General features: G+C 37.7%; 1 protein-coding gene across 1 annotated transcript; it reads right to left on the bottom strand.

Moving 5' to 3' along the window:
• Window positions 1-15,153: 15,153 nt before the first annotated feature.
• CRYBA4 (crystallin beta A4) lies at window positions 15,154-34,956 on the bottom strand. The gene is made up of 5 exons (XM_053700539.1): window positions 34,918-34,956; window positions 31,903-32,021; window positions 27,227-27,368; window positions 16,015-16,157; window positions 15,154-15,301 (listed from the first exon to the last, which is right to left on the bottom strand). Exons 1-5 carry the CDS (start codon window positions 34,954-34,956, stop codon window positions 15,154-15,156), a joined length of 591 nt encoding a protein of 196 aa, XP_053556514.1.
• Window positions 34,957-72,089: the final 37,133 nt, after the last annotated feature.

Genomic DNA, 72,089 nt, shown 5'->3' on the forward strand with positions numbered 1-72,089 from the left:
AGAGCAAATGATAATGTGATCACTATATTATAAGTAGAGTGCAATTCATAGTGTGATCACTATATTATAAGTAGAGTGCAATTTAACAGTGTGTTCACTATATTATACGTAGAGTGCAATTGATAGTGTGATCACTATATTATAAATAAAGTGCAATTGATAGTGTGATCACCAAGTTATAAGTAGAGTGCAATTGATGGTGTGATGACTATATTCTACGTAGAGTGCAATTGATAGTGTGATCATTATATTATACGTAGAGTGCAATTGATAGTGTGTTCACTAAATTATAAGTGGAGTGCAATTTATAGTGTGTTCAATATATTATAAGTAGGATGCAGATGATAATGTTTTCACTTTATTATACCTATAGTGAAATTGACAGTGTGTTCACTATATTATTGTCAGGGTTTTTTCCTGTTTTGTTTGCCATGTGCTGCTGGCAGCCATTTTACTCACCTCTCTTGCTGACTCTGGTCCATACTGTGTGATACAGCTCAATTCCTGCACTTCCTTTTATGGCCAGACTGGTGTACAATCATCAGTGTGAGACAGGATGCAGTCTCAGAATTGTGATGTCATCACTTACTATTTAAAGGGCCTCTGGTCAGTATGCTTTGCCCTTGCGTTGTCTCAGAACTGTTTGTGAGAGCTCCTGTGTATTACCTGGCTGTCTGATGTCCCTCCTGGTTCCTGATCCTTGGCTTGTTCCAGCTGTTCTCCTTGATTCCGACTCGTCTGACTACTCGCTTTGGCTCCTGACTCGGCTCGTCTGACTACCAGCTCTGGTTTTGATTCCTGGATTGTTATTTGACTTGTGGCCTTTTTAATTTTTTTTTGCTATTAATTAAGGTGTGATTATTTTTGCACTTCTCGTCTCAGTCTGATTCCTGGCACCCTGACATTACGCAAGGGCCATGTATCCTGATAGTGCTAATAATCCACCTTTACCTGCCATAATTTCCAGGATGGATGAACAGGATCACCTGGATCAATTAGCACTAGCCCTGCAAACCCTGCTGACTCGCACTGCACATTTGGACCAAAGTGTCCCGCAAGTTATGGCTGCTCCTGTTTCCGCTTCTGCACCTAGTCCTACCAGGAGCATGTCCGGTTCTGCACCTCTAACTCAGCATTATGGAGGCGATCCTAATCATTGCAGAGGGTTTTTGAACCAGGTGGGCATTTACTTTGAGATGTTACCTCAGGCGTTTCCCTCTGACAGAGATAAGGTGGGATTTCTCATCTCGTTACTCTCTGACACGGCCCTTGCCTGGGCTAATCCCTTGTGGGAGACTAATAAACTTGTGATTTCAAATTACCCTGAATTTGTGGCCTTCTTTTGAAGGGTATTTGATGTTCCGGCTCGCTCTTCCTCTGCTGCTAAACGACTCATGTCCATTCAGCAAGGTACAAGATCTGTTGCTCAGTATGCCATTGAGTTTCGTATGCTTGCCGCAGAGGTAGGTTAGAACAATGAAGCCCTTGTTGCCGCCTTCTTTCATGGGCTCTCTGATGTGATTAAAGACGAAGCTGCTGCCAGAGGTTTACCAGAAGATCTTGAGGCATTGGTGTCTTTTTTGATCCTAATTGACATCAGACTAAGTGAGGAGCCCTCTTTCAAGGAGCGCTTGTGGAAGCCTCCTGTTCCATTGTCCCCTACGTGTTCGTTCCCACCCATGCCTCCCTCTCCTCCCATGCCTCCTGGCCCCGAGTCACCAGGTACTGCTGAGCCGATGCAGTTGGGATTCACACGTCTCTCCGCGGCGGAGAGGGCTTTTAGGAGGAGGGAGGTGCTCTGCCTATATTGTGGGTTACAGGGCCACCTTTTGAAGTCTTGTCCTACATGGCCGGGAAATGCTCACACCTAAGGTCCTGTCGGGGGCAGACCTTGGGTGGTTTAACCTCGTCCCCAAAATGGCTAAAGGAGAAACCTTTGGTTACGGTTGTCCTTTCCTGGGTGGACTCCTCCATAGTCACCCAGGCTCTTGTTGACTCTGGTGCTGTGGGCTATTTCATTGACAGTGCTTTTGTATCAAAGCACTCCATTCCTGTTTTGCCTCGGTCCGTTCGCTTGCTATTGAGGCCATTGATGGCAGGCCCCTTCAGCCCGCACTTGTTACTCACAAAACTGCTCCGTTATCCATGGCTGTTGGGGCTCTCCATTTTGAAACCCTCCAGTTCCAGGTGATAAACTCTCCATATTTTCCGGTTGTTCTGGGTTATCCCTGGCTCCTGGCGCAGATCCGAAATTTTGTCGTGGTCTCCGCAATATATTTCCACTTGTCTTCGGAAACCAGTTAAAGTCTTGTGCACTTCTTCGGTATCTCAATTGCCAGAGGAGTACGGAGAGTTCCTAGACATTTTTGACAAGGTGCGTGCCGGTATGTTGCCTCCTCACCGGTCTTACGATTGTGCCATAGACCTGCAACCCGGAGCCATTCCTCCTCGGGGCTGGGTTGACCCACTGTCTGTTGTGGAGAATTGTGCTATGGAGGAGTATGTTGCTGATGCTCTGTCGTGGGGGATCATCCACAAATCCTGCTCTCCTGCAGGGGCTGGCTTCTTCTTTGTGAAGAGAAAGGGTGGCGAGTTAAGACTATGCATCGATTATAGGGGTCTTAATCGTCTTACCATTAAGAATGCCTACCCTATTTTGCTCATTACGGAACTCTTTGACCACCTCAAGGGAGCTATGGTCTTTACTAAACTTGATTTGAGAGGAGCGTACAATCTCGTTAGGATCAAGGAGGGCCATGAATGGAAAACAGCATTTAACACCAGGAGCATGCATTATGAGTATCTTGCAATGCCCTTTGGCCTATGTAATGCTCCTGCTGTTTTCCAGGAATTTATTAATGATGTCCTACGAGATATGTTGCAACAGTGTGTTGTGGTGTACTTGGACGACATCCTCATACACTCACCCACACTTGAGGCTTATCGTTCTGATGTTACACGGGTTCTACAGAGACTACGTGAGAACGGCCTGTTTTGTAAACTCGAGAAATGTGAGTTCCATCAGACTCAAGTAACCTTCCTAGGTTATGTTATCTCCATTGCAGGGTTCTCCATGGATCCTGACAAGTTATCTGCAGTTCTGAAGTGGTCTCACCCAGTTGGTCTTCGGTCTATTCAACGTTTGGGGTTCGCCAATTACTATAGAAAGTTTATTAAAAACTTTTCTTCCTTGGTCAAACCTATCACAGACATGACCCGTAAAGAGAATGATCCACTCCATTGGTCACCTACTGCCATTAAGGCCTTTGATAATCTTAAAGGGACAGTCTACACCAGAATTGTTATTGTTATAAAAGATAGATATTCACTTTATTACCAATTCCCCAGTTTTGCATAACCAGCACAGTTATAATAATATACTTTAAACCTCTGTGATTATCTTGTATCTAAGCCTCTGTAAACTGCCCCTTTATTTCAGTTCTTTTGACAGACTTGCAGTTTAGCCAATCAGTGCCTTCTCCCAGATAACTTCACGTGCACAAGCACAGTGTTATCTATATGAAACACATGAACTAACACCCTCTAGTGGTGAAAAACTGTTAAAATGCATTTTGAAAGAGGTGGCCTTCAAGGTCTAAGAAATTAGCATATGAACCTCCTAGGTTAAGCATTTAACTAAGAATACCAAGAGAACAAAGCAAAATTGGTGATAAAAGTAAATTGGAAAATTGTTTAAAATTACATGCCCTATCTGAATCATGAAAGTTTATTTTGGCCTAGACTGTCCCTTTAAGACTGCCTTTGCTGCCGCTCCAGTTCTGGCTCATCCTAACCCTGAAAAATCCAAATGATGTGGCAGCAATTAGTGAAATAAATTAATTTATTAAGCACAGCAAACACATGCTGCCAAGAAAATTCCAAATCATATGGCAGCAATTAGTGAAGTAAATTAATTTATTAAGCACAGCAAACACATGCTGCCAAGAAAAATCCAAATGATGTGGCAGCACTGTCATCCTAACCCTGTCCTGCCTTTCGTTCTTGAGGTTGATGCATCTGGGACTGGAGTAGGTTCCCTCTTGTCTCAACGTCCTACGCCTGACGGTTCCCTGCATCCGTGTGGTTTGTTCTCTAAGAAATTGTCTCCAGCGGAGTGCAATTATGAAATTGGTGACAGGGAATTGCTGGCCATAATTTTGGCACTCAAGGAATGGAGGCATCTTCTCGAGGGTACTAGCGTGCCAGTGCTCATTCTTACTGACCACAAGATTTTAACTTATCTATCTGAAGCAAAACGTTTGTCGCCCCGACAGGCCAGATGGGCGCTATTTTTGTCTTGGTTTAATTGTGTGGTCTCCTACCTGCCTGGTAGTAAGAATGTTAGGGCTGATGCCCTCTCTCAACAATTTGTCCAAGGAGGAGTCTGTACCTATTCCAGTTATACCTCCTGACCATATTTTGGCTACCATACATACTAATTTGACTTCTCCCTTGGGGGAGGAGATCCTGGCTGCACAAACCAATGCACCTCCTGAGAAACCTAGTAGTAAGTGTTTTGTTCCTGAGAATCTTCGAACTAAAGCCGCAGATCACCCAGGCAAGAACCAAATGATTTCCTCTGTCACTCAAAAATTCTGGTGGCCGTGGCCAGGTCTTCGTTCTGATGTTGCTGCATATGTTGCCTCCTGCTCAGTTTGTGCACAGAATAAGACTCCTCGACGTCTTCCTGTGGGTCTTCTTCAACCTATCGCTAATGGTGAGCGTCCTTGGACACATCTTTCCATGGACTTCATTGTCGAGCTCCCTGTTTCCAATGGTAATACTGTTATCCTTATGGTGGTTGACTATTTTTCTAAAATGTCACATTGCATTCCCTTGAAGAAGTTGCCTACCGCTCAGGAGCTTGCTTCAATTTTCGCCCGGGAGGTCTTCCATTTACATGGGTTACCCAAGGAGATAGTGTCGGACAGGGGTAGCCAGTTTGTCTCCAGATTTTGGCGTTCTTTTTGTGCTCAAATGGGGATCCAGCTTTCCTTCTCCTCAGCATATCACCCTCAATCCAATGGGGCTGTGGAACGGTCTTATCAAGCTCTGGAACAGTTCCTCTGTTGCTATGTCTCAGATCACCACAATAATTGGTCTGAACTGTTACCTTGGGCAGATTTTGCTCGTAATAGTGCTATTAATGCTTCCTCCAAGTTATCCCCGTTCATGGTGAATTATGGGTTTCAACCATCCTTGTTGCCCGATTCATTCATGTCTCAGGGTATTCCAGATTTGGATGAGCATCTCTGGCAACTCCGTTCCACGTGGGTGCAGATTCAGGATTGCCTTCATCGTTCTATGCAGCGCCAAAAGTTCCAGGCTGATCGTAGGCGTCTGCTCGCGCCTTCCTACCAGGTTGGTGAGAGAGTTTGGCTGTCCTACCGCAACTTGAATCCTCATGTGCCTTCCAATAAACTGGCTCCCTGTTATGTTGGTCCTTTTCGAATACTCCGAAGGGTCAATCCTGTGGCCTACGCTTTTGACCTTCCTCCTGCAATGCGCATCTCCAATGTTTTTCATGTCTCCCTCTTGAAATCATTAGTTTGTAATCGGTTTAACACAGTGTTGCCTCGTCACCGTCCTATCTTTGTTGACAACCATGAGGAGTATGAGGTCAGCAGCATTATTGACTCTCGTATGTCCAGGGGCCGCGTACCATATTTGGTTCACTTGAAGGGCTACGGTCTGGAGGAGCGTTCATGGATTCCCTCCTCCTGACTTGGCTCGTCTGACTACCAGCTCTGGTTTTGATTCCTGGCTTGTTATTTGACTTGTTAACTTTTTATTATTTTTTGCTATTAATAAAGGTGTGATTATTTTTGTACTTCTCGTCTCAGTCTGATTCCTGGCACCCTGACAATTATACGTAGAGTGTTATTGATAGTGCGATCACTATATTATACGTAGAGTGTTATTGAAAGTACAATCACTATATTATACGTAGAGTGTTATTGATAGTGCAATAACTATATTATAAGCGGAGTGCAATTGATAGTGTGTTCAATATATTTTAAGTAGGTTGCAAATGATAATGTGTTCACTTTATAATACATATAGTGCAATAGACAGTGTGTTCACTATATTATACGTGGAGTGTTATTGATAGTGCGATCACTATATTTTACGTAGAGTGTTATTGAAAGTGCAATTACTATATTATACGTAGAGTGTTATTGATAGTGCGATAACTATATTATAAGTAGAGTGCAATTGATAGTGGGATCACTATATTATAAGTAGACTGCAATTAATAGTGTGTTCACTATATTATAAGTAGAGTGTAATTGATAGTGTGATCACTATATTATACGTAAAGTGCAATTGATAGTGTGATCACTATATTATAAGTAGAGTGCAATTGATAGTGTGATCATTATACTATAAGTAGAGTACAATTAATAGTGTGATCACTATATTATACGTAGAGTGCAATTGATAGTGTGATCACTATATTATAAGTAGAGTGCAATTGATAGTGTGATCACTATATTATAAGTAGAGTGCAATTGATAGTGTGATCACTATATTATAAGTAGAGTGCAATTGATAGTGTGATCACTATATTATACGTAGAGTGCAATTGATAGTGTGATCACTATATTATAAGTAGAGTGCAATTGATAGTGTGATCACTATATTATAAGTAGAGTGCAATTGATAGTGTGATCACTATATTATAAGTAGAGTGCAATTGATAGTGTGATCACTATATTATACGTAGAGTGCAATTCATAGTGTGATAACTATATTATACGTAGAGAGCAATTGATAGTGTGATACCTATATTATAAGTAGAGTGCAATTGATAGTGTGATCACTATATTATACGTAGAGTGCAATTGATGGTGTGATCACTATATTCTACGTAGAGTGCAATTGATAGTGTGATCACTATATTATACGTAGAGTTCAATTGATAGTGTGTTTACTATATTATACGTAGAGTGCAATTGATGGTGTGATCACTATATTCTACGTAGAGTGCAATTGATAGTGTGATCACTATATTATACGTAGAGTTCAATTGATAGTGTGTTCACTATATTATAAGTGGAGTGCAATTGATAGTGTGTTCAATATATTACACGTAGAGTGCAATTGATAGTGTGATCAATATATTATACATATAGTGCAATTCATAGTGTGATAACCAGTGACGTGCGGTGAGGTCAGAGGCTGGTGAGGCACTGGTTTTGATACGCCCGAGAAACACATATATGACCCCTGCTATGGTCCCCAAGCCAAAAACTGATCACTTCCTTGTATTGAAAAACACATATAAAGATGAACCTTTAAAAAATGTTCTTCATAATATTGCAATATTGCATTAAGGTAAATATTTTTTAACACCTTATATTCTACAGTACAATGCTCACACTTCAGATTTTCTAAAACATAGGGTGTTACATCACATTACAGACCTAAACATATATATATATATATATATATATATATATATATATGCCTTTGAACTGCATTATATAGCATTACACAAAAACATCACATGATCATCATACACATCTCTCCAGCCAATGTCACCACCTCTTCTTGTATAAAAGATCCAGCATTTTACTTTTATAATATTTCACATTATACAGTCTGTCATGGAATCATGTGGCTAGTTCACATAATTTAATTCTTGCAAAATCAGATCCTACCACACACACTCTGTCACATTTCAGCCTCACAGTATAGCTTCCATCCCGCAGAGCCAGACCCTACACCAATGTACTTCGAAAAGCTGAACCTAACTACAAAAGTAACATTCTATTCCAAAAAAGTACATGTGCTAAATAATTAGAGCATTAAATTTTTGTATTACAGAAAAGGGGGTTAAACACATATGCAAGGTCCACTCAAGAGCCAGTGCCAGAAGCATTGCAGTTCCTGAGCAGACTAACACTAGGGATTGGCTCATCCACCACATCTTGCCCAGGATCTGCAATACTCTGGCTCCCAAGCTGGTCATTAACTATGTGCTTAAAGGGTCAGGAAACCCCAAATGTTCTTTCATGATTTGGATAGAACATTCAATTTTAAACAACTTTCCAATTTACTTCTATTATCAAATTAGCATCATTCTCTTGTTATCCTTTGCTGAAGGAAAAGCATTGCACTACAGGAGATAGCTAAACACATATAGTTAGCCAATCACAAGAGACAAATGTGTGCAGGCACCAATCAGCAGCTAGCTCCCACTAGTGTATGATATGTGTGTATTCTTTTTCAACAAGGGACACCAAGAGAACAAAGCACATTGAAAAATAGAATTTAATTTAAAAGTGTCTTAAAATTACATACTCTATCTGAATCCTGAAAGTTTAATTTTGACTTTCCTATCCATTTAACTAGCTATAATCAGCTGTACTGTACATACAAAGTAAAGGATCATTAGATTGCACTACCTATGAATGAAACTCTCTGTGGGTTAATACTAACTCAGTAGGTCTGTGTCAGTTTGTGTGGAACCATTCTGTCAATATTCTCTCTCTTGTATTATTGAATTTATGTGTGGCATATTCTTTTTTCTTGTTGTATGTATGTCTATTTCTTGCAGAGCAGTTCTTTCCCTGCTTTTGCTGCACTGCAGATATCTGCAGAAGTGTCTGCCTCTCTCTGCAGTGCATTAGAAGTGTCATTGCACTGCATGTTGTTGTGTTAGCACATCATTCAGTGTTTGCTGATATTAAACACATTTCTATACTGGGGATGCACACCTTCAAAATCAATACACTATTTCAGTAATGTTGTGTACCTAGTGTGGACTGTGAAGTATGTCTGTGACTAATTGGACCTGAATTTGCTTGACTTTTGGCATTCTGTGCGTATCTATCTCTGACTGGTCAGTACAGAGCAGACAGTGATTACTGCTACTGTGCTCACTGCAGTGTCAACTCCACAAAGCAGAAATCTACCAGTCTGCCACTGTACTGTACTACAAGGCAGGCTGGTAGATTTCTGCTTTGTGGAGTTGACACTGCAGTGAGCACAGTAGCAGTAATCACTGTCTGCTCTGTACTGACCAGTCAGATATAGATACGCATAGAATGCCAATGGTCAAGCGTGGTCTCCATTCTCAGATTTGGTTTGGCAATAGTGTGTCTGACTATCCTTGGCTCACTATCCAACCCCATGTTAGCGAACCAGGTCTCCGATGTGCTAAACAAGTTAGAGTATTAATCCCACTTCTTCCATGTAAGTGATACTGACACTACTTTATATACAATGACAATCCAATCAGTCATTTAACAAGAAAACAACAAGCTCAAGAAGAAAGAGACCAGCACCAGATGTCACCACATATTGCTGCGGGTCACTGTAAAGAAGAGGATGGATGTGAATCAATATCATAAAGAGTCTAACAACCAGAGCCATAATAATCAGAACATCACAAATAGCAGTCAAAAAGAGGTGATTCTTTTTTAAAATACAAAACCCCCCAGCATTTTAAAAAGGTCCATCATAAGACCATCAGTCTAGAGCATAATTAAAATAGGGTATTTCTGACTTGCAATAAAAATAATTTATCTAAGGTAACAATCCCTAATAAAAGTGCTGTAACAGCTTTTTATGACAATATTTAGATATCTGTTCAGTATAGTCAGCTAGTTTTTTAGTTTGTGAGGAAGTTCAGGTGCTAGTTTTTTGTAAAAAAAAAAAAAAAAAAACTATTTAAAGTAATTATCTGTCTTCATGCACTGCTTCATGTGCTCAGCATCCTGCAAAAGATGCATGCATTTAGTTGAATTAGTCAAAATGATCAACTTTATATAAACACATTTATTTGTGTAACTGATATATTTAGATTTGTATTGGTTGCCTAAGTTACACAGAAATGTTAAACATCCCCCTGCCCCTGGACGCTTGATTATGGGCCAGATAACAAGGGGTGTATATGTGAACACTAGCATCATTGAAAGTAACTCTTTTTATTGATTCCAATGCTGGTAAAGAGTCACCTTTAACAGATGCAACAGGTCCGTATTGAAAAAATGACTGACTCTAAAACGTTCATATAGGCCGGCTAAAACGCCCATCCAGTGTACTGCCCAGAGGCACAGTAAATACATCACTGTGGGTTTGGCCACCGACAGTCGTTTCTTCAATACAGGCTTGTTGCAGCTGTAAAAGGGGACTCTTTACCAGCATTGGAATCGATACATGTGAGACAACTAGAAGGAAGGAAAAAAGTACTGTACTAGTAGCCTCACTCGAGTCTAGTGAGTAAGTGAGGACTGTCAGACTAAGTCTCACATGTGGCTCCCGAGTCCCAGGTGGCTCCGGCTCATCTACGGTGCAGCAGCTCACTCCTGCTGTCAGTTTCTTCCAAAGTTCTGTTCCCGCCAATACAACGTCAGTTACGTTACTCAGCCAAGACCAGCAGGCACGCCTCCTGATGCTGCTGATTGGCTGTGTAGCTGCTGCTCCATCATAGAGGCGGTTTTGAGAACCGCCTCTATTGGAGCGTGTATGGGGCCCGGTAAGCCACCACTAGGTGGCACTAGCTCATACTGAGCGAAGAACACTGTTCAGCATCCAGGTTGCGCAATAAATGGAGGGCAGCAGAAAGGCTCACTGCCTCCTTATTGCGCAACAATGGATGCTGAATTTTTTTTAATGAATGCCATTGCCTATAAAATACGTGTATCGGGTAGCGCGGGTGGGGGGGGGGGGCATGGCCCCCCCACAAAAAACAAACAAACAATAAAATAAAAAATAAATTTAACTGAAAAAATAAAAAATAAATTTTATTAATAAGATTTAAAAACTTTTTTTTTCTCTGATTTGACAGGGGAGGCCCTGCCTCCTATTACCGCACGTCACTGCTGGCACTAGGACCCTGTGACCCTGGAAAAAAGACTGAGCTAAGCATAACAGTCCGGTGCTACCCCTAAAAAAAGATAATTAAACAAAATAAGTGAAGAAAAAGATTTAGGGTTAATGAGCACTCTTTCCTAGTAGTAGTAAGTAATTAAAAAAAATACTTTTAATAATATGATATAAAAATGATGCTACAGCCTCTATATAGTAAATGGGACCCCACCAACCAAAACTATAATAAAGTGATTTTTTTTTATTAAAAACGCATGCATTCACCCCCCTGTTTCCTGGCCGATAGCTGCAGACGTCGGCATCAGGTGTCAGGGGTGAAAAAACATGCAATATCACTAAAAATACACAAACTAGTTTTGGCCCAAGCAGTGGCCTTTTTCAATGTGAATAGTAATAAGCAGAAGCCCCAAATGCCCCCTTTTAACTACCTGCCATCCACCAATCATGGTGCTTCATCAGAAACCGCCCCTCATGCAGTCTATCTACACTGTGTGTGGCTGTGATGTGGGCATGTGAAGATTCTCTGTATCACGATTGGTGGGCAGATTATGACATCACAAACAGGGGGCGTAGTGCATAAATAACTTCCGACAGATAACACGTGTTCCCTCATCCATATCTATATGCGTAATTAGTCATTCTTGTAAAACTATATTACGCTGGTGAAACGAAAAGACCCGGATTAGCAGTAACATGTGTACTTCTGAGTATTACACTCCCCACACATAACACATCCAGCATCCTCTAATTTATCCGTGAGAATACACAGCTAACATGAAGGCATGTGTGATGTATATTATGATGGGGATGGGAATGCATTGTAAAGTCTGGTTTAACTTTATTACCCATTGTTTGGGCAATCGTCGCAATAGAATGTAGTGAACTAACATCACAAAGTGGGTGTATCAAGTAAACAACAGTCAAACAGACTTTGTATGTTAAACAGCTCTTATTATGTGAATGACAGTCTTGTTGCAATTACGTACTACCTAAGCATGCATTGATAATCCCAATATAGTGTTAAGAGAAATCAGAAGGACACCAGTGACATGGAATTTTATCTTTATGGAATAAACCTCCCATTGTGTGAGTTTTTTGGTGTGTTTGACACATTCGTATATCTCTTAGCACCATGTTTGGTTAATGGTGTACATGGGGGGTACAGAAAACTATGTATTAAATTAACCCATTACTGGAAAATGAACTATATAGTATCAACTGGATCATTCCCGGTGCCCTATACCTTAGTCATAATATGACAATATGGGGGATATCACTATTCCTGAAACCTGACTTCTATTCCAGATACATTTCTATTCTGATTTATTATTAAACTTGCACACTTATTAATTTATGAACAGTGTAGTTGAGACTTGATATAATTGCTATAGGGTCTTTTACACACATGCCATTTTAAAATAAGGATGTACATTGACCACATTGTCATTATCATGAATGCTATAAACTGATCCACTCCTAATGTCACCCCCTATTGACATCATAATTTATGCTAATATATACATTAGCTTAGTCTGTCAGATGCGAATTTGTAAGCGCTGTATGAGGGCTAATGTTGGACTGACATGAAAGCGTTTACCACAGTAGACTATGTCCTTCTGATTTCTCTTAACACTATATTGGGATTATCAATGCATGCTTAGGTAGTACATAATTGCAACAAGACTGTCATTCACATAATAAGAGCTGTTTAACATACAAGGTCTGTTTGACTGTTGTTTACTTGATACGCCCACTTTGTGATGTTAATTCACTCTTCTATTGCGACGATTGCCCAAACAATGGGCAAGAAAGTTAAACCAGACTTTACAATGCATTCCCATCCCCATCATAATATACATCACACATGCCTTCATGTTAGCCGTGTATTCTCATGGATAAATTAGAGGATACTGGATGTGTTATGTGTGGGGAGTGTAATACTCAGAAGTGCACAGGGTACTGCATATCCGGGTCTTTTTGTTTCACCAGCGTAATATAGTCTTTTAAGATTTACTTAGTACGCATATAGATTCGGATGAGGGAACACGTGTTATCTGTCAGAAGTTATTTATTTATACACTATGCCACCTGTTTGTGATGTCATAATCTGCCCACCAATCGTGATACAGAGAATCTTCACACGCCCACATTACAGCCACACACAGTGTAGATAGGCTGCATGAGGGGCGGTTTCTGATGAAGCACCATGATTGGTGGATGGCAGGTAGTTTACCTGTATTTAAAAGGGTGGCATTTGGGGCTAATGCTTGTTAATATTCACATTGATAAAGGCCACTGCTTGGGCCAAAACTAGTTTGTGTATTTTTTAGTGATATTGCATGTTTTTTCACCCCTGACACCTGATGCCGACGTCTGCAGCTATCGGCCAGGAAACAGGGGGGTGAATGCATGCGTTTTTAATAGATTTTTTTCACTTCATTATAGTTTTGGTTGGTGGGGTCTTATTTACTATATAGAGGCTGTATCTTCATTTTTATATCATATTATTAAAAGTTATTTTTGAAGAGTGCTCATTAACCCTAAATCTTTTTCTTCACTTATTTTGACCTCACAGATGTGCAAGTTACCCATGCCAAGGGTACTGACACACACACACCCCCCTCCCCCATACCATGACAGATGCTGGCTTTTGGACCTGATGCTGATAACCGCTCAGATGGTTCTTTTCCTCTTTGCCCCGGAAAAAACATGACGGCTGGTTTTTTTAAAAACTATTTGAAATGTTGACTCGTTGGACTACAAAAAACAATTCCACTGTGCTGCTGTCCATCTCAGATTAGACCAAGCCCAGAGAAGTCGGCAGCGCTTCTGGACAGTATTGAAGTATGGCTTCTGCTTTGCATATTAAAGCCTTAACTTGCATCTGCGGATGCAGCAGCAAATGGTGTTGACTGACAAAGGTTTACTAAAGTATTCCCAAGCCCATGTCAGGATATCTATTACAGACTCATGACAGTTTTTGAGACAATGACATCTGAGGTATCAGAGATCACACGCATTCAGAAGTGGTTTCAGGATTTGCCCTTTACGCACCAAGATTTGACCAGATTCCTTGAATCTTTTAATTATATTGTGCACTGTAGAAGTTTAAAAGCCCAATATACTACCGATTTTTCTTTGGGGCATATTGTTCTCAAAGTGTTGGATTATTCGATGACGCATCTGTTGGTAGATTGGCGAGCCTCGACTCATCCTTGCTCTTGAAGGACTAGGCCTTTTTTGGAGGCTCCTTTAGATGCTATGATTACACGATTGCCTCACCTGTTTCACATCACCATCTTATTTCAACTTGTCACATTGTTATTAGTCCTAAATTGCCTCTATCCCAACTTTTTTGGAACATGTTGCTGTCATCAGATTTGAAATGAGTGTATATTTTCAAAAATACATTAAATTCACAAAGTAAAACATAAAATAATGTGTTAATAACGTGTTTTCAATATAGTACAAGGTGAATTGAATTTTCAAATGACTCTTATTGTTTGTTTTTTTGCATTTTCCATACTGTCCCAACTTTTTTGGAATATGGGTTGTAATAAAGCATGCCATTTTTGCATGACTGGGCATGTTATTAGCAGGACCAGGTGAAACTTGGGGGGGGGGGGGCTTGGCAAAATGGTGGTGGACATCACAGAGCTAAAACACTACATGCAACACAGCATGAATGTTTTTTTCATGCCACTACTGATCTTATAATCATGGTAATTATCTCAATTAGCCAATTGAAAGCACAAGCAACAACCTAATGTATCACCTCTCTAAATGGGTTTTGTTATCTGGTGCTTTAATAGAATATGCATTATATCAATAACATTGTGTGCATTGTTCTACTAATACTAATAGTGCTATACTTTATTAAAACCTTTTTAACCTAAACATTCCATGCCCTATCTGCTATTTAGAAAACAAAAAAAAGGTTTTGTACATGTAGCAATATTTTCTATTAGAATATCTAAATGGAAAAAAATGAATGGTCAATGGTTAGACTAAGATCTGAAATATGCATATAATTCCTGCATATTTATAACTGCAATCAAGCAAAGACTTTTAACTCACCATATCCTCATTCTCAGAATAATTTGAGTAAAAAAAAAATACTTCACAAATGCATCTGATATTAAAAAGAGATATTGTTCATTTATTTTATTAGATCTAGAGCTGTTTTTAGTGTCATGAATTTTGATTAAAAAGTCATAAGTACATTGAGTGATAGACAAAAAAACTTTATTCTCTTTAAATTAATTTTACTTTTTTAGATTAAAATGCCAGAAAGGTTCTTGGTTACAGATGACGCTACTGCTGAATTCTGCGGATAGATTGAATCTGAAATGTCTGTGCATGGGTCCCCCATTCTCTCCAGTGCTTATACTCTCCAGAGTGGCGATCGCATTCCAAAATGTACTGAAATCCACGGTAACCTGGATACTGGTAGCACACCCAACTGCAGAATAAACAGAATGATGAATGCACTGCAGATTATAAACACAGATCACATAGTCAAAATTAACAAAATATATCCATGAGGGTTGTTTTTCACTTAAACAGTCTTTATTTGTTGCTCACCAGCTAAGCAAAAGATCATTATGTGATTTCCCATGTCCCTTTTAGCCACCAGTAATAGTATTGTGCTTAAGTTAAAAGAAAAAAAAAGAAAAAATATATATATATATATATATATATATATTTATTATTATTATTTTTTATTTTTATTTTTGTACTACTACAATAGGCTCAAAAGAAAGAAAGAAAAAAGTTATTCAGCACACGAAAATTAGTTCATGTGTTGAATAAAAATCAATTTTGTATGCAAGCTCAGATATTCTTATGCTTAGCACATGCATAAGTAGTTCACACTGACAAACTAAAATATAGATCCTGTCTATAGACAGCCCTAGTTTCCTGAACTAAATTATGAATAGAACCCCAACTATAAATTGCATTACATTTCCAGGTATAATGCTATGCCATTCTATTTGTGTTTCCAAATTAAGAATACTAGCTAGAATATATTAGTGCTGCGGAATCTGTTGGCGCTCTACAAATAACCGATAATAAATAAATAAATAAATAAATAAATATTATGTACTAATGGTATTAATAGCACAAAAATATGGTAGGTTTGCAGTTTAAGAGAAGAGACTTAATGTTACTTACGCGCCAGAATGGACACGGAAAGAGCCAACCTCATTGTTAGACCATCCCATAGCCTGAAGAGATGGATAGTCATCACTCAACTCTCCTTTTCTTCCAAGGAAGTTTTCCCTCTCAAAAATGGTCATTTTGCACTCTCTATGATTCTGTAATGAAGAAGACCATATGCATACACATGAAACATATTTGTCACACAATGTTTTCCTTTCATTGTAAAACAAAACCCTTTTGGACCTCTACTGAAATTATCATAATTTTTATGTATGTTTGATCATTTGAATACAGTTGTTAATGGTTTTTAATGCAAAATATCTGATTGGTTTTCACTGTAGGTCATAATAAGAAAACATTAGTAAATGCTGCAAAAAAACTTTTTTTTTTTCTTTCTTTTGTTAAAGGGATCTCTCCAAATTGAAAACTTATTGAAAAAAAACAGTTTAAAAGAACTCTTCTGAGATTGTCATAGAACTCATTGGGGCCGATTTATCATGGCCCGAATGGAGCCAAATACCTCTGTTTCCGCACAAGCCTTCAGGCTCGCTAGAAACAGGAGTTATGAAGCAGCGGTCTTAAGACTGCTGCTCCTTAACTCGTCAGCCGCCTCTGAGGTGGGGGACAGCAATTCACCCGATCGCATATGATCGGGTTGATTGACACCCCCTGCTAGCGGCCGTGAAGCCCTAAGTTTTTTTTTATTGTTTTATTTTTGATGGGGGTTTTTTTTGTTTTGTTTTTTTGATGTTTTTTTTTTTATTTTTTTTATTTTTATAATTTGGTTTATTATTTTATGTAATTTTAGACTTTTTAATTTTTTGTAACTTTAGATTAATTTAAACTTAGTTTTATTATTTTTAAAGTAATGTTAGGTTTTTTATTTTAATTGTAATTTAGTACTTTTTAATTTTAGGTAATTAGGGTTAAATTAGGGGGTGTTAGGTTAGGGGGCTTAGTAATTTAATTAGTTATTTGCGTTGTGGGGGGTTGGCGGTTTAGGATTTAATAACTTAATTAGGTTAATTGCGATGTGGGGGTTAGTGGATTAGGGGTTAATAGTGTTGATAGGTACTTTGCGTTGTGGGGGGTTGGCGGATTAGGGATTAATAGTGTTATTAAGTAGATTGCTATGTTGCTGAATGGCGGATTAGGGGTTAATAGTTTTATTAAGTAGTTTGTGATGTGGGGGTTGGCGGATTAGGGGTTAATAGTGTAATTAGGTAGATTGTGATGTGGGTGAATGGTGGATTAGGGGTTAATAGTTTTATTAGAAAGTTTGCAACGTGGGATTTGGTGGATTAGGGGTTAATAGTGTAATTAGGTAGTTGGCGTTGTGGGTGAATGGTGGATTAGGGGTTAATACATTTATTAGATTGCGATGTGGGGGGTTGGCGGATTAGGGGTTAATACATTTATTATTATTTCCGATATGGGGGTGATGGCAGATATAGGGGTTTTACGTGTCAGGTTTATTTTGGGGGCGGGTTAGACTTTTACGGCAATTTTTTTATTTTTTTATTTTCTTAGACGCCAGCAGTTTCTAAAGTGCCGTAAATCAATGGCGACTCCAGAAATTTGTAAATTTCACGATGTGCAAGGTGAAATTATGGGCGAAGCAGGTTTCAGAAGTTACGCTGAAGCTTGCACCGCATATGTAATCTCGCCCTAAATGTTTTTTTATTTTGTTTTTGGAAGTTAACTGTATGAGCAGGAGAATAAGAGGGGCTTTGACAATCTTAAATACATTTAAAAAAAATGTAGGGAAAATTAAAAGAATAGTTAAAAAAAAAAAACAGAGCATTCTGAGAAGAGTTGCATCAATGATAAAGTAACATAGAAACATTGATTTTTTGTTAGATAAAAAGCAGAAAGTATATCAAATGTATCCACATTTCCTACTAAGTATAAACTTAGTACTTTATAAAGATGGCCTTATGCATATCCCAAGCAGTAAGAATTTGTCTTTACCACTCTAACATAACATAAATTACTTCACCTGAGATAACTCCCTATGGAATGGAATGTTATTATCGTATATAAACTTTAGGGGACATTAAACACTAAGGGCTAGATTTCAAGTGGAGCTCTAAATTATCGCATGGCTGCATACGGGCAAATTCGCCTATTTACGGGAGCACAATAAATAATCAGCCATTACAAGTAGCTGGTTGTTGCTACTGGAAGCTCATTGTAGCAATTAGCACTCATAAAAATAAACAGAGATCAGATCTATTATTCTCCCCCAATTGGTCCCAAAATACAAAATGTGTAGTGTATTAAAAAATGCTACAATTTAAAATAAATGGAAGAAGCAGTTATGAGGGCTGAAAGCAACATTAGCGCTCAACTTTGCATCGAGCTGGTATTACGAATTTGGTGCAATGTGAGTACGACCTCGCATTCGCATTGCACAGAAGCATTGCACAAGCACTGTCCCATAGACTCCAATGGGAGCCTTGTTCTTATGCCATGAGAACTAGCACAGCGAAGCAGGTAAGCCGCGCAGCAAATGTAAATATATATATATTTGAATATATACATTTACATTTATGTGTTAACATGTGTAAATACATACATATATACATATATACATACAGGGAACACACAGTTTAGCCCCCAAAAACTGCTTAGTACATTTTTTTTTTAAATGCTACATTTTTTTATTTATTTTTAAAAACGAAACTAACACTAAATTTTGGGGGCAATTGGAGGACATTTAGAAAATTAACCAGAGGTTAATTTTAGGAGCGCTAATTGCTACCACGAGCTTGCAGTAGCAATAAGCAACCACATGTAATGGATAAATTAGCGCTCCACTTGTAATCTAGCCCTTAATGTCCACTTCAAACTTTAATCATTAGATATTTACATTAGTGTTCAGCTTTTTTCGTAACCACCCTCTCTGTAAACTACTGTAACAAGAGCAGATTTAGTTTTGTTTAAATGTCCTTCCTTGCTATACGCATGAGAGATTCTACTTTATCTAAATTAAACATTGAAGGAAAGAAGCTGATAATGTGCCAGCAAATAATGTTGTGTTTTAACTGAGAGTCTATTAAAGTATAAATTTGCATATGCTTAATTTATCTGTATTTTTGTATACAAGGGTGGACTGGGCAATTGCCCCCCAGGCCCCCTTTGGTAATTAAATCAGGGTCAGAGAAAAAGGTGCAGTGCCCAGCAGTTATTTTTTAGTAATCCATTTAATGTGTATCTGTCTGTCTGTCTGTCAGCAGGTATATATATATATATATATATATATATATATATATATATATATATATATATATATATATATATATACATATACGTATATATGGGTGTGTAGGGTTTGTTTACATCTGTATATATAGTCACACCATAATGCCTATCCCTAAGCTGCCCTTGCCAGAGCTGTACCTGCCCAGCCCAGTGCCCAATTTACTATGCACCTTAGCTTTAGGTTGCAGCCTGTTCTCCTCAGAAGTCCTAGTTACTATTTTATATTTTGTTATTTCAAATATAACATTTTAAAAGGGTGGGTTGATATACCTGGGCTACTGGATAGTACTTTCCTCCCTGGGACAAAAGTTGTCAGTCCTCCCCTGTATGATATTTATTCACATACGAGAAACTCTACACATCCCATTTAAAATAATGGGTCAAAAAACCAACAAAAGTAGGCATTTTGACTGTTTTGGTTGAGCTTTAAATCTCACTTGTTGTTCGCATATTACTTAAATTGATCTCCAAATGGAATTGTTGGATTAGTTCCCTTCCTCCTTGACTTATCCACTTTTGTTCATATCTTTCATATCCTTTATATTAAACCACTTACAGCGTATTGCTGATGGAATACATTATATATATCGGATATTAGATTGTCTCAATATGATTGGGTACAGAGAATTGGGCATTATCATCTTAACTTTAGTCACTGTCCCAAATGGTTTTTAAGTGACAGTTGACATGAGAAGCAAATTCACAGTAGTGATATAGCATAAAACTATATGCCTTCTATCTGTACCATTAGGCTATATAACTTTCAAAAATAGGATGTGGTCTTATAGAATGACCTTAGACAAAATAACATGGTTTTCTTTAACTTATTGGTGTATATTGCCTGACACCAATATCGCAGGTCATCTCACTTTTGACACCATCACTACCCCTTAATATATAGTCTTGAGACTATTACTATTATTTTATACATGTTACAACATTTATTAAGATTTTATTTTACATTTATTTTACATTTGTTTTTATTTTCTATTTTAGTGATTACTTATGTTTTTTGTTTTTGAAATATTATGCTGATAATATACCTAATTTAAATATTTTGATCATTTATAGATTTATCTATCTGCCTTTTAAGCAAAATCTATCTGTAAACATGCTATTTTTCTAATGTATATTTTTGAATTCGAAAATTACATTGTTTTTTGAATATGTACCAGGTTCATTATTGTTAACATTATTTTACTTTATCGTAGTTTTTATTGTTAGGATATGTTATTGTGTGTTTTGTTAGATATGAATAATATATCTTGCGAAAGACCTATGGGGGGGCGGATACTCTTTCACAAACAACTAACCACTCATCATTTGCATATTTGCAATTTATGATTTGTTTGCTGATTGGTTACAGGCCCCTATATAGGTCTTGGTTCACATAAACTCTTTAGCCTCTGATGAAGCGCATGTACGCATGCGCGAAACGCGCCAGGTGTCTATCTGTACCTACACCTGTCATTTGGCCATTTGGCTGAATAAAAGATACTAACATCAAGTTTTGCTGTCTCCGGGTCTCCTCCTTTATTCCCCCTGGTGGGATCTACCTTTATTAATCAGCGGATGGGATACCGCTTGTTGGAGACCTCAGACCTTACCCGACCTCTCAGCGGAGCCATTCTCACCCTTGACCCAGGATTTCGTCATCACGCGCTTACTTGCAGCGCGCGCCCTGACGTCAGAAGAGGGATTACAGCGTGCAACACGGACCTAGGCATTACCTACAGACGCGACTGGAGGGGTTTGTACCAAGCCACGACCATCTGTGGAAGTTGTCTTTGCAGTCCTGCTCACGGAACGATCCGGCACACCGCTTTCACTTGCTAAACAGCACTTTGGCAGATCTTTACACATCCGCTGGCATTGAGGATACTAGCTAAGTATTTACCTTTCACTTACCGCTTCTATGTCTTGAAGATACTTTTTCTGTGACTTTCACGGGACATAAGTTACTATAGCCACCAATACACCGGAACACATTGGATACCATTCCTTTACTACATAAGTTTGTGTTTTACCGGACACTCAATAACCAACTTGTTTTACAGGATAATATACCGGGCAATACTTCTTTACCCTAATATACTTTCTTCCACTGGAACGGGTTAATGGATTTTTCCTAAAGAACATTCAATTAAGTGGCATAATCTAACACCATACTTTAGATTTGCCTACCTTTGAACACACAATTGCTTATGAGAAAGGAAAATAATACCTGCTAGCTATTGTACTACTATCTTTGTTTATTTGCATAAATTTTTTTGACTTTTTTTCCCTTTTAGTAGCACATTGGGTTAAACTTGTATATATACTTATATCTAACGAAAATTATATCTTTTGCATAACAATTTGCACATTTTTGACATTAGTGCATTTTCCATAATGGCCACCAGCAATTTACCCACAGGGGTTATAGATGAAAACAAACGTAAACGCATTATGGAAACTGCACTAAAAGGTGAAGTTCAGATAACTAGTTTAGTCAAGGAGGATGATATCACCAACATTTTTTCTAAGTTAGAACAGCTGAGATTTAAGGAAACCAATCTGTGGTGGGACATTGAATTTTTGGAATTGTATATATCAGAAAACAAAGTACCTAGGGGATTACGTATGAAAAAATTTCCATCGTTTGCACTAAATAATATAAGATTTATGGAAGAATGGAATACTAATTTGACTAATTGTTCCATAATATTGATGAAACAATTATTAAATCACAAAAAAGAAGAGAGAGATTTGGTTCTAACTGAAATCAACAATAGTATGATTTCCTTAAAACCTTTTGAAGATACCCAGAAACATTCAGATTACACTAGACAGCTTAATGAGACAATAGACCAATTAGACACTACTCTATCTGATAGGAAGGTACAAAAATACCAAAGAGATGTCAAGGATTATGAACTTGATATAGTGTAGTCCTGACAAAAACACAAACCTACTAGATCGAATTGGTCAACCAACAAAAAGAATAAGTCTAAAAACAAGAATAAAAACAAAAATACACAGGGAGACAAGACCAAACATGACACTAATAAACATGTAACTTTTTCTAGCATAGACACAGACCATTATGACAGTAGTGAACAAATGACGGATGATGAACAAACACCTAGCACATCTGAGTCTAAGACATCTAATCCAACATCAAACACTAATAGAAGGGAACTTAAATCACTGGTAAAACAACCACACCAGACTAGCACTCCTAAGAAGAGTGATACTACTGTAGAACCTGAAAATTCAGAGCCGACTTATCGTTACCCCAGCAGGGTCAGAAAAAATGTAAAGAAATAGCAGTTATTAATCTCTCTGAATACCCTTTGTCCAACACTGAAATAGATCTATTAAACAAGGGTCTGTCATATGCACCAGTACACAATTTTGATTTAGTCAACACTTTAATTGATATAAATAAATTTGTAAGAAAGATAGTTTTGAAACAGCATTTTCAATATACACAGACAACACAGACTACAACTGATATCAATACTCACAGTAGGTCTACACTTACTCAGGATCCTGTACACACCACTCAACCCTTATCTGTAGGATTAAAATTTACAGATTTGTTAGATTTAACCAATCTTTTCACTTTGGAACAAGATTCACTTAGACACATTGATGCTTTAACTAATAAATGCACCAACTTCCTTTACAAAAACACTTCTCACTTTTATCCAATACATTCAAGACACCACTTATTGGACACATATCAGAGCGTTGTAGAGAGGGAACTCACAGATCTATATAGATCAGTTGATTACAATCCCCTAAACATCAATCCAGATAACATCACTAAAACACAGAGAAGAGCACTGATCAAACTTCAGAAAAATGAAAATATTGTTATAGTCCAAGCGGACAAAGGAGGGGCAGTAGTACTATTAAACAAATATGATTATGTGGAATAAATTCTCAACTCAGTGATAGTCAATTGTACACTAAATTGCGTTTCAATCCCACTAATTCTATCAAACACAAATTAACACATTTGTTAGATTTTGCAGTTGAACATCACTATATGGACAAAGAACTGGCAGATTACCTATTTGTGCACGAGCCAACCACCCCTTATTTTAGGATTGTACCCAAAATACATAAAGGCTTGGAAAAACCTCCTGGCCGGCCCATAGTGGCCAGCACTGGGTCCCTTTGTGAAAGATTGGGTGATTGGCTCGATCACATACTTCAACCTACCATGCTGGCTCTCCCAAGATACATCCGGGATAGCGCACACTTAATCACACAACTCAAAGATATTAATTGGAAAGATACATATACATGGACCACCATTGATGTCGCTGCCCTATATTCCAACATTCCTCACACGTTGGGCCTTAGAGCAGTGGATGCCATGTTACACCGCCACTCTAATTATGGAGATGAATTCATATCCTTCATTGTTCAAATTACTGAATTCTTACTTCAAAATAATTTCTTTGTATACCAAGGAGATTATTATTTACAAAGATGTGGCACAGCGATGGGGGCAAAATTTGCCCCAGCCTATGCCAACATCTATATGGGGTGGCTGGAATTAAATCGTATTTTTTCCAGTTCCTTCCCTTTTGCTACCATTGTCATCCTGTACGGTCGTTACATCGATGACATTATAATCATTTGGAATAGTCACGATGGATATTCAGTGGACAAATTCATAGATTATATGAATCATAATAATTACAATTTGACTTTCACAGCAAATAAAAATGCAACTAAAATTGATTTTTTTGGACCTCAGTATAGAGAGTAGAGGTGACAAAATTTTCACAAGTACCTACCGAAAACCATTGGCACGCAACACGATATTGCGTGCTGATTCTTGTCACCTCTCTCATCTAAAGAGAGGTATTCCTAAGGCGCAATATTTACGATTGCGCCGAAATTGTACAGAACTAAACCAATACCATACACAAGCACATTAATTGACAGCTCGACTAGTGGATAGGGGTTATCAGAAGCACCTACTAACACTCATCCAAGAACAAGTAGGGAAGATAAACAGACAAGATTTACTTATAACTAATTCCAAGAGAAGGAGTATTGAATTCAACCGAACTAGTACAAATAGCAATATGCTATTCATTACCCAATTTAGTAAACAATACCAACAGATTTGTAGAATAGTAAAAAAGAACTTGACCATCCTAAAAGGTGATGAAATATTATCAAACATCCTTACAACAGGTGTGAGGTGTGTAGCGAGAAAAGCTCCGACCTTAGGTGACATCACAAGGAAAAACTTTGCAGGAAAACCCACTACCAATATAAACTGGCTAAGCCTTAGACCTGGCTGTTTTAAATGTGGGCATGTTCCCTGCAAAGGCTGTACCTGCATTACAGTTACTAACACATTCTCTTCAAACATCACCAAACAAACTTTTCAAATAAGAGATAGGATAGATTGTAATTCTTTATTTGTGATCAATCTAATTAATTGTTTATCCTGCTCGAGTCAATATGTAGGCATTACGACCCGTCCATTAAAGGACAGGATTCAAGAACATCTACGTTCTTTAGATGAGAAATAACCAAAAACACCTGTTGCAAAGCATTTCAGAACTCATGGTATAGGCCCCAAATACTTCTCATTTATTGGCATAGATACCATAAAACAACATCCCCGAGGGGGTGATAGAGGTAAAACCCTTCGTAAAAAAGAAATATTTTGGATAGTAAAATTACATACTAGGGCCCCAGAGGGAATGAATAAAAGAATGGATGTGGATCTCTTCACCGAATAGCTAAAAATACTTCAAAACTTTATATGACTTTATAGAATTATAGAATTTTAAACAGAATCTGTTTTGACAGGTAGACAGTGAGCGAAAATGCCCTGACAGTGAGACATAAAATCAAAATTAAAATTAAAATTAAAATTAAAACTAACACTTGAGAGGGAAAAAATCTATATATACAAATACTTTTATATATATAACAAAACATAAGATATATTAGACAAAATCTCTCTCTTCCCTATAGGAAAACTTTCCTGACACCACGTAGGCCTTTTTGACTGTTTTGGTTGAGCTTTAAATCTCACTTGTTGTTCGCATATTACTTAAATTGATCTCCAAGTGGAATTGTTGGATTAGTTCCCTTCCTCCTTGACTTATCCACTTTTGTTCATATCTTTCATATCCTTTATATTAAACCACTTACAGCGTATTGCTGATGGAATACATTATATATATTGAATATTAGATTGTCTCAATATGATTGAGTACAGAGAATTGGGCATTATCATCTTACCTTTAGTCACTGTCCCAAAAGGTTTTTAAGTGACAGTTGACATGAGAAGCAAATTCACAGTAGTGATATAGCATAAAACTATATGCCTTCTATCTGTACCATTAGGCTATATAACTTTCAAAAATAGGATGTGGTCTTATAGAATGACCTTAGACAAAATAACATGGTTTTCTTTAACTTATTGGTGTATATTGCCTGACACCAATATCGCAGGTCATCTCACTTTTGACACCATCACTACCCCTTAATATATAGTCTTGAGACATCATTTACAATGACTATTACTATTATTTTATACATGTTACAACATTTATTAAGATTTTATTTTACATTTATTTTACATTTGTTTTTATTTTCTATTTTAGTGATTAATTATGTTTTTTGTTTTTGAAATATTATGCTGTTTAGATAATATACCTAATTTAAATATTTTGATCATTTATAGATTTATCTATCTGCCTTTTAAGCAAAATCTATCTGTAAACATGCTATTTTTCTAATGTATATTTTTGAATTCGAAAATGACATTGTTTTTTGAATATGTACCAGGTTCATTATTGTTAACATTATTTTACTTTATCTTAGTTTTTATTGTTAGGATATGTTATTGTGTGTTTTGTTAGATATCAATAATATATCTTGCGAGACATATGGGGGGGCGGATACTCTTTCACAAATAACTAACCACTCATCATTTGCATATTTGCAATTTATGATTTGTTTGCTGATTGTTACAGGCCCCTATATAGGTCTTGGTTCACATAAACTCTTTAGCCTCTGATGAAGCGCATGTACGCATGTGCGAAACGCGTCAGGTGTCTATCTGTACCTACACCTGTCATTTGGCCATTTGGCTGAATAAAAGATACTAACATCAAGTTTTGCTGTCTCCGGGTCTCCTCCTTTATTCCCCCTGGTGGGATCTACCTTTATATATATATATATATATATATATATATATATACATATACGTATATATGGGTGTGTAGGGTTTGTTTACATCTGTATATATAGTCACACCATAATGCCTATCCCTAAGCTGCCCTTGCCAGAGCTGTACCTGCCCAGCCCAGTGCCCAATTTACTATGCACCTTAGCTTTAGGTTGCAGCCTGTTCTCCTCAGAAGTCCTAGTTACTATTTTATATTTTGTTATATCAAATATAACATTTTAAAAGGGTGGGTTGATATACCTGGGCTACTGGATAGTACTTTCCTCCCAGGGACAAAAGTTGTCAGTCCTCCCCTGTATGATATTTATTCACATACGAGAAACTCTACACATCCCATTTAAAATAATGGGTCAAAAAACCAACAAAAGTAAAACAAAAATAGCAAAACTATTTAAAAATAATTTAAAATGTTGGTAATCCCTGCACATGCATAAAAAGATTTTTATTAATGCAAACTGATACGCATAAAAGGAACTTTTTGGAGTTGATGATATGAGTCTTTTAAGAAAGTATATACATATCTAATGTATAAACAATCATTCTGACTCTTGCAATATTTATAATATTTATTACTTTAAATGTGATTTGTTTATTTAATATTTCATTTATATTTATATGTTTATTTTATAGGTATAAAAAGTTTTGCTGATCTAAGATTGTCCAAGAAGTTTTAAAGCACTAGTATGGATAACCCCACCCCCCACCCAATTTAAATAATCCTAATAAGAGATATTTACTTACAGCACAGGCAATTGGTCGGAAGGATGTCATCCTCTCTACATGATAAGCATTGCTGCCACTCCATGCTTCCCAGCGGGGGTACTCTCCTCTCTCTAAAACAAACTGCTGACCTTGGAATCCTAAATGTTCATAGCCAACCCAGCTGCAAGAAGATTACATGGTGCATATTACTTTGTTTTGGCATTGGCAAATGTTAAAGGGTATAACCAACACATAAACCCTTAAAGGGATATGAAACCCAAACTTTTTATTTCATGATTGAGGTAGAGTATACAACTTTAAACATCTTTCAAATTTACTCATATTAATTTGCTTTATTATCTTGGTATACAGGGAGTGCAGAATTATTAGGCAAATGAGTATTTTGACCACATCATCCTCTTTATGCATGTTGTCTTACTCCAAGCTGTATAGGCTCGAAAGCCTACTACCAATTAAGCATATTAGGTGATGTGCATCTCTGTAATGAGAAGGGGTGTGGTCTAATGACATCAACACCCTATATCAGGTGTGCATAATTATTAGGCAACTTCCTTTCCTTTGGCAAAATGGGTCAAAAGAAGGACTTGACAGGCTCAGAAAAGTCAAAAATAGTGAGATATCTTGCAGAGGGATGCAGCACTCTTAAAATTGCAAAGCTTCTGAAGCGTGATCATCGAACAATCAAGCGTTTCATTCAAAATAGTCAACAGGGTCGCAAGAAGCGTGTGGAAAAACCAAGGCGCAAAATAACTGCCCATGAACTGAGAAAAGTCAAGCGTGCAGCTGCCAAGATGCCACTTGCCACCAGTTTGGCCATATTTCAGAGCTGCAACATCACTGGAGTGCCCAAAAGCACAAGGTGTGCAATACTCAGAGACATGGCCAAGGTAAGAAAGGCTGAAAGACGACCACCACTGAACAAGACACACAAGCTGAAACGTCAAGACTGGGCCAAGAAATATCTCAAGACTGATTTTTCTAAGGTTTTATGGACTGATGAAATGAGAGTGATTCTTGATGGGCCAGATGGATGGGCCCGTGGCTGGATTGGTAAAGGGCAGAGAGCTCCAGTCCGACTCAGACGCCAGCAAGGTGGAGGTGGAGTACTGGTTTGGGCTGGTATCATCAAAGATGAGCTTGTGGGGCCTTTTCGGGTTGAGGATGGAGTCAAGCTCAACTCCCAGTCCTACTGCCAGTTTCTGGAAGACACCTTCTTCAAGCAGTGGTACAGGAAGAAGTCTGCATCCTTCAAGAAAAACATGATTTTCATGCAGGACAATGCTCCATCACACGCGTCCAAGTACTCCACAGCGTGGCTGGCAAGAAAGGGTATAAAAGAAGAAAATCTAATGACATGGCCTCCTTGTTCATCTGATCTGAACCCCATTGAGAACCTGTGGTCCATCATCAAATGTGAGATTTACAAGGAGGGAAAACAGTACACCTCTCTGAACAGTGTCTGGGAGGCTGTGGTTGCTGCTGCACGCAATGTTGATGGTGAACAGATCAAAACACTGACAGAATCCATGGATGGCAGGCTTTTGAGTGTCCTTGCAAAGAAAGGTGGCTATATTGGTCACTGATTTGTTTTTGTTTTGTTTTTCAATGTCAGAAATGTATATTTGTGAATGTTGAGATGTTATATTGGTTTCACTGGTAAAAATAAATAATTGAAATGGGTATATATTTGTTTTTTGTTAAGTTGCCTAATAATTATGCACAGTAATAGTCACCTGCACACACAGATATCCCCCTAAAATAGCTAAAACTAAAAACAAACTAAAAACTACTTCCAAAAATATTCAGCTTTGATATTAATGAGTTTTTTGGGTTCATTGAGAACATGGTTGTTGTTCAATAATAAAATTAATCCTCAAAAATACAACTTGCCTAATTATTCTGCACTCCCTGTACTTTGTTGAAGAAACAGCAGTTCACAGGGGTGATACAACAACATGAGACAGTGCACATGGGTGAGACAACAACATGAGACATATATGTGCAGACACCAATCAGCAGCATCTGAGGCTACCTAGGTGTACTTTTCAATAAATGATACCAAGAAAGCAAAACAAATTAGATGACAGAAGTAAAATGGAAAGTTGTTTAAAATTGCATGCTCTTTCTGAATCATTAAATTAAAATATGTGTTTCATATCCCTTTAAGTATAATAAAAGACAACATGGAGGTGATGTTTAGTAAATCAATCTCGGAAAGATGATGTGAACAATTCTACTGTTTTTTCGTAGACATCATATTTTTTAGTGTGTTTTACAACTTATTTACAATTGTGTTTTTCCATTTCTGCAAGGACTGCACTGACCTTTTTTGAGAAGTGGGGCCAAAAATTGCACAGTATGGGCTCGATTTACCAAGTGTCAAGCCAACATGATTCGGTATAGCAAATCATGTCCGCTCAACATCTCTAAATGCAGAAAACATACGCTGTCCACATTTATCATTGCACAAGCTTTTCACCATAAATGCTTGTGCAATGCCGTCCCCTGCTCCCTAGTGGCCAATCGGCCGTTAACAGGGGCTGTCAATCATTTAGATCGTATCAGATCGGGATGATTTCAATCCCCCACATTTTAGGTGGCAAAGAGGTTAATGAGGAGCGGTTTTACGACCACGGCTTCTTAACTTTAGTTTCAGGCAACGGTAGGTGAAAATGGAGTCCTTGGTCTTAAATAGCTGTAGATTTTAAGATTTCACGGAAATTAGCCAAATTGGGTCCATTTTCTCTATAAATTATGGACATGCACGGTTATATGATTAGCTTATATAAAAAAATATTCAATATCTGTATACAGAGCTTATGGGGCAAACCTTTATAACAGGGAAACTGAACTTGAGGCCAACTCTTAAAGGGACTTAAAACCCAAAAGGTTTCTTTCATGATTCAGATAGAGAATACAATTTCAAACAACTTTCCAATTTACTTCTATTATTTCATTTGTTTTCTTCTCTTGTTATCCTTTGCTGAAAAGTTTATCTAGGCAGGAGCAGCAGAGAACCTAGGTTCTAGCTGCTGATTGGTTGCTGCATATATATACAGATTGTGATTGGCTCACCCATGTGTTCAGTTAGAAACCATCAGTGCATTGCTGCTCCTTCAACAAATGATACCAAGAGAATAAAACAGATTAGATAATCGAAGTAAATTAGAAAGGTGTTTAAAATTGTATTATCTATCTGAATCATGAAAGAACATTTTTGGGTTTCATGTCCATTTAAGGCTAGAGGAAAATAAATGTAACTTATATATAGAAAGGCTTCTTAAAAGTAAGATATATCAAGCTGTGTATGCAGTATATACAACAAAATAGCTATATGATTGGCAAAAAATAGAACCTATAGTTATTATACTTATTGCCCTAGTGTCATAGTAATTAAACTATATTAAGCAACAACCCATAAAGACTTGAAGGGTAAAAACAGTCAGACCCCTCAAGACTCTGCAGAACCTCTCAACCACATGTCCACATCAAACGTCAGGTCAAATCCCTGCTTCTAAAGCCCTCTAAAAGTCCTCATCAGATTAGCATACCTGGGAACTTTCTAATTAAGATCATCCTGAGGTTCTTGACATCTGCTCCCTGTGTAATTACAATGGTGGTTCGAGAAGCTGAATTGGGTGGGGGAGTGCTTACCCAGACTAAGTCAGGGAGGTATGTGGGTGGATTTGTGGGTGGTCTGCAGGCAGTGTCAGTTCAAGTGGGGGGTTGAGCCATGGGTGTTATGTGGGTGGAGTCAGTGAAGTGGGAATAGTTACTAGAGTTCTGTAGGGGGGTGGTCTCAGTGCATGACTAAGTTTAGGTGTGACTAGGTTGTCCAGGGATGTAGTTAGGCAGAAATGGGGAGACACTTTCTCCCTCCTCCTAAGACCAATAGGAATGCAACCTTATAAATTGGGGTGCTTTTGCACTCAATAGAACCATCACTAAATTAGAAGTAAAAATAATAATAATAATAAAATTGGCACATTTTGCATATCATGTGTAACCCTGAGAATTTAACTCTGTACTCTGAGGCCCTGAGATTATAAATAAAATATACAATTTCAGGATCTCAGTGGACCCAATGTTATTTTTCAACAGTGAAAAAAATAGCAGTTTAAGAGCAGAACATATCTTTAAGTTCTTCCCTCTTTAATGCTTTACACAAGTTTAATTAAGTCTACATGGAAAAGTAATTATGTCAGAATAAATATTTTATGCAAAGAATTATTTCTGTAATATAGTTTTTTCGATTTATTATTTAGTTTGAAATTGTTTTATTTACTCTTACGAATATGATACAGCATACCTGCTGCAGATACATGTTTATACAGCAGCATTAAAACAATGACATTTATATACACTATATAGACTGTTTTTGTTAAAGAGTAAAATTATACAATTATTCTTATTTAAAAACAAAACAAAAACAGCATTATTTCCATATATTTAATCAGATTCTTAGCTAAATGAGCTGGTGAGGGATCGGGTTGATTAAGACCCCCTGCTAGCAGCCAATCTGCAGGGGGCGAACTGCTTGTGCAATGATAAATGCCGACAGCGTATGTTGTCAGCATTTATCAATGTGCAGCGGACATGATACGCTACATCGTATCATGTCCGCTCGCACTTTGATAAATATGCCCCATAGACTTGATTCATTAAGACTAACATTTCATTTTACTTATACTTACGCGCCACTCTCTATTTTAAATGAGCGTACAGTTTCAAATCCATATTCCATAATGTTGTAGCATTCAGATGTGAATTCATGTCTGCGGCCCTGAAAACATTCTTCATCCCATGTAATAATCTGAAAGTAATGGGAAAAAATGCACAAATCCACTATTTTAATAGCATAATATACTTCATGCACAAAACAGAGACCTAAGAGGCTATTTTTTTACTGACATTGAAGTACTGATTACTATAAAGAGATTGGTCAGTGGTATTGCTAGATACTCAAGCATATGTCTACTGTACTACAAATGGTAGCCTAACCTAGAGGCTTTATACATTTAAAGAGATAGTCCCCTTTATTTGTTCCAATAGTAAATCCTAGCGTTTCACAAACACTAGGATTTACCATCACTTTAACTATGAATTCAAGGTATTTTGGACACACAAAAAGAGAGAAATGCTGAAACCAATTAATAAACAATAGCTTAGTAACCTGTTCTGTTGCTAGTTACCACCCAAGGAGATGCATCTTTTTGCCCAGAATGTGCCTTTTACAGAGGGGAACTTTTCTGCAGCATATCAGTTTATCGGTCTGGTCCTGAATAAAAAGTACAGTCCACCCCTAAAATACCAGTCAATCCCTCTCTGAACCAGAGACATGGCAAACCCCATGTATGTTTCATATCTCTCTTGGCACATTGGGCAAATGGTCCCTCATAGGCCAAATCATGCTGTGAAGCTACAACACTATTTTTATTTTTAAAAAACTTCTTAAAATGTTAGTTACTAAGGGCCAGATACTCAAAAACTGCAGCATGGAGAGAAATAGTGCAAATCTTTGATGATTTTTTAGTATTATTTTAGAATGTTTGTTTCTCTCCCTGACATCAAGAAAGAATAGCGAGATAAACAGCTCTCAAACTAACATTTGCCTTTCTAAAATTATTTGATGAACCTGGCTGTTCTGACGAGACTTCACATATTGGGGCATATTTATCAAGCTCCGTATGGAGCTTGATGCCCCGTGTTTCTGGCGAGCCTGCAGGCTCGCCAGAAACACAAGTTATAACGCAGCGGTCATATAGACCGCTGCTCCATAACCTGTCCGCCTGCTCTGAGCAGGCGGACAGACATTGTCACAATTCAACCCGATCAAGTACGATCGGGATGATTGACACCCCCCTGCTGGTGGCCTATAGGCCGCGAGTCTGCAGGGGGCGGCGTTGCTACAGCAACTCTTGTGAGCTGCTGGTGCAATGCTGAATACGGCGAGCGTATTGCTCGCCGTATTCAGCAAGGTCTGTTGGACCTGATCCGCACTGCCGGATCAGGTCCGACAGACCTTGATAAATAGGGGCCATTCTCTCACCAGATCAAGTAGCTTTAGATCATCGTGATCTATGTCAAAGTTGACCCTTAAAGGAACACTCTAGTAAAAAATAAAATATTCATAATTCAGATAGGACATGCAATTTAAACAACTTTCCCATTTACTTTTATCATCAAAGTTGCTTTGTTCTCTTGGTAATCTTTGTTGAAAGCTAAACCTAGGTAGGCTCATATGCTAATTTCTAAGCCCTTGACGGTCGCCTCTTATCTCAGTGTATTTTTGTTACAGTTTTTTACAGCTAGATAGCGCTAGTTCATGTGTGCTATATAGATAACAGTGTGCTTAGTACTGTTTGGCTTAAATGCAAGTCTGTCAAAAGAACTGAAATAAGGGGGCATTCTAGAGAATCTTAGATACAATTTAATCACAGAGGTGTATTAATATAATTATGTAGGTTATGCAAAACTGGGGAATGGGTAAAAAAGGGATTATCTATCTTTTTAAACAATAATAATTCTGGACTAAACACTAAAGTCAAAATTAAACCTTCATGATTGAGATAGAGCACACAATTTTCAACAAATTGAACTGAAATGAGTTGAATTGAATTGAAATTGAACAAATATGCACAATCTTGTTATATGGACATTTTCTGAGGCACCAACTCCTACTGATCATGTGCAACAATTCACAGAATATATGTGTATATATTTGTGATTGGCTGGTGGCTGTCACATGATGCATTGGGGAGGAAAGTAGTACTAACTCTGAAATTATGTCCTCGCAACATCACTAAATGCCGACAGCATACACTGTCAGCATTTACATTGCACAAGCAATTGTAGAGAAATGCTTGTGCAATGCTGCCCCCTGATCACTGGTGGCCAATTAGCCGCTAACAGGGGCTTTCAATCATCCCGATCGTATCGTATCGTATCGCGATGATTTCACTCCGCCACCTAAAAGGTGGTGAACAAGTTAAGGAGCAACGGTCTTATAATAGCTTATATTCCATATTGAAGCCACTGCCCATAATAAAAATTTCAGCTTCCCTTTGTACATTGAGATATAAGATAAGTAGGCCTGCTCTTTCAGCAAAACCAACAATTTTAAATACAAATATAAACATAAAGGAGCAGTTTCCAAAACATGTATTATGCTGCATCTGGTATAACAATTTAAAGTGTCCCTTTACATGTTACTTACTTAATTCATTTCATTTTTTAAATCCTATATTTTTTTAATCTCAGACAGTAAGGGATAGATTACGAGTGGAGAACAGTATTGCACTTACACAAGTGCAATATTTGCGCTCCACTCAGTAATGCTAGCGCACGGAAATGTGCGCTGGTATTACAAGTGCAGCACAATGCGTATGCGACCTCGCATACGCATTGCCTGGAAGCCTTGTGCTCACGAGAGCGCGCTTCCATAGGATTCAATGGGAGCCTCGTTCTAATGCCGATAGACACAGTATATTGAATATATTGAATGTTGTTTATGGATGAAGATTGCATTTACAGACATTTTGACAAATACTTTATGTAGAAGCATAAAACGTTCTTTTCAACAAGTTATTAAAATTAAAATGCAATGTATAATTACATTTATATGTTAACATGATGAATGCATTAGTTTTTACCAACCATCAAATCTGTAAAACATAAAAATCACAAATCTAAATAGATTAACAAATTACCTTCCAGTGGCCAGCAAATTTAGTACAATGTTGAGTCATTTTGGCTCTTCCTGCAAAGAGAAAAACAAATGTTCAGAAACTACATAGAAGCATAAATTTCCTGTATCATTTTGTTAATTGTTTTATACATCATTAACTATAGTAAATTGTGATAAAGGACCCTCTGTGTGTATATAGGATTGATATAGGGTTGGCAGGGGACCAGTACTCAACCAAACAATGGCAGCTACATTTTAAAGGCCTCCTATGCCTCTATGCTTTACAATAGAAATAAGTAATTCCACACATGCACTACTCTGTGTTACCGGTAGTCAATGGGGCCTATTTATGAATGTGCGAGTGGACATGATCCGATATTGCGGATCATGTCCGCTACACATTGATAAATGCCAACAGCATATGCTCTCTGCATTTATCATCTGGTGAACTGCTGGTGCAATGCCGCCACCTGCAGATTTGCGGGCAATCGGCCGCTAGCAGGGGGTGTCAATCAACCTGATCATATTCGATTGAGTTGATTTCTGTCCGCTGCCTCAGAGCAGGCGGACAGGTTATGGAGCAGCGGTCTTTAGACCGCTGCTTCATAACTTCTGTTGGCTCACCGGAAACATGGGGCATCAAGCTCCATACGGAGCTTGATAAATATGCCCCAAATGAGTGTAAAAAAATCACTGTCTTATATGTTACTGGCAGTCATGGGGTATTAAAATGTCACTCTGCAATGACAACATTTCTGCTTTTTGTGTGGTGCTGGTAGTCAATGGAAGCTAAAAACTCATCTGTTTATGTGTTATTTAAGTAAAATTATTGACTTGTATGTTATGGCAGCCAAGGGGATAAAATCAATGCTGAATTGTGAAAAATATAGATAGCTGGGTTAAGGGTGGGGCCTATGGTTGAACTTTGGGGAGGGGGCATTTTGTAACCCAACCTACCACTTGTGCTAAGTCCCTTACAGGCTGTACAGTATATTTGTGGAGGACAGGTAGCAACCTTATGTATAGAGAATAGCCTATATAGAGTAATACTGCAATTGGGGAGTTATTTCCCCGTTGAGAGTCTATTCTATCTTTAATAACCATCTCCCATGGGAAAACAGGATTGTTATATTCATCTGTGACACTCACATCATTCCCCCTTTTTCATTTGCAGATTTCCGCTATGTTTTTTAATTGTTGATTATGTTTTGCTTGGTAACCAGTATGTGGGGCAGACAAGGAAAACGTAGCATTAGGTATGCAAAATATGCGTGGAAGGGATGCAAATAAATGTGCTAACAAGAGGCAGCAAGAAGAAGCAATGCACCACGCACAACTTTTCATACACATACTGTTACCTACGAGTAAATGTAAGGTATGGAACAAAGATAGAACACAGTCAAGGTTTGGTGCTGCAATAGTATTACTGCATAAATTAAAAAAACAAGAAAGAGAACAGTGATTTCAGCAAAGGTAAAATACCAAAAAGTTAACAAACCTAAATTAATTATATTCAAAATGGATGTGCTTCTAATGAGGCATTAAGTCACACAAAGGGGAAGGATGCAACATATTGTATTCTGTGAAGTAAAATTCCCTGAGAAACCCAAATGGTTTTGTATTAGCGCTGCAGAATCTGTTGGCGCTCTACAAATAATCGATAATAATAATAATTCACATTTAGTATTACATCAAACAAGTGGTATCTATGTGCAAACTTAGGCTTCACAGTTCCTCAGCTAACTCTCCCTCTCGAAACAGCAGCTTAGCCTGATGAAATAGCCACAGACTGCTTAAGGTCAAGAAACACGCTGTGGAGCATCCAATCATTTTTATACTGACATTGTTTTTATTAAATAAAACCATTTTTTTGAAGATCATTTGTTTAAGAATGTGGGTTTTTGTGAGATGTTTACTATACAGAGTACACTACGTGGTAACTCCTTGTGTTTCCCAGTAAAAGTGTATCATCTGCTTTTGACCTGTAACCCATTGTGTCAGTGGTGAGACAACCTCAATTTTGTATATCATATAGCAGACTTTTTTCTTTTTATTTTGGGTGGTTGTTACAATCATAGTTTATTTTTATTTTTTTATCAGTCTGGGTATGTGCTTATAGACTGGATAAGGGTGCTGTCCAATATTTTCACAGTTGATATTTATAAGATAATGGTTTCTGAATGCTGGTGCAGTCTTTAAACTCAAAGCATTTTACCAGTACAAGTTTCTTGAAAAAAATGCAATAACCAAAATTATTGTGCATTTTAATTTTAACTAGAATATATCTTTAAATTTATACTGAAACTAGCAAAGAAGAAAAAAAAATGTTTTGCTCATTTCATACTGAGTGATAGCGACACAGTGTTATTGGTGGCCAGAATCAAAGGTTTGTAGGTCTGTAAAAGTAGGACTGTTCAGCACAGAAACATACTTTTAGAAATATGCTCTTTTGAATGCAACTAAGAAAAAACGTTTTTCCTATCCTTTTAGACACAATATTAAAGGGACATGAAGCTGTAAACTTTTATTTCATGATTCAGACACAGCATACAATTAAAGGGACAGTCAAGTCAAAATTAAACTTTCATGATTCAGATAGAGCAAACAATTTTCAACAACGTTCTATTATATAAATGTGCACAGTATTTTCATATGCAAACTTTCTAAGGACCCAGCTCCTATTGACCATATGCAAGATTTGCAGGATATATGTATATGCATTTTGTGATTGGGCGATGTTTGTCACATGATGCTCTGGTTAGGAAAATGTAACTAACTTTGATATTTGACAGAAAAAAATCTACAGCTCATTTGATTTTGATTTTTATTATGCATTTATTGATTATGCAATTCTACTGTGGTAAGTGGTCCTTTAAAAAAAAAAAAAACTTTAGAGTTAACTTCTGTAACCCAATTTACTTCATTATATTGGTATCCAATTTTTAAAACAAAAAAAGAGGAGCCTACGGGCATCTGGAGCACTATATAGCAGCAGTTTTGCAACAATTCTTTAAAGGGACAGTCTAGTCATAATTAAACTATCATGATTCAGATAGCGCATGTAATTTTAAACAACTTTCCAATGTACTGTTATCATCAAATCTGCTTTGTTCTCTTGGTATTCTTTGTTGAAAGCTAAACTAGCTAGACTCATATGCTATTTCTAAGCACTGGAAGGCCACCTCTTATCTGAATGTATTTGACTATTTTTCACAGCTAGAGGGCGTTAGTTCGTGTATGCCATATTTATAACATTGTGCTCACGCTCGTGGAGGATCCAGCACTGTTGACTAAAATGCAAGTCTGTCAAAAGAACTGAAATAAGGGGGCAGTCTGCAGAGGCATAGATACAAGGTAATCACCGAGGTAAAAAGTATATTAATATAACTGAGATAAGGAGCAGTCTGCAGAGGCATAGATACAAGGTAATCACAGAGGTAAAAAGTATATTAATATAACTGAGATAAGAAGCAGTCTGCAGAGGCATAGATACAAGGTAATCACAGAGGTAAAAAGTATATTAATATAACTGAGATAAGGAGGCAGTCTGTAGAGGCATAGATACAAGGTTATCACAGAGGTAAAAAGTATATTAATATAACCATGTTGGTTATGCAAAACTGGGGAATGGGTAATAAAGGGATTATCTATATTTTTAAACAAAAAACATTGCAGAGTAGACTGTCTTTATAACAATGTTATACACTTTTGAAAATGGAGCAACTTTGAGTAAGTAAATTTATTTTTATTTTTTTATTATTATTGTTTTCTCTGAATCATGAATGGAAAATTTTGAGTTCCATGTCTCTTTTATCTAGATGTTGCTAGAAATATCTGCACTGGCCTTCTGTAGTAATTACATTTATTTATTATCTTTTATTCTATATATAGGTTTATTGCAGTTGCATGTGACCTGCAATTACTTAATTGTTGTGCATGAAAATTGTGGTCTGTTAATCTCTTAAGGACTCGGTTGATGAATTAATGAATTAAAGTGGAGTCCTGTGTTTGTCTAGCACGTTATGAGAGTGCTCAGTTAATGTTGCTTTTATTGGAAAGTTTTCAGAGGATATCCCGGATGACTGCACTAAAGGGCCTATCTGGTATGCCAAAGTCTGCATTAACGAATCAATCTGGCACAGCGTTCCCTCCTTGTGTACTTGCACAAACAAAACTCATTCTTGCTTTTAGGTAATACATTTTGTTTCTGTTCAGTGATTTACAGGACTGCAATGCAATAAAAATATAATTCAATAACAAACACACTGGATAATGAAGTAAAATATTGGATGGCCATGTCTCAAATAGTCTAGAGGTCACATGTACAGAATTACATTTACAGTTTTACTATAACAGAGCATAATAAATATTGCCCTTTAGTAGGACGAAAAGAAAAAATGTGCATCTAAAGCTGCTATCTGAGTCTGCTATATTTTACATACTCTAAATTGCTGTATTGGTTTATTTACATACATATTTAATGGCAAAAGGAATACAATACAATTTTCAGGTTTAAGTGACAGAAAATTGTTGCATAATAAGTAATGAAAGTTTTCTATGCATACTTAAACAGTTCTATAGGGAATTAAATAAATAATTAAAGTGCACTGTGCATAATTAAAGATTTCGGTCCAGAATACAAGTGGTGCGCAATTTAGCACTTTTGCTCACATGGAAACATCTCCGAAGTAAACCTTCAACGTGCGCTAACCTGCTACTACAAGTTGAAAGTTAAAGGTCAAATATTTGCACGCAAGTGAAAGTCAAGGCGCACTTACTTGAGGACTTCTGATATAGCAACCGCGTTAACTTCTCCCCATAAACTTTAAAGGGATACTAAACCCAATGTTTCTCTTTCATGATTCAGATATAGCATGCAATTTTAAGCAATATTTTCTAATTTACTCCTATTATCAAATTTTCATCGTTCTCTTGCTATCTTTATTTAAAACGCAGGAATGTAAAGCTTAAGAGACACATGAACCCAAATTTTTTCTTTTGTGATTCAAATAGAGCATGCAATTTTAAGCAACTTTCTAATTTACTCCTATTATCATTTTTTCCTTGTTCTCTTGCTATCTTTATTTGAAAAAGAAGGCATCTAAGCTTTTTTTTGGTTCATGACTCTGGACAGCACTTTTTATTGGTGGATGAATTTATACACCAATCAGCAAGGACAACCCAGGTTGTTCACCAAAAATGGGCCGGCATCTAAACTTACATTCTTGCATTTAAAATAAAGATACCAAGAGAATGAAGAAAATTTGATAATAGGAGTAAATTAGAAAGTTGCTTAAAATTCCATGCTCTATCTGAATCACGAAAGAAAAAAATTGGGTTCAGTGTCCCTTTAGGAGCTGGCCAATTTTAGGTTCAGCACCCTGGATAGCGCATGATATTGTTAGGTTTTTTATTTGTTTAAGTAATGTTAGGTTTTTTATTTGTTTAAGTAATGTTAGGTTTTATTACGTTTTATTTATTTTTACAGGTAAGTTTTTAATTTTTTTAAGGTAGTTTTGTTTGTACTTTTTGGGTATTTTAATTTGGGCTAAGTTAGGTGTTAGGTTAGTGAATTTAGATGCTAGTTTATGACTTTGCAATGTGGGTGATGGTGATTTAGGGGTTAATAATTTATTTAGATAGTTTTCTATGTGGGGGTGGCGGTTTAGGGGTTAATAGTTTATTTAGGTAGTTTGCTATGCAGGGGATTGCCGTTTAGGTGTTAATAGTTTACTTAGGTAGTTTGCGATGTGGGGGGATGGCGGTTCACTGGATAATAGTTTAATGGGAGCTTTGTGGTGTGCTAATTTATTGCACTATTGCTTTTATATTACTGTGTGTTTAACCCATAAAAAGTCTACTCGACTACTAGGACCTATCTGAACACATTGTGTGAGTAAATGACAAGAGGCCCATGTGCTTGACCACCAATCTGCAGCTATCTCTCTGAGGTTCATTGCTGACCTCAACCCTACCTAGGTATGCTTTTCAACAGAGGATACAGACCTCCCAACTATCCCTATTTCAGAGGCACAGTCACTAATTCTAAGCTCTGTCCTGCTAGTCCTCTGAGAGATTGAAATGTCCTGATTTGCATAATTCACCTTAGCCCCACCCATAGACTGCTCAGACATGCCTACAAACCATACAAACACGCCAACTGACCAACCAGATATGTCCATTATCCTGCCCACTATCCACCTGTGACCCCGTCCCTCCTGACATAGCCCTGCAAAACAGCAATGACCCCCTCAACCTCACAAGTCCTTAACTCCTAGCCACAAATGTAATGAGGTATGGAATACCAAAAGAACAAAGCATATTGGACATAAGTAAATTGAAATCTCTCCTAAAAATTGCATTCTTCTGAATCATGAAAGTTTAATTTGGGCTTTCATGTCCCTTTAAGGGGGTTTGCAATAGACTGCTTTATTTCATAGGAGAAATTTATCTTTATGACTTGAATGTCCTTTTACATTTACTAACTCCAAACATAGCACAATATATTTTGAATAAGCAATCTAAGCAACACTAAATAAATAAATAATATTCTGCCTGACATAACTCATATTAACAAGGAAATAGATTCTGTGTCTTCTATGAAAATGATATCCTATTTAGAAATCTTATTTGCATTTTGCAAGATTAGTAGCTCATATCCTGCAGTATAAACTGTTTGTTTTCAGTATAGATTAGATTTTGAAATAGTCTGCTTCCAAATGTTATTCAGTTACTTACTTTATGAGTACTAGAACTATTGTGATTAGAGTTATAAAATCTAAGAAAAGCTAATATATTTTAGGCAGCTGACAGATGTGTTTCAGTAAGTACACTCTGTAATCTGTACCACAGTGAAAACATCTATTCTTCATTTCAAAACGTTTGTCTGGGCTCAGTAATTTAACTGGCGTACAAATGTGATTGATACCTCAATGATTCTGTTCTGGAACATTTTATAAATTAATACAATTTAAAAAAAAAACAACTTCAATACCAATTGTCATTTGGTTTTAAGGTTTGTTTGGTTTTTAACCTTTGTTGTTGTTTTTTTTTTTGTTTCTTTGTTTTTTTAACATTTATATTCTACAAGTGTTGTATCCAACCATTTATAACCTATAGATACTTTGGGGGTTTTTATCAAAGGAAGGAGTTATGATTTTTTTTTTTTTTTAAATAATGTTAATCTCCTATTAATAAATTAATAAAAATGTATTGTATGTTAAATGCATGTAATTAATATAGTTCTAGTTTACAAGTGGAGCTCTAAATTATTGCATGCATGGGGGCACATGATAAATAACCAGCCATTACAAGTGGCTGGTTATTGCTACCGCGAGCTTGCAATAGCAATTAGCGCTTATACAATTAACCAGAGATCAGACCTCTGGTTAATTTTATAAATGTGCACCAATTGCCCTCAAATTACAGTGTAGTGTATTTTATTAAGCAATAAAAATTGTAGCATTTTTATTTTTTAATAAAATAACTGCACTAGGCAGTATTTTGAGGGTAAAGTTGGCGGTGCTAAATAAAAAACGCCTTTACATTGTAAAATGCCTTTACATTGCAGTCTATGGGAACTGCGTGTTCCCAGTAAATATATATGTATATAATCGCTGCGTGACTTACCCCCTTCACTGCACTAGTTCTCATGCGTCTCTGAGGGTACGAAAATGAGGTTCCTATTGGAGCCTATGGAAGCATGCTCTCGTGAGCGCAATTCTTCCCACCAATGCGAATGCAAGCTTTTGTTTGCATTGCTGTTAACTTGTAATAACAGTGCACATTAGCGTGCGCTGGTATTGCTCAGTGAAGTGCAAATATCACTTTCATGAAAGCTATATTTAGCGCTCCACTTGTAATCTGGCCCATAGTCAGTAGCATATTACAAAATAGCTGTGAAATAGCAGCAGAAAAAAAAATCTACATTCTTCTTTAACACCTAGCACGTTAATCACAGAGTAGCCATATTTGAATGTCCTGTCTATTGCAAAGTGCCCTGTAATCATATGCTGAAGTCCAGCAATAATATTGACTTCCATGCAGTTAGGCACTTAGGTGATTGTACAGACCCAGAAAGATACAGAAGGGTCTATATTGAGAGTAGTGTGAGTGTGTACCAGCTGTAAACTAAATTGTGATGTTAATACATTTCACTGGAAAACCATACGTATTTGATGACATATAGAGATTTTCTAAATGCTTTGAATATGTTGCATTTGAATAAAATCCTTTTCTCTCATCCAAATTATAATAAACATGTCTATATAGTGTATCGTTTATATACATTTTTAACCCCTCTCTGCCCATTCTAGGATTTGATCCACTTAAAACAAATTTATGTTTGATAAATTATATTTACTCTTAAAATTGGTATCTGAAATAAAATATACCCTGATGACTTGTAGGATTTTTTTCTCAATATTTTCAGTACTTTTATTTATTTAGTTATTTATTTCCTAAACCAGGTTTTTAGATAAAAAGTTGAAGCACCATTTTCAGATGAAAAAAAGAGAGTTTATATTATTTAGAATCTCATGGTACAGCTATACTTTGATGCACTTATATATTGTATTAAATTAAATTCTGAGACGATTTGGGTTATATTGTTTTTTTTCTTTAATGCTATAATAACATTACTGAAATAAATAAAATAAAAAATAGGTTTATCTTTAAAGTATTTCTGTTTCCATCTAAAACCTGATAAATCCCTATTTGAAATGATGCTCTGAATCTTTGAATATAATATAAATATGTTTTCACTATGTCTATATTATAATTGTTTACTTAGAAAATTATATATTTTCTTAAATAAAATCTTGATTAAGTTTTTCCTGTCTTTTTTTGTAGGGTCTGGCTGTTTAAAAATGTTCTAGCTATTCAATATAAATGTAAAAAGAAATCACCCTTTTTTTTAAAAGTTAAATTTGTTATAGGTGAAAAAGTAACGTCTAAAATGTTTATTGAGGTAGAAATTGAAACGTTAAGAACGTTTAGGACCTTAATTCCCAACGAGAGCCAAAGATATGAAATGTTACATATTCTCAAAATGTAGTCATTTTGTATATGGTGTTAACCAGCAAAAGTCTTACCTTGTTCAGAACACGCAGCTTTGGGTCAAATGGAAGCAACATGCAGCGAGATCCAATTGTTATGGCTTATATAGCCTGTTGATGAAGTGACCGGGCAAAAGAGGCAGCATTATGGAAAAGCCTTTATCAGCAAAAGCTGTGGGGCCTCATTTAGGAGTTTTGCAGCTAAACAAAGTATTTAATCTATAGAGGAGATAGTAATGTATAGAAATGCAAGCACATCAAGTTTATGTATTGTAGTAAATATACGTTTTACACTTCAGGATTTCCAAACCTATGTAATGGAATAATTTGCTGGGGGCCTGCCTTTTCCTCTGTATAATATGCAGGAGCTGTATTGTTAGTGATGCATGAGAGCAATATTTTAGGTGCTAGCTAAAAAAAATTATAATAGGAAAGGATTCTTCCCTTGCCGGAGAAAATATGGGATGCAACATGAAAAGTTGACTTTAATCAACAGCAAGAACTGCATGTATTGCAGCTTTACAATTTTTTTATTTTTTTGAAAAATGTGATTTCTGTTTTTTGTTTGTTTTTTTGCCAGTGAGAAATGATTCCCTAAGTATGTAATCATGCCCTTCCTGTTAGTTGTGATATCAATTCAACTGTGTAAACTTAAAGGGATATAGAATGAAATAGCATGCTGGGCTGTATAGACCTAGCATACTTTATCAAGCACTGCACTGTAGTAAAGGTGTTTTAGACCTCTTTTTAAAAGCTTTAAGGGGATAAATTTCTTACTTGAATCCATACAAGAATACAATATGAACCAACAAATTAATACCCCATACCCCTAAATAAAAACACAACACTCAGGGTTTGGGAAGAAAAAACCGACCTCCCCCAACGGGGGGAGGGGTTGCTTTATTAACCTAATTAACTAATTGAATCAATAACAACTGCTCCTAGCTGGCAAGATACCCTGTCCTAACAACCCACTAAGGGGTGTGGCCGCCCTGGGAATGAGGACGCCCTCATTCCGCCTACTTGTTCGCTCAAGGAAGATCGCCCAGCGAGCCGACCAATCCCTAGCCCCTCGGCGACTAGGGTCCTCCACGCTCACTGTCCCTTCCCTCTATCCTTGTCCTCAAATATCTTTGATGCCACACCCCTTTCCGCCCTGAGAAAGCATGACGCCATGCCAACTCCCAACTACCTACCGGGTTGCGGGGTCTCCAAACTGGATAGACATCGGTCCCCCAGCCAAAAGACTGTTAGTTCCGACGGGAGACCCCATACTACTATTACTGCCCATGGGCTTACCAAGGTCCACATGATTATGCAGCCCCCTGCCAAGGGAAACTAAGCCAGCTTAAATACGAACCGCCATCAATCCGCTTCATCGCCTATAAAGGAATAACATAAACCACAGGGAGGGCTGGGAGGGAAGACAAAAAACAGGTTAGTGATTTACTTTCTGTTTACCTTTCCTTTTATCACTTCTGAATCTCCTCCCATCATTCCCACACTGTCAGAAAACAACACTCCCCCTTTAACCCTTTCCACTCTTTCCTTCCTTCAGAATAAATTCCCCCTTAATTTGTTTCGTCCCTAATTAGGTCCTACACTTTTCTAAGGGGATAAATTTCTTACTTGAATCCATACAAGAATACAATATTAATACCCCATACCCCTAAATAAAAACACAACACTCAGGGTTTGGGAAGAAAAAACCGACCTCCCCCAACGGGGGGAGGGGTTGCTTTATTAACCTAATTAACTAATTGAATCAATAACAACTGCTCCTAGCTGGCAAGATACCCTGTCCTAACAACCCACTAAGGGGTGTGGCCGCCCTGGGAATGAGGACGCCCTCATTCCGCCTACTTGTTCGCTCAAGGAAGATCGCCCAGCGAGCCGACCAATCCCTAGCCCCTCGGCGACTAGGGTCCTCCACGCTCACTGTCCCTTCCCTCTATCCTTGTCCTCAAATATCTTTGATGCCACACCCCTTTCCGCCACCCCAAAAGAGGACACGGTACTCTTGCCCCCACCTAACACACACAGGAAGCCAGGACCTGCCTGACGTTCTCCAAAAACAAGTCCATACCCTTATCCGACAGATGAACTTGATCCCTCCTGAACAGACTCACATCATCAATTTTGATGTTCTCATGAGACACCACCTTACCACCTGCTGCTAATACTACCCTGCCTACATCCCTATTCAGCTTCCTCTTCACCCGGAAACCCGCTTTCCTGGTGGCCATATGTCTCCAAACATTCCTTGAGACAATCTTAGACCATATGATCGTAACCCCTTGAAATTGAGTCTGCAACCATTTGATGTCAGACACCATTATGTCCGACAAATCCCCCATAGGCATAGTCCCTACATCGTTGCCTCCAAGATGAAGAAGAATGACGTGCGGCTTGCCCCATCTTCTCCTAGCCTCTGCTACTTGCTCAGGTAAGTGCCGCCACATCATGCCTCTCCTGCCTAACCATCTAATAGATACCCTCGCGGACGGCAGTCCAAACTGCTGTCCTCCCGGCTGAGACGCAGCCCGAATAGCCGCCCAATGGATATATGAATGTCCGACCACCCATATTCGCCTGCAAGCTGCAACCTGACCTGAAAAACATTGACAACCATAAAGTCCTGGCTTCCCAAACACCCAACCATAACACAACATTTTCGAAAAAACCACAGAAACTCTAAATCAAACTAATGCTGACTAAGTGGCCTAATGTACTTTTTGTATTGCGCTGACGACCACCTCCCCAATGCCTTTATCTGCGCCTCAGACTGTCCTGCCATGGCCGCATCCGTAGCCGAACCTATCCGGAACGAATGCGGCGCCACGACTGCCGGATCCCATCCCAATTCAAGCACAACTTTTCTTAAAACTGCCCTATACTGAAACTGTGACAAATAAGAGCCATCCTCATGCACCAAAAAGGGGCCACTCACATCGGGCCTAACTGCTATGAACCTACAGCATAGCTGTACCGGACAAATAGACGGCTCCACCTGCGACAGCAAGTTGAGCCATCTACCCTTCCCTGCCTGATCTGTCTTCGATCTAGCAACAAAAACTAACACCGCCCCATCCTCTACTCTCACATGCTCCCTCAACAATCCTGCACCCTGTAAACTTCTGGATCTGGACACCAACTCGCTTATCCTGAGAGCTGCAAAGTATGCTAACGAAAAAGCTACCGCAAACAAATAGACCTCAAACTTGGAATCACAAACACCATCTAATTGTCCTATCAGCTGCGCCAATCTAGCCCTCGTAATTGGTTCTCTCATATCCTTGCGTCTGCCCCCTAACCTACAAACCCCTTTTAATGCGGTCCTAGCTATAAAGGTCCTGGTTACATCCTCCACCCCATATAATTTTGAGAAAAAAGCAACTGCAGCCACCTTACCTCCTATGACTCCCGCCGAAACCCCTGCCAACTCCATTGCCCCAAGCCAGCTAATAAACAACGCCACCGAAGGAGTCCTCCATGTGGCACCATACACCCTCAAAAACTCGCCCCACTCACCCCAAGCGCTGCCGTAAGCCTGCCAAGTCCTAGGAGCCAATGCGCCCTTTAATAGCCTTAACGCTGCTCCCCAGAATTCGCCACCTGCCAAAAATACGTTTGGACAAGCATTACCTCCCTCTCCAGCGCAGGCCTATCCTACCTTTAGCCCGGATCCCTTAACTTAACTGAAAAACCTGCCCACGTAAGTAAACGTCAACTGCTATAAACACTCACAAAATGACACCCTTAGTGCCTAACTTCGCAACTGCAAACAAAACTTCTGAACTTAAGAATGCCCTATCCCCTAAACAGTAAAAAATTTAACTATTGCTGCGGTGCCCACCGGAGAACGCACCCCTGCCTAACGCACCCTGTCTGGCCTGCTGTTCGCCGCTAAAGCTGTCCCTCTTCCGAGCACAGTCATTTCCCGGATGAGCCCCCCCGCAATATATACATACGTGCCTAAAAAGACACTGCATACCCCTGTCACACAGCTTCTCCTGGAACCGCCAGCATTCCCTACCCCCTTTTCTCCGAAATGTGCGATTCTGTTGCCCAGAAACCGTCGGTTTCTCTGCAACCGCTATTGTCCCTTCCATGAGATCAAGATTGGACCATAAGTCCATCTCCTTCATCCCAAAAGTCAGGACTGGATTTGCCTCTAACGTTCTGCGAAACTGGGCGTCATATTGACGCCAAGCTGTTCCTTTCCCTCGCTCATGGATGTCATCAATGACCTCCATGTATTTTAGTATATTCACCGCCTGGCCTGGGTTCGCTTCAATATAACATGACGCAAGCACTCTAAAGCACCTCATCCACTCCTGATACGTCTCAGGTCTCTTTATCTTTTTGTCACCTGTCCCATCCTCTGCCATTTCCCTAACCTGATACGCTGCCCTAGATAATTCAAAGATTTTAACATACCGCCCCTCTCTAATCTTCCTAGCTATCTTGGGTTTCAAGTGAGAATGTAAGGAATTAATTATGCAGGGATACGTGTCCGCTGTCCCCGCTACCCTGGATTTTTTACCCTTACTAGGCTCCTGTACTGTCGTCAAACTGGAAGACCCCACCATTACACCACCTGACTGACTTTTTCCCCCACTTCCTTCCTTGGGCGTCCTACCTACTAATTTACGAATTTTTTTAAACAACTGCCTATGTCCCTCATCCTTAAGACTCGTGGAGCTATCCGAATCCCCAGAAGTGGAGGACTCGCTCTCTCTAAGGTGTGGTGCGGTTAACAACTTACCAGGCCCTGACGCTGCAGATGCCGCCACCTCCGATGTCCCTGCTACGCTGCTCACCGAGGTTCCTTCGCTGCGCCCAGACAGCGCCCTCTCCTGCATCCCACTGTTCACCTCCTCTATGAGCCTGTTATGGTTTCCAACCTGCAAAATAGAAGAAACGGAGGGAGCACCACAGGAAGTAGCAGACGGCCCAGCAGACCCCCCAGCCACCTCCTCAGAAAAACCAGTCCCCACATTAATCCTGACCCTATTCTTAGCTAGCAATCTTTTTTGAAGGTTAGACATAAGGTTCATATGACCTACTCTTACACCTGTTAGGTTTCTCTTAGGTGTAACAAAATTCCCAACTGGCACCCTCCCTGCTCTTTCTTCTGTCACCACAGGCTGTTCCCTGCCTGCCACAGTTCTCAAATCACTTCTTGTTTGAAACACTAAATCCCTTTCCGAAGATAAACTATCCTGTCCTTGAACTGCTCGTTGCCTAGGGGAAACAGGCTTATCTACGCCTGCTACTGATCTCCTAACATCTCCTCTTAAACATCCTGCCTCTTTCTCTCCTATGGTTGAAGCTCTTGGCCCCGGGAATGCTCGCTTCCCAGTGAGAACAGGCTTATCTACGCCTGATAAAGTCTCTAACGATCCAGCCCCTACACCTGCTCGTTGCCTAGGGGAAACATGCTTAGCCATGCCAGATGAACAAGGTTTCTGTCCTGCGACACCTTTTCCCGCCCCCCTCACACTGCCTCGACCCCTCCCTCCCCCAACCCCTCCAACCACGGTCCTAACCGAGCGGGTAAGAGACCCGCGGGACCCCCTGCCCCCCCGTGGTGCTCCACTCACCTTCCCGATTCCGGAACCGCCTGCGACCTCTGCCGCACTCACGCCCGACATGCCCGCTGCCTCACTGCCGCTGAAGTGAACGACCTGAAAATCCAAAATGGCGGCCGGCACAGTGAGGGGCGGAGCAATGCCGGGCGCGCGCGCGAAAGAGGCAGCAGGGGAGGAGACACTCAGCTCACCACGCGGCTCCAGGAAAGGAGCCCCCGGCCTACCTTCCATACCCTGCTGGCCTGACACAAAGCCAGGCGAGGGTGACCTAACGGGGCTCCGCTGAGAAAAGCGGAGCTCCGGGGAGTGAAGCAGCGTGGCATCCGCTGCCCCCCTCGCCAGGTCCGCCGCAAATGCAGCCACTAGGGACCTGGGAGGGGGAACACTGGGAACCGGGAGGGAAGCCCCTGGCAGCCCCACAACAGAAAAACGGGTAGGAAAATCCAGAGGGCCCTGAGTTAGAGTAGAGACAGGGAAGGAGGTAACAGAAGAGGACACCAGGTTAGGAAGGGATACAGGAGCAGAAAAAATAGGACCAGAAGGGCTAGACACAGGGATTGAATAGATAGGAAGAAAGGCAGTGGAAACAACAGGCGCCCCAGCAGCAGAAATTACTGCAGGGGAAGAAGCAGGGATAGTCAAAGAAGAAAGAGTAGAGACACTAGGAGGGTCAGAAATGCCCACAACATCACCAGCTACTGTAACAACTGTCCTCTTCTTCTTTCCAGATGCATCCTCCTCCTCATCAAACCTCCTTGGAGCCTTAGCAGACCTCTTGGACCTCTCCATGATGACACCTGTAAGACAAAAAACAGGTTAGTGATTTACTTTCTGTTTACCTTTCCTTTTATCACTTCTGAATCTCCTCCCATCATTCCCACACTGTCAGAAAACAACACTCCCCCTTTAACCCTTTCCACTCTTTCCTTCCTTCAGAATAAATTCCCCCTTAATTTGTTTCGTCCCTAATTAGGTCCTACACTTTTCATTGCTTTGGTATAAAAAATGTGCTTGCCCCACGATCCCTAGGAGGCCGTAAAGCAAACTCTGTAACCTGCAAATGTTGCAAATCAAATAACTGGTTTGGGCAATTTTTAGCATTTTGATAACCTAGGTTACTTATTTTGCTTTTTGGCCATTCTAGGGAGTGTAGGAGAAAGTACAATTTTTACTCAATTTGATAATAGAAGTAAATTGAAAAGTTGTTTAAAATGATACGTTCTATCCAAATCATGAAATAAAATTATGGGATTTTCTATCCCTTTAAAAAAAAAAAGGCTGCTAAGTAGAAACTGATCCTTGTTAGCATCCTGCATTAAACTCTACAGCCTCAACATAATACTGGCCATTGTTTCCCTTTATCCTTCTTCTTTCACACAAAAATATTTTAATACACTTTTATATGCAAGACAGAAAAAATAAATGTAATGGCATTTAAATAGGTCCCATTAACCACAGAACAAAAACACTGAAGGACGTTCATATGTTCATTCTTATGGTCTAATTAAGCCTAAGCTTTATTAAAGTTATGATAAAAGACCAAAGAAACATTTTTGTTTTTTCTATCATCTAAATAACGTTTTTATAGTATCTATATCCTTTGTCAATGCAGTTAGTAATTTGTAACACAATTTCTCCCTTACAATACCGCAATCATCTCTGTAAGTTATAACTATTTCTATACTGACCTCAAAAATGATCCTGATATATAAAAGAGTCGACTAACGATCTCTAAAGATAGAAATGTCTGAATATTCTGACATTTTATCTCATTCAGTTTTGGAACCTGTATTATTATTTTTTTTACTTTCTAGCTTGAATTTGAACATAAAGGCCAGAAAAAGCTGTAAGGTTATTAGTTCAAAGGATTAGTTAAGGTCATGTTTTTGTTCAGATGAATTAGCAGTGAGAGTCGCGTGTATGGCAGATGTAAGCACGCTAAAGAATTGACTAGTTCTTGTGCCTTGTAAACTAATAATATTACGTTTATATTATTATTCGTTTTACATTTATTTCTACAGCTCTGTCATATGTGTATTTTTCAATAAGTAAATTTTTTTTTAATAAAGCAATAAACGTTGCTCATAGGAAAGAACAGAGATCTCCTGCTAGATAAACTTCATGGGATATACAGCTCAATAACTGCAGTACATAATGTGACCCAGCAGTGCTTTTTATTTAACCTCCACTTCCCCAAATATAGAATATATAAAGTGCTAAAGATAATAGTAAAATTCTTTCTCTAAATAACAGAAGTATCCAAAAGGTTTAAATGGATATACAAATGTGCTTTGTTCCCATGACATACTGTGACGAAGAGATACCTAGGTAGGCATCTGGAGCACTATATGGCAGGAAATAGTGCTGCCATCTAGTGCTCTTGCAAATAGATACCATTCTTCCAAAATTGCTGCCATATAGTGCTCTAGAAATGGGCGGGCTCCTAAACATATGTCCCTGTTTTTTTAAAAAGAGATACCAAAAGAACAAAGGCAATTGATAATAGAAGTAAATTAGATTGTTGTTAAAGATCACTTGCTCTATCTGATTCATGAAAGAAAAATGTTGCGTTTCATATCCCTTTATTGTCTATTCCAACTATTATCGGCTTCTCTCCTATCTAAATCCACCTTCATGAGGTAACCACTAAAAAGACACAAGAAACAGATGGCACCTCATAGTGTAGACTCTATGTAGACCCTAGGGATCAAGCAGAAATAGCAGATGGAGACTCACAAGAATTGCAGCACCCAGTTGTGCTGATTCAGGCTAGCTGCATACTAACAGTGTACAGCTCACTGGATGGAGACTAGAATTGCAGCACCCAGTTGTGCTGATTCAGGCTAGCTGCATACTAACAGTGTACAGCTCACTGGATGGAGACTAGAATTGCAGCACCCAGTTGTGCTGATTCAGGCTAGATGCATACTAACAGTGTACAGCTCACTGGATGGAGACTAGAATTGCAGCACCCAGTTGTGCTGATTCAGGCTAGATGCATACTAACAGCAGTGTACACCTCACTGGATGGAGACAAGAATTGCAGTACCCAGTTGTGCTGATTCAGGCTAGCTGCATACTAACAGTGTACAGCTCACTGGATGGAGACAAGAATTGCAGCACCCAGTTGTGCTGATTCAGGCTAGCTGCATACTAACAGTGTACAGCTCACTGGATGGAGACTAGAATTGCAGCACCCAGTTGTGCTGATTCAGGCTAGATGCATACTAACAGCAGTGTACACCTCACTGGATGGAGACAAGAATTGCAGTACCCAGTTGTATTGATTCAGACTAGCTACATACTAACAGTGTACAGCTCACTGGATGGAGACAAGAATTGCAGCACCCAGTTGTGCTGATTCAGGCTAGCTACATACTAACAGTGTACAGCTCACTGGATGGAGACAAGAATTGCAGCACCCAGTTGTGCTGATTCAGGCTAGCTACATACTAACAGTGTACAGCTCACTGGATGGAGACAAGAATTGCAGCACCCAGTTGTGCTGATTCAGGCTAGCTACATACTAACAGTGTACAGCTCACTAGATGGAGACAATAATTGCAGCACCCAGTTGTGTTGATTCAGGCTAGATGCATACTAACAGTGTACACCTCACTGGATGGAGACAAGAATTGCAGCACTCAGTTGTGCTGATTCAGGCTAGATGCATACTGCAGTGTACAGCTCACTGGATGAGACAAGAATTGCAGCACCCAGTTGTGCTTATTCAGGCTAGCTGCATACTAATAGTGTACAGCTCACTGGATGAGACAGGAATTGCAGCACCCAGTTGTGCTGATTCAGGCTAGCTACATACTAACAGTGTACAGCTCTCTGGATGGAGACAAGAATTGCAGTACCCAGTTGTGCTGATTCAGGCTAGTTACATACTAACAGTGTACAGCTCACTGGATGGAGACACGAATTGCAGCACCCAGTTGTTCTGATTAAGGCTAGATGCATACTAACAGTGTACAGCTCACTGGATGAGACAAGAATTGCAGCACCCAGTTGTGCTGATTAAGGCTAGATGCATACTACAGTGTAGAGCTCACTGGATGAGACAAGAATTGCAGCACCCAGTTGTGCTTATTCAGGCTAGCTGCATACTAATAGTGTACAGCTCACTGGATGAGACAGGAATTGCAGCACCCAGTTGTGCTGATTCAGGCTAGCTACATACTAACAGTGTACAGCTCTCTGGATGGAGACAAGAATTGCAGTACCCAGTTGTGCTGATTCAGGCTAGTTACATACTAACAGTGTACAGCTCACTGGATGGAGACACGAATTGCAGCACCCAGTTGTTCTGATTAAGGCTAGATGCATACTAACAGTGTACAGCTCACTGGATGAGACAAGAATTGCAGCACCCAGTTGTGCTGATTAAGGCTAGATGCATACTACAGTGTAGAGCTCACTGGATGAGACAAGAATTGCAGCACCCAGGTGTGCTGATTCAGGCTAGATGCATACTAACAGTGTACACCTCACTGGATGGAGACAAGAATTGCAGCATCCAGTTGTGCTGATTCAGTCTAGCTGCATACTAACAGTGTACAGCTCACTGGATGGAGAAACAAATTGCAGCACCCAGTTGTGCTGATTCAGTCTAGCTGCATACTAACAGTGTACACCTCACTGGATGGAGACAAGAATTGCAGCATCCAGTTGTGCTGATTCAGTCTAGCTGCATACTAACAGTGTACAGCTCACTGGATGGAGAAACAAATTGCAGCACGCAGTTGTGCTGATTCAGTCTAGCTGCATACTAACAGTGTACAGCTCACTGGATTCCTGGTTTTAGAAATCCAAATACTCATACTTACATAAATAATAATAAATATGATGCCTGAGGAAAAATCTGCTTTTTAATGGAGAAACACATTACAAACATGCTTTATATATGGGTATATCTTTGTTTAGGTTATTCAGAGGAAAACATTTTAAATTGTTCTATACCAGTGCTTGTTAATTGCAGTTTTCAAGTTTTCTCTAAACATTTGATCAAAAATACTGAGTTGACCAGTCGTTAAATTATTGTGATTCACTTACCTGAGCTCAAGTATGGAAATATACTTTTGTATTTCTAAAGAAGCATCACAGTAAAAGGTGAGAAATGTATCAGAAAGAAACCTGCACTTGCATATCCAATAAACGGGGTTCTATGGAAACTCATGGGCATCTGTATGTCCTGTTTAGCAAATATCAATAAATGACCCAAAATAATACTCTCTTCCTTTTCAATTTATGTGCTGCTAGGTAGATAATACTTAATTCCTTAAATTCACTTGGCTCCAAGAGCGGTCTGAAACTGATTACTTTGAGATGCCCCTTCTGGCAACAAGGGGTTAATTAGGCCTGTTACTCATATTTGAAGAAGTTGGTTTATTCATCACTTCTCGCTACCATAGTTATGAAAAATACAAAACTTGTCCTGCAAGCTGTGGGCTAGATTACAAGTGGAGCGTTATTTATGGCTCCCGTTTGCAAGCTAACTCTGCTCGTCTTTGGCTCTTTGCACACATCGGGTAGCGCGTGTATAAAATGTTTAAAGTAATGTTTTTTCACTTGTGTGCTAATCAACGTACACAAAGAGCCGAGGTTAGAATATTGCGACTGCGTTAACATACTTCCCCATAGACACACATTCAAAATGGATCACCTTTGGCATAATGAGATTTTTTTTTTAATATAACTCTTTAGAAAATATTTCATATATTTTTCAATAAGTATATCGAGATCTACCAGTAGATCGCGAAGGTGCTGCTGGTAGATCTCGGCTGATGTGGTCAAGTTACACAATCTCAACACTAGGTTGTGATTAGAGTCTGGTTGCTAGGGATACCAATTTATCAGTGTGTGAAGGGACGAGTCATTAAACATACAGTCTGATGGTCGGACACAAAAAGTGCTACAGGATTGGATCTTGAGGGACCTCAATTTCAACCAATCAATTTAGATGATTTTTAAACGACAACACAATTGGCCAATCAGAAGCGTGGTTGAGTGAGTACTCTCCCAATGGATATGGCGGTATAGTATATAGTATAGTTAGGAGCGTAAGCGTCAATAGATAGAAAAAGTAAAGGCAGAGGCTGCTGTGCTATGCTAAAGGAAGAAGTCTAATTGATGTCTGGCAAATGAACGTGTTGACCCGGTAAGAAATGCATGGCGCGCTATTTTAATTTTTATGTGTAAGCCTCACTGGGTCATATCAGGCCACGCCCGCGGCGCAAAGTAAAGGGAGTCAGTGGCAGTAATTTGAATGCAGTGTTTTGTAACATGACACAAGGGGTTGCTCCTGTTAACCCGAAATAAAGTTAGTGCTACTTTATGCTTTTGCACATCCATGGGTTGCTAAATCATGCAACTTAAAAGGAATATGAAACACACATTTTATTTTTTTTCATGATTCAGGTATAGAACATGCAATTTTAAACAACTTTCTAATTTACTCCTATTATTAATTTTTCTTCATTCTTTTGGTATCGTTATTTGAAAAATCAGGAATGTAAGCTTAGGAGCCAGCCCATTTTTAATGGGTAGATCTCATTGAGCTGGTCATTTAAATAGTATGTCCCAACACAAAAAAGTGTGGGCACTCCTGGCTTAAAGGGACACCTGGGTAGCGCCTGCTGATTAGTGTCTAAATGTAGCCACCAATCAGCAAGCACTACCCACTGGTGCTGAACCAGAAATGGTTACGTTATGCTTACATTCCTGCTTTTTCAAATAAAGACAGGAAGAGAATGAAGAAAAATGTATAATAGGAGTAAATTAGAGAGATGCTTAAAATTGCATTGGGTTTTGTGCCCCTTTAATGCACAGAGACACTTAGAGAAGATGTGCAGAAAGAGATTAAAGGAAACATTGTAAGAAGTGAATACACTCATTAAAGGGATGTAAAACCCACAATTTTTCATTCATGATTTCGCGAGAGCATACCATTTTAAAGAACTTTCCGATTGACTTACAATTTTGCTTCATTTTCATGGAGCATCTTTATTGAAGGTACAGCAATTGGAGCTAGCTGAAGACATTGGTAAGCCAATAACAACAGACATATATGTGGAGCCACCAATCACCAGCTCGCTCCCAGCTCATGAAGCTACCTAGTTACACATTTCAATAAAGGATACCAAACAAACTAAACAAATTAGATATTAGAAGTGAATTGGAAAGTTATTTAAAATGATATGCTTTATCTGAATCATAAAAGAAAAGATTTGTGTTTCATAACCCTTTAACTGTGGCCAATTAGGGACTGATATAAATGAGCTTGTGCTCTGTCCGAACCAATTACTGTGTTGAATATTGCAGGCTGGAGTGGAACAAGCACATTTTTCAGATTCATTTTTACAGCTAAGTTAAGAGCAATAATTAATAAATGTATATTTTGCATATTGTAATGTTGTTTTTTAAAATATGTTTTAAATGCTGTGTATAATGTCCCTTTAAGGGGCATATTTTTATGCCAGCATTTCTAATTCTTTTCATAAGGCTGAAATTAAATCACCTAAGAGTAACTTATGGTAATGAGAAAAAGATTTATTGATTTATTGCTTACCCTAGTGTCTCGTGGTTAGTATGTCCTAGATTCTTGCAGTTTCAATGTAGCATAAGCCACTGGTTAAAATTTGCATGTTATATTTTAATACTGAATACAAATTATTTATATCACTTGCTAGATTTTTGTTCTATAAAAAAGCAAGTTCTTAGGCAAACTAAATTAGAATATTTGAGGACTATAAAACGCATGTGGATTGCAAAACAGTCTCTTCTAAGAAAGCTTAGCGTATACCCAAGGTCAAGGCAAACTGGTGCTTTACAAAAACAATTTTACGTGGTTTATATGCTAGTTTATATTGGATGACCTTACTATCAATTTAAAAAACTTTGACCTCCTGACAAACCTTGAAAAAAATGTAGTTATTTTTTAACGCATTAATTTTTTAATTTATTACGCTTTTAAAATGTAGCTATTTTTATTCAAGGATGAAGTAATAGACAGACCTTTAAAGGAACCAGGGGCTGTATACATACAGACCTCTAAGTAAAACTGCCCATTAAAGGTCTACAAGAAACATTTTCTTTATTGATTTCCATCCTTTTAACCCTTAGAAATTTCCCGAGAGATGGGCTATCAATCAGCCCATAACAGTGATAGCTGAAAGATTTAATGCTTCTGTATGTGTCCTTACTTAAAAGGTCGTTCTGAATAGTGTTACAAATTCTTCTTTATTATGTTATTCCCCTTGTATATGTCCCGCTATTGTAAAATTACAAGTTTGTAATTCAATTAATCAACATCCCGTTTAAGTTAGTTAATTAAAATGTATTCAAATATTTATGTTGAATTGTCTATATATATATATATATATATATATATATATATATATATATATATATATATATATATATATATATATACTCTATATATAAAAGTGCCTTCTGTGTCTACTATTTGTATAATAATATTTTGGAAGTTGTCGTGGTATGGTGAGTGCTGGATCCTGGTGGATTAAGTTATATTAAGTTTTATATATATATATATATATATTAATATATATATATATATATATATATATATATATATTAATATATATATTAATATTTATATATATATAATATATATATAATATATTAATTAATATTTTTTTCATATTTAGTATTTTGACAATTTTAAACAATCTTTACTTTGATGATAACACTTCATTAACTATAAATTATCTGTAATATTAATTCTTGATTGTGCCATATTACATTGTTTCCTCATTTATGTAAATTGGGCCATTTAGATTAACATATAAATTAAGTAAAAATAAAATTGACAAATGCTTGATGGTGGGTAAACATGAAGAAAATATTTTATTCTATAGACATTTACAGATTCAAAAACAATTTTCATACAGTGCACTCTGTTCTGCATTGTGTTACATGGCTAATTAATTTAAGAAAATCTTGGAAGTAACTCTACAAGTGATGCAGTTGGACTTATGCTTTAATAGTATAATAAATCCCTATTTCTCCTAGGATATGGATAACCAGACAAATCAATAGGATACATGGAACCAGCTGATACCATCCAAAAACCCATTCACTCTTTTTGCTTAATCCCTTATGTTAAGGAATCCAGAAATAATTAGATGTCTTTCGAATCAAATTATAATTTATAAACACAGTGAACCATAAAGTGGATTGTTGTTCTGTCTTTAATGTGGCTTATTCAGAAAGATGGCAAAATATGGAATTGATTAATTTCATTTGGGATATTAATATTTACTATTGATCTCTAATACCTCATTTAGGGCCAGATTACAAGTGGAGCGCTAATTAACGTTCCCACTCGAGCATTAAAGGGACATGCCACCCACATTTTTTCTTTTATGATTTAGAAAGAGAATGCAATGTTGAACATCTTTCTAATTTACTTATATTATCTAATTTGTTTTATTCTCTTGATATTTTTTGATGAAAAGCATATCTAGATATGCTCACTAGCTGCTGATTGGTTGCTGCACATAGAAGCATCATGTGATTGGCTCACCATGTGCATTGCTTTTTCTTCAAATAAGGATATTTAAAAAATGAAGCAAAATAAATTAAATAAATCTTATTGGCTGATTTGAACAGCCAACAGGATTTCAGTAGCTCTAATCCTATTTGCTGATATCAAAATTTTAGCCAATAAGAATGCATGGTACCCCAAATTGAATGCAGTACCTTGCATTCAATCTTAAGTGTACGACGGACATCGGATGAGGGGGAGCCTCCACGCTGCCGAGGAATGCCGCCGCCAAGGACAGCCACCGCTGAGAATTCACGTATCGGAGAAGACAACTCTGCACCTTCGCTCCACGCTGCCTTCGTTCTGGGTGAAGATAGAAGATAGACCTTCTCCGCCGGACTTCAGGAACGGTGAGTACCTATTTGGGGCTTAGTCTTAGGCTTTTTTTTATTTTTTGGGTTGTTTTTTTATTTTTAGATTAGGGCTTTTTGGGCTGGAAAAGAGCTGATTGCCCTTTTAAGGGCAATGTCTATACAAATGCCCTTTTAGAGGCAATGGGTAGTTTAGTTTTTTTTTTAGTGTTAGTTTTTTTTATTTTGGGGGGTTTTCGTGGACGGGGGGTTTTACTGTTAAGGGGTAATTGGTCATTTGTTTAGGCAAAAGAGCTGTTTAACTTAGGGCAATGCTCTACAAAAGCCCTTTTAAGGGCTATTGGTAGTTTAGTATTAGATTAGGGGGTGTTTTTACTTTTGTGGGGATTTTTTATAGGGGTATTAGTTTAGGTTTCATTTTTTTTTATTTTGGATAGCTTTGTATATATATATATATATATATATATATATATAACCTCGATAGGTGGAGGCATGCTGAGAATGTGGGACGCTCACCGGGTATTCCGTGAGCCTGGCATAAGTCTCTCCTCAGACCGGTTCCAACATAGAATAAGGAAACGGATTTCCACTTGGAGTAACATTTCACTAGCCTGGGAAGCAGCACGCCAAGGTGAGATTGGGGCGGTGTAGCAAGACTGCAAATTTGTTTATTGCTTAACTATATGACTGCTTATTCAGACTCAACAGGTGCTGAAGTATTTGAGTATTCATTCCTTAATATTAGAGCACAAATTACATTTTAATATTTCCGTTATGTCTTATGCTTGGGGGCATTGTCATGGTTCACCAATAAAGCTGTTGGAGTTTTGCTTATCAGCTAGTAAGCTTGTGTCCTCTGCACTAGTGTTTAACAAACAGAAATTTTCTGTACGTTTCAAAATCAGAGGACACAAGCTTACTAGCTAATAAGCAAAACTCCAACAGCTTTATTGGTGAACCATGACAATCCCCACAAGCATAAGACATAACGGAAATATTAAAATGTAATTTGTGCTCAGTATAGGTGGCTATACCACAGACTAAATCAGCTATTTCAAATGCTGAAAAAGGAGTAAAGGAGCTACTTGTAACCAATTTAATACACTCTAGCAGGTAAAAAGGATCATTGGGAATAATTTAATGGTTAGAGCACAAATTACATTTTAATATTTCCGTTATGTCTTATGCTTGTGGGGATTGTCATGGTTCACCACTAAAGCTGTTGAAGTTTTGCTTATCAGCTAGTAAGCTTGTGTCCTCTGATTTTGAAGCGTACAGAAAATTTATGTTTGTTAAACACTAGTGCAGAGGACACAAGCTTACTAGTTGATAAGCACGTTATGTCTTATGCTTGTGGAGCACAAATTACATTTTAATATTTCCGTTATGTCTTATGCTTGTGGGGGGGGGGATTGTCATGGTTCACCAATAAAGCTGTTGGAGTTTTGCTTATCAGCTAGTAAGCTTGTGTCCTCTGCGCTACTGTTTAACAAACATAAATTTTCTATACGTTTCAAAATCAAAATAAACTATTTCAGCTTAATATTTCTTTCATGCATAATAATAGTGCTTGTTTACATCAAACAGATGTCTTTATAGTTTTATGTCCCTTAAGAAATCAATTTGTTTAGTATACCCATACTTTTAACTATTTTAATCCAGGACTGGAAGTGCTGGGATTGGAGTCTGGGGTGTGACCAGGTGGTTAAAGGTAAAGTTCATCCAAAAATGTTCTCCCCTTTTAATTATTCCCAATGATCCTTTTTACCTGCTAGTGTATTAAATTGGTTACAAGTAGCTCCTTTACTCCTATTTCAGCATTTGAAATAGCTGATTTAGTCTGTGGTATAACCTTCTATACTGAATTTTCGATACTGGAGTATATTCTATTGACAAGCCTAAGTAAACACAGCCAGCAGAAGAAGTTACACTCTCAGTGGTATGCAGGATAGTTAAATAATAAAATTATAGTTTTCCATTGTTCTCTCTATGGGGCCTATTTATCAAGCTCTGTATGGAGCTTGATGCCCTGTGTTTCAATACAATCGGGTTGATTGACACCCCCTGCTAGCGGCCAATCTGCAGGGGGTGGTATTGCACCAGCAGTTCACCAGAACTGCTGGTGCAATGATAAATGCCGAGAGCATATGCTGTCGGCATTTATCGATGTGCAGCGGACATGATCCGCAATATTGGATCATGTCCGCTCGTACGTTCTTAAATAGGCCCTTATTTATTGAGCTTTGGTGTTCCAGACAAATATAAGATAAGGAAGCAAGTCTGTGTACACAAAGTTATAACATAATGAGATCTGATATTACCTGAAGCTCAACCCATTGTTATAGGCTGTGGTTTCAAGGCACAAAACCAGCTACTTCATATACACAAATAAACCTGAAAATGCAATTTCTCATACATTTTATACTCTGCAGCTGGTATAACAAGTCACTGAAAATACATTAATATAAAAACAATTTTACAGTGTACTGTCCCTTTAAGGGGTGAGACTGTACAGGTTTGTGTCCACCAGTTCCAGAGACATAATTAGGGTGGTCTGAGAGCAGAGCTGGCCAGGAAATGGGCACAATGGGGTTTTTATGACTTAGATGGAACCTGGTTCTACTTTGTGAGACCAGTATATATAGTTAAAAGCAGATCTTCCAACTATCCTGGATCCACGTGGGAGTGTCACTAGTTAGGAGGCTTGCAGGCTTGAATGCCAGCAGCTTCTCTGACCAGAGCAAATGTCCCAGTTTTTTAGGACTGCACAGCTCTTCCCAGGACATGTCAGACTCTTCCCAGCTCCACCCATAATGTTCCTTAACCCTGTCACTCCACCATGATGACCCTGTCCTCAAAACACCAATGATCCACCACCCACAAGTTCCTATACCTCCTAGTCTCTAAAAAGGCCAGGAAATGTTAGGTGGTATCTAAGAGAAATAGCTTCCTAAACAAGAACTGGTCAGCAAAATTCAGGAAAGTTTGAAGTTCTAAAAATTTTGGTAAGTGGTTTTCTAACTAGTAATGGACACTGATTATATCAAGTGAAATAAAATAATCCACATAATAATTAGAGATTATACTAGTCCCTATATTATCTAAGTACCATTTAGCTTTTTAACAATAGTAGGATTATTTTATTATTTCAGCTAAGGTGAGATGGACTTTACGAACTCTGATAGGCAGCTGTATATTTTAACACCACTAAAAATACAATGGTCTGAATTAAATGATTATAAGTGCTATGGTAAAATGCACTTACTAACTAACACACTATTTCCCTTGCTTAATGAGTCTTTTTGATGTCTCTATTGAATATTGCCCTAAGTCTTAATAACAATGTCACACATCTGACAACATATATAAAAGCTGGAGTACTATAACAGTCTAATGTAAAAAACAATAATCTTTAGTGTTCGAGTTTTATTTGTATAAACATTTTCTTTTTTACTATGTTTTTAACCCCTGCAAATGGGATTAAGTAGTTGTGCTCATGTCACTCCAAATAAGGATCCAGCTGGCGAGCCAATGATTAGCAGGTATACATGTTCTCCAATTACTGTCCGTAGCCTCAAAATTAGGGTGTCCTAGTGCAAATGTGACTGTGTGTTTAGCCCTTTTGAAGGAGTTAAATACACTTTAAAAGAACAGACAGTTTAGAAATAAAAGATGAGCATAAAAAGGAGTCTAGCAGAGCATTTGCATGATACTTAAAGGAGCAGTCTACCCAAAAATTGTATTGTTTAAAAAGATAGTTAATCCCTTTATTAAAGGGACACTGAACCCAAATTTTTTCTTTTGAGCATGCAATTTTAAGCAACTTTCTAATTTACTCCTATTATCAAATTGTCTTCATTCTCTTGGTATGTTTATTTGAAAAGCAAAAATGTAAGTTTAGATGCCGGCCCATTTTTGGTGAACAACCTAGGTTTTCCTTGCTGATTGGACAGCACCAATAAACAAGCGCTGTCCATGGTTCTGAACGAAAAATTTGCTGGCATCTTAGCTTAGATGCCTTCTTTTTCAAATAAAGATAGCAAGAGAACGAAGAAATATTGATAATAGTAGTAAATTAGATAGTTGCTCAAAATTGCATGCTCTATCTGAAGCATGAAAGAAAAAAATTGGGTTCAGAGTCCCTTTAACTATTCCCCAGTTTTGCATAAACAACAAGGTTATAATAATGTCATTTTTTACTCTGTGATTACCTTGTATCCAAGCCTCTGCAGACTGCCCCTTATTTCAGTGCTTTTGACAGACTTGCATTTTAGCCAATCAATGCTGATTCCTAGATACCTCCACGGGAGTGAGCACAATGTTATCTATATGGAACACATGAACTAGCACTGTCTAGCCGTGACAAACAATCAAAATGCACTGAGATAAGAGGCGGCCTTCAAGGGCTTAGAAATTAGCATATGAGTCTATGTAGGTTTAGCTTTCAATAAATAATAACAAGAGAATAAAGATAATTTGGTGATAAGTTATTTTTTAAATTTGTTTTTAAATTGTATGACCTATATGAATCATGGAAGTTTAATTTTGACTAGACTGTCCCTTAAATGATATACCCTATACCCCCATTACAGAAATGTTTGCTGGAATAGTTTACTCTTATTAAATCTGTTTTATTGCTATTACTTGGCTCCTTACCTATGTTTTCTTTGGGATTATTACTATTACAGAAGAGCTTTTGATATCTGGAGACAGACAGTATTCAGTTATATTTCCATTTTTTTTATTCAATTTTCAGCATAATTACACAAATAAAATATGTCAACAATCATAAAACAACAGAAATGGTACACTTATCCAGTAGCGGACCTACTCCACTGAGGGCCCCGGGGCAAAATTGTTTTTGGGCCCCCCTCCAAAGGTAATTCACTATTAAGGAATAGTAAAATATACAAGCTTCTCTGTATAATGATTTTGAGGATACGATAGATTGATGAACCTACAACCTGCACTAATATAGGGCTCCCTGCAATAAAATTGTACATATTCTTTGTATAAATTGGTTGCTATGGGCCCTCCAAGCACTTGGGCTCTAGTGCTACCGTACCTGCTGAACCAATTGTAGTTCTGCCTCTACATTTATCTCACAATGTACAGAACTCCTACAATAGCAAGTAGGCACTTCTGAATAAAGCATTGCTATTCCTCACAGCCACCAATAAATCCATGTTTAATGTACTAAATGACCCCTCCTTGTTGAGAAACTGTCATATTTAAAGAATCTTTAGCTATATTTACTCTGTTTGCTTATGCTGCTGGTGAACAGTGTAACAATTGTGCTGCAGAATTTAATAAATATGAAATGTTATAAATACTATTACAAGCAAAAGTAACAGTGTAGATGAGTGTCCCTTACATACGTAGGTTTAGATGTCTGGTTAACAATTATATTAAAAAATAATTTTCCTTTTGTATTTAAGGGAATTAGAAAAACCCATGGCCATTCTAATATGCCCAATGGTAGGTGCACATCTATAAAACAAAACAAATAAACCACAGGGAAAGCTGTTTAATTAGTCTTAAAAAGACATTAAGCGCGTTCTTGTCACACACTCCGTAGTTAGGCCAAAGTACAAATTCTGAAACTGCTGCTAATTGCCTAAACCAGCTATTGATTTGCAATTTTAAGAAAACCTACTTCACTGAATATACTGAATAGGGAGTGTGAAACAAGTAGTTTTACACAAAAACAAGGCTTTTTGTCTCTTCAAAAGGATTAATGTTAAAGTTACTACAATAAATAAAAACAAGCGCAAATGAAACAGGCTCTAACTCTAATGATTGTTGAGAATTAAATTATAATTATTAATATTTCTATAATCTTTTATTTACTGTATCTGTTATATATAAAACACTAATATGAAACTGACAGTATTTATTTGCATATTTAATCAAACTAAAGAAAAAAAGCCCTGGACTGTTCTAATCAGTAGATCACAATCAAAAAGACCCTAAAGTTTAGAGTCTATAGAAGCATTTGGATCAGAAGGTGATGAAAGAAAATAATACTTAGGTAAGAAGCCTTGTCAGTATGATATATAATGATGTATAAGTGTGAAATCATCTGTACAAAATGACACACGTGGGAACAGGTGAAACACAATGGCTAGCAAACCGTGGTAATGATTAAGTTGTAGCAAATATAGGAAACTTGGAAATAATTATGAAATGGGATTGCTCTTGCAGTAAGATCATTTGTGACATTTGCAGCTAGTTGGATTTAAATGGCATTTATGTAACAGATAAATTGCTTGAGTTAGTCTGGGAGGGGGTGGGTAAGAGGGAGGGAAATGTATTTTAACAGACACATGGCTAGTATAAAAGGTAGTGAAATAGTAAAGCTAAATAACACATTAATCCTATATTATCCATATTCATGCAAGGTTAATATTTCTCTGTAGTTCTCCCAGGTATCAGGAGTGGATTACTGTCTATGCTAATAGCTGTTAGCATGTCTACTTTATCTCAGCAGTATACTAGCTGTGTCTGTTGCCAGGTTCATGAAGATTAATCTTGCAGAAAATGGATGGCTAATTATGTTAGTATACAATGCTATCCAGCATAGATACATTATAGATATATCATTAGCAATATCTTCCCATCAAAAATTCAGATGTTTAATGTTGCCCATTCAGTGCTTTTTTGATCATTTATTCTCTGTCTCCAATGTAAATGAATAGCACTGACTCCGCATCCTGCAAAAATTGAATCTCATGTTAATACTCATAAAACATTTTTGTGCCAGATTATGAGTGGAGCGCAAACGTTTGTGCTCATCGGGCTTACTGCTGGTATTACAAGGTGAAAGTAATTGCGATTGCTTAACAACAATTGCGATTTACGCTAGAATGATTAGAGCGACTTCAGAGCTGTGATAAACTGTTTTGCGAAAAATAAAAGTGTCACAAAACACATAAAAAATACATTACAAATTATAGTTACACCCATAATAACACTATCTAATAAAATTATTACAAAAAACAATATTGCACATAAAAGTTATAAGGGTTCAAAGATATGAGATCTCGGGTGTTAGGGAAAAAAAAAGGCAGACAAAGGACTTTAACATAGAGATACATACATATACATGTCTAATGATGTTTATTTATGTATATATATATAAATATATATATATATATGTATATATATATATATATATATATATATAAACAGTATATATGTCTGTATATGTGAACATCTGTATTTATATGTGTACATATGTATTTATGGATTTATATGTTTATATATATGTATTTATATGTGTACATATGGATTTGTATGTGTACATCTGTATTTATATGTGTACATATGTATTTATGTATTTATATGTTTATATATATGTATTTATATGTGTACATATGGATTTATATGTGTACATATGGATTTACAGACTTATATACACATTAGTGCTCCACTCGTAATTTGACCCTTTACAGGAAATATACATATGCTAAAAGGCATTTAAAGGGTTTCTATAATTTGATATTATGGAAAAAAACAATAGCTCTAACAGTTTCACGTTTGACCACGTCAAGTTTTTCACTAGTCTTACAAGTTGAAAGTAAATGCAACCGCTTGAGCACGACCTCAGGTGAACTGTTTCACAAAACAAAAAAGTCTCACAAAACACTTAAAAAATACATTGCAAATAAAAGTTATAAGGGGTCAAAGATATGAGGTCCCAGGTGTTAGAAAAAAGCAAAGAGGCAAAGGATGTCTAAATATGTATATATATTTATGTCTGTATATGTGTACATATGTATTTATATACTGTATTTGCCGGCATATATACACATATAAACACATAAATACATATGTACACATATATAGACATATATATATATAAGTGCATTGGAGCCTTTTGCAATAAAGTAGATGAAAACATGAAAAAAAAACATTTATGCAATATTCATATTTAATAAAGTGTTATATTTTGTATTTACAGTACATATTTTACATTTAAATGTTCTGCACATATGTTCTAAGTAGACATGTGCGCAATCGAAAAATTTGTTTAGTTTCATTTCGATTTGTTGTTTTTTTCTGGTTCGATATAGTCGGATTGAATTCTGAAATTCGGATTCATTCGAAAACGTTATCTAATTATTTATAATTTCAGATCGATTCGTTATTTCGGCAAAATTAGTTATATTCCATTAAATCGTTATTTCGGAAGTTATTCGGTTCTATAATTTCGGATACATTCGTTTTCTAATCAATTCGATATTTGATATTATTAATACATTTATTACACTGTTAAAATTACTGTAATATTAAAAAAATAAATGTAATATTTCATTTAAACACTTATCCTTATTATTATTCATATTCATACTCTGCAGCCAATCAGGCAGCATGCCACTTATGCTTGCTTCACTCCTGCACACTGTAGCCACACCCATGTAACTAATATCATGTTTTGTTTTGTGAGTAGAAGAGCAAGCTGTATATTCACTTGTGAGCGATGTCTGTTAGAGAAATTGTGGATGTGGTAGGGAGGGTTCATGGAGGTGATAGGAACAGTAGAGTTAGAGGCAGTGGAGTTACTAGGGAGAGTAGAGGTAGGGATATTGGAGGTAGAGAGAGTGGACAAAGGGATAGGGACCGTGGAGTTAGGGAGAATGTAAGCAATAGGATAGTGATCGTAGAGGTAGGGATAGGCACAATGTAGGTAGGTACTAGGGAGAGGGTAGGTAGGGACAGGGAGAGGCATGGTGTAAAAAAGCACACCAGTGCCAAAGTAGTCCATAAGAGGAGGAGGCCACCTACAGTACATCCTCTGAGGAGAGTGCTGAGAAGGAGGAACAGCAGCACAAAAAAAATCTGGCACTTGTGGCTTCTGTGATCAAAGTCAAACACATCCTATTTCCTTCTGATGTGTCTTCATCTGCAAAGACAGCATCGTGGAACACAGTGCGTGATGCTGTGTATGCAGTTGGAGCAGTGGACAGGACAGCTGCCTGTGTCAGGCACTGGTAAGTTTCACAAGCTATTTTCTTTTATAGTAAAAAAGTAACTAGTGTGTTAAAGCCTGTGTGTGCACAGGCCAAAATGTGTAAAGAAAGAAATAAAGTAAACCTCTTAGGAGGCATTGTGCACTTTTGCACTTTTATCTCGAGCACACACTCATCCTTAAAGGGACAGTCAACACAAAATGTTTTATAATTCTTGTAAAATATAGATAATCCCTTTATTACAATACCCATTCCTTATCTTATCACAGAAAACATAGTTATATTATATTAATACACTTTTTTCACTCTGTGTGATTACCTTGTTTTTAAGCATCTTGTGTTCTGACTGCCCCCTGATCACATGACTATCTATTGACTTGCATTTAAGACAATTAGTGCTGTGTTGTTAGAATCCACGGGCGTCAGCACAATGTTATCTATACGTCTCACATGAATTGGCTTCCCCTGATGTGTGGCACGAAATATGCATAAATAAATAGGGCGATCTTGCTACTTTTATATAGATAGCGGCAGAGAGAGGCCCAGGCTAGCAGAGTCATACAGCGTCCCTAAAGGGATATATTACTAAACCCAATTTTTTTATTTAATGATTCTGATAGACCATGCAATTTTAAGCTACTTTCAAATTTACTCTTATTATCAATTTTTATTCATTTTCATGGCATCTTTATTTGAAAAGCAGGTATGTAAGGCAAGCTTAAGAGCTGTCCCATTTTTGGTTCATCACCTGGGTAGTGCTTGCTGATTCTTGGTTAAATGTAGCAAACCAGTCATCAAACTCTACCCAGCTGCTGACCCAAAAATGTACCAGCTCCTAACCTGACATTCCTGCTTTTTCAAATAAAGATATCATGAAAACGTAGAAAAATTGCTAATAGTAGTAAATTCAAAACTTGCAGCTCTATTGTGAAAGAAAAATTTTGGGTTTAGTATCCCTTTAAGGGCTTAACGAGCAGCACCGTCCTCATGCTTGTCTCGCGCAGTCTCCTCAACTCTCTACTGCGCATTCAGCATTGGTTGTTAAGTTTTTAAGGCCAGGTATGTTTTTCTTGTGCTGCAGTCTCACTCTCTAGTATGCGCATGTCTGTGTCAGCCAAACATACTTGGCCTATTTATTAAAGGAACACTCATGCAGTATAATAATCACATAATTAAGAACTGCATAATAAAAATACAATGCAATTATAACACTTACTTTAATTTATTTTTTTTATCGTCCCCTGTATTATGTGACAGATATCATCCAATCACAGACTAGTATATGTATGTATACCCTGTGAGCTTCTGCACATGCTCAGTATGATATTAGTTCCGCTTAAAGTGTGTATATAAAAAGAATGTGAAATTTAGATAAATGAAGTAAGTTATAAAATTAATTGTCTTAAAGGGACATGAACCAAAATTGTTCTTCCATGATTCATATAGAGAATACAATTTTAATTAAACAACTTTCCAAATACTTATATTATTTAATGTTCTTCCTTCTCTTGTTATCCTTTGCTGAAAGGTTTATCTAGGAAAGTTTAGGAGCAGCCTAGAACCTAGGTTCTAGCTGTTGATTGGTGGCTGCATATATACTGTATATATATATATACTGTATATATATCAATTGTGATTGGCTCACCCATGTGTTCAGTTAGAAACCATTAGTGCATTGCTGCTCCTTCAATAAATGATACCAAGGAGCCTATTTATTAATGTGCGAGCAGACATGATACTATGTAGCGTATCATGTCCGCTGCACATCGATAAATACCGACAGCATATGCTGTTCGCATGTGAACTGCTTGTGCAATGCCGCCCCCTGCAGATTCGCTAGCAGGGGGTGTCAATCAACCCGATTGTATTCAATCAGGTTGATTTCTGTCCGCGGCCTCAGAGCAGGTGGACAACTTATGGAGCAGCGGTCTTGATAATTCGGCCCCCAAGAGAATGAAACAAATTACAAAATTGAAGTAAATTCAAAATTTGTTGGAAATTGTATCCTCTATCTGAATCATGAAAGAAAATGTTTGGTTTTCATGTCCCTTTAAATTTAAAAGATCTATCTGATTCTGAATCATAAAACTTTATTTTGACTTGAGCGTCCATTTCAATGTATAACATATAAGCAAACACTGTTCTAACTTAATAACAAGACATATTTATTTGTCACATACATAACCATAAATCTTACATGCATATAAAAAAACTATTATAACCTGTCTGTATATATATATATATATATATATATATATATATATATATATATACAAAACACGGAAGGGGACTGCACTGGGTACACATCCCATGACCCTGCAACATGCTCAGCCCTGGGTGCTCAATGGCACTCACATATGCTAAACATATAATACCCCTAAACTGCTCTCCCAAAGCCTAGTAAGCTTATGAATATGAATCTAAGCATTTTTATACATATGTACATTATACACTGTAATAAACAAAATGGAATAACATCTCTATTGAGAATTTATTGTTTGTGATTTGAAGTTGTGAGACCAAAACAATAAAAAATAAAAAATATATGGACAAGGTATGAGAAACAATTAAATTGGTTAGACCAAAACAAAATTGACTATAGAGACTATGATAAACAATTCCACCTTAATGAAATTGGAAGAACCAATCAGGATGAAAGAAGGACTTTTTAGAGTGTATACACTAAAACATGTCTTGATAAAGCCATAGAGGCAAAACGCGTTGACCAGGACTGTATTCATTCTAAAGGTTCTGAGCCTCCTAGAAAGGCTAGCGTAAGCTATTCTCCATAGGACTTCTAAGCAATACTCCGGCAAAAGACAAATCTTATCTGTATCTCTTGGTCCAGTGCACGGACCGAAACAGGACACAGACGGAACAAGCTGGAAAGCAAAAGAAGCCTTTGTTGTTTTTTAGTACAAGGTACTTCACTTTGAACACCACTTTGTAACAGCAAAAGACATTCAGAGGTAATCGCACTTTTGCGACAAAGAAATAAAAGGAAACAGCCAGAAGGATCACCCCAGCACAGGATATCTGTGTGAAATTGCGACTAGCGATATTTTTTCTAGTGGATCAGCTGTTATTCTCCTAAGGATTCCATCTCTGACCTCTGATGTCACGTAAGGAAACCACGTGTCTCCAACGACCTCAGGCAATCGGAGGAGAGGAGACGCCAACTTAGCATCCATCGACATCACTGTCTCATAGAGACAAACGCTAAATGCATTGAAGGTATCAGGTAATATTCTTACAGGTACAAAGTCCCCCTCCGCTAAGGGGAGAAAAATATACACTGGCGAGACACACACGGCACGGATGCCAAAATGCCAAGACAGCATCTCATAAGGTAACAAACCTATGTCTGTTTGGAGATAGAGTGATATCTCTCCAATACCACCACGGGACATTCTTTGACTGTATTTGCAACATAGCGGTATATGATTTTCATCACTCTGATACCCAGGTTGCTATTTTGGTCTCCCACACACATAAACAAGTGAATATTATTGTTACATTGTTAGTGGTTTTATTGGCAACAGTGATTGTTTCAGTATTTCTTTGTATTGCAATAACATATAATAGAGCAGTACTTTTAGGTCCTCACCTCGAATAGATATCTTTTAGATATAAGCTGAATATTTCTGCTTGGGAGACGTCCCAATAGGTACATTTTTATTACTTTAT

The sequence above is a fragment of the Bombina bombina genome, chromosome 2 (genome assembly GCF_027579735.1).
Source record: "Bombina bombina isolate aBomBom1 chromosome 2, aBomBom1.pri, whole genome shotgun sequence".
NCBI lineage: Eukaryota > Metazoa > Chordata > Amphibia > Anura > Bombinatoridae > Bombina > Bombina bombina.

What these genes read in the sequence shown, in the direction of transcription:
- CRYBA4 (XM_053700539.1), bottom strand. Translation starts at nt 34,956, where the DNA reads ATGACTCAACATTGTACTAAATTTGCTGGCCACTGGAAG. An exon ending in TTTAAAATAGAGAGTGGCGC is followed by an intron (nt 27,369 to 31,902) that starts GTAAGTATAAGT and finishes ATCTTCTTGCAG; the next exon opens with CTGGGTTGGCTATGAACATT. An exon ending in TCCGACCAATTGCCTGTGCT is followed by an intron (nt 16,158 to 27,226) that starts GTAAGTAAATAT and finishes TCTTCATTACAG; the next exon opens with AATCATAGAGAGTGCAAAAT.